This window comes from Cyprinus carpio, unplaced genomic scaffold (assembly GCF_018340385.1).
Source record: "Cyprinus carpio isolate SPL01 unplaced genomic scaffold, ASM1834038v1 S000006795, whole genome shotgun sequence".
Taxonomy (NCBI): domain Eukaryota; kingdom Metazoa; phylum Chordata; class Actinopteri; order Cypriniformes; family Cyprinidae; genus Cyprinus; species Cyprinus carpio.
Genome location: NW_024879381.1, coordinates 174,542 through 239,095, shown reverse-complemented (window position 1 = coordinate 239,095; position 64,554 = coordinate 174,542). Strand labels below are relative to the sequence as shown.

Sequence of the window (64,554 nt, the reverse complement as noted above, 5' to 3'; positions counted from 1 at the left end):
TGTAATTGCAAGATATAACCAGAGATATAAACCCAGAATTGCAAGATATAAATAAAAACTCAGAATTATGGGACAAACTCAAAAAAATTAGACATTCTTAATAACAAAAACAAAAAAAAAATATAAATAAAACACAAAACTATGAAACAAAATAAAAAACATGAAATAAATTGCAGAAATACAAGGTATATAAACTCGTAAAATTTCACTTAAGAAAAATTCTGCATTTTAAGATATAAATTGCGAATTGTCAGGATTATGAGATAAAATATTTGCAATTACCTTTTTTAAACCAACAACAGCACTGAGGGCAATGTTTGGTCTAGTGCTTTTTAAAAACATACATTTTGCTACGGCCACGCCTTCTGTCATTTACACTTTTCTGAACCTCGAACGGAGATTTTTTAAGAAACGCTGCAGACACTGTTTTAGTTTGAGAACTTTGGGGCAGGTTTCACTGTAAACTGATCTAAAACCAGAATTTTAAAACCAATGGCTAAGCTACTCCACATTCACTTTGCATATCCTTTGGACGACCAAGTAAACACAACATCATGCTCATTGTTTTACTGGCATGAATGGTCATGTGACATGTGTTTTCGCTGTGTAGTGTGGATCGATAGTTTCTGAAAAAGAAGTCAAAACGCCAGTGTAGATGAGGATCTTTTTTCTTATTTTTAAAACGCTGTTTTGAAACAAAAAAACACTAGGTGGAAACAGGCCTGAATTATGAAAATGCTCAGAATTTGGAGGGGAAAAAAGAAAGCAAGTTTAAATTCTGAGCTTATTTTCATATTTCATCCATATTTCTTATTTCTTTTTTTTTTTTTTGCTTCTTATTAGACCTTGTTAGCTAATTTTGTAAACCTCATAACTTTAAGTAAGGACTTGTAATAATGTCACTGCTTTTATGCTTTTAGCAAATGGCCTATTTTCACTTACAGCACCTTTCCCTGGAAGTGTTGTTGCCGTTTGAGAATAGATAAGATCCCTAAAGCTGCAAAGACTAAAGGCTCCTCAAACCCAAAGAGATATTCTCCTTATAAAAGTTAAGACTCACCCACACTTCCAAAACGCAAGCTCGCTCTAACACACCTCACATTTATACACCACTGTTTGTGAAGATTTGCATAACACCGCCCAAATGTTCATGCAAAGAAAGAAGGCATAACTTTATTCTGCTGTAGTATTGTTGTAGCTGCCGCCATGTCATGGAGAGATGCTGTGTATTTCTGCTGTGAAAGCGAAACTACTTCGTTTTCTGCCTCCAAAAGAGGACACAATCCAACCGTGGTTAAGTTGTATTTATAACACTGTTCCAGAACAGTCTAAACCAATTATTCAGATATGTGCAGCGCATTTTACTGAGGACAAGGTCTGCTTCTGGGAGAGTAGCCTACAATACCAGTGTTCTGATAAATAATGCTGACTCATTAGCCTCCAGGCACGCTTTTCATATTTCTAAAGGATTTGCATTCGCTAATCACAACGTTATGACTGGATAGCTGGTCCAATCAGAGCACACCTTGCTTTTTCAGAACAATGAGCTTTGTAAAATCGGTTCAGAAAGGCGGGGCATAGAGGAGAAACAATAATGTACAGTATGTGGAAAATAATTTGTTTTCAACCTTAAACCGCATAAACACATTTTTATTACACCAAATACACCAAATAATGTTATTTTTAGCAATGTCATATGAGCCCCTTTTTAAAAGAATGCATAGACCACTGAAGGATTCTCTAGGTAATCTAATTTTTCTGTTGCTCTATGAATGAACAACAATACAAAGCCTTTAATAGGCAATCTCGCTTGAAGTGATGTGTCTCAAAAGCCAGGCAATTGCTGACTTCTTTGGTCACAGAAGTAACCACAGGAGATTCTCGTAGGCTATCTACGCGGGGGGCTTTTGTGTCCGCCTCTCAAGACTCGAGTTTATCATCCCAGGATAGATTGAAAAAAGAACCTGCTGCCCTCGTTTTCTGCATCTGTTTCTGTCTCTCCTTCAAGCTAGTTTCCTCGCTTTTGCCCCCATTTCTCACACACACACACACAAACACAAACACACACACACACACACAAAAACACAAAAACAAACAAAAAAAAAAAGGAAAGAGGTACCTTGAATACCAGTACGCCCTCCTAATCACTGAAAGTTCATATTCAGTTGCTGAATGTTGTTTAAATGTCAGAATCCTTCAGCATGGTCAGATAAACAGAGATGGTCACACAAACCCTGTTATTTTTTTCTCTCTGTGTTCGTGAGCAGGTAGCAAATGCAGTGTTGCTGGTCAGCGTGAATCTGTCGGGTGTGTTTGGTGCGAGTCCTTACTGAGCGTGCCCAGAGGAAGGCCTTCCCTACAAGCCAGAAACTGCATCCAACAGCTACTGCAACTAGAGGATGAAAAAGAGACACAGGTCAGACTTTCACGAACAGCGCTGAATACACGCAAACGAACAGCTGCATGTTGCAAGGTGAAATGATCAGCTGTTTATTTCTCCACAAGTTAAGTGCAGGTTGACAGGTACTTTACCGTGCAAGACTGGCTTTCATTACCCACCCCACACTACTACACGCACACACGATAAGTATGTTAAGACACACAAAACATTTGTGAGATCGGATCTAGGTCAGGTGCTTGACCTAGTTTGGTATTCAGGCTTGATGCAAACTGTAATGCCATTACAGCCCACCAACAGCCCCTCAGAACAAGCTCCAACGCTACGAGTGTGCGTATGGCTTAGCATTTTTTATTTGGGCCTTTTACTAGCTGCAGCAAAAATGTAAACTTCTAAGTTCAAGTAACGTGGAAGATCAAAGTTATAATTCCCTTTTTTTAGTTTCTTAGTCTTGGTTATGCTTTATGTGTATTCAAAATCTTTAACAGGTAACATGTTTTTGCACAAAGAAAAATACCAGCTTGATTTTCCAAAGGTTGAATTAGGGAAATTTTAAGTAAATGGGAAGGGGAACAAGGAAAAAAAACTCACGGAGGGAAATTTCAAAATAGCATGGACATTAATTTAGCAAATTAGATTAGCAAAACATTTTAATGGGGCTTTCTAGAAAAAATTTCATGTAATTTATTAAAAGGGGAGGCATTTGATATGCGGGGTGCGGTCTTTGTTTACAGCGGAAGGCAGCAGAGGAAAGGCTGTTTCAGGAAAATTGTGTGTGGTGTGTGTGTGGTTGGAATAAACACAACAAGCACTTGAACTAGAGTTGAGTGACTCGCCGCACAGTCGGCTTTCAGTTGCTGTATCAGAGCCACACTGCACCACGACGCAGACGTGTGTGTAGTGGGATAAATTGTCTAAGCATTAATTAATGTAGGGACCCATTGAAGCCCACTATGTTAGTGGGAAGAAGGACGGCTCGTATTATGAAAGGCCGTTATTTGAAGAGTTGGAGGTGGAGGTATTAGGAAAAATTTGAAGAATACATGAAATGTCATCCTTATTTGGACATTTTTTAATGCACAGTGAATCACACCATTGGTTGGGGGGACCCCGTAAATGCGTGCCTGAGCTGGAGGGAAACACACGCAAATCTTGAACTGAAAAATGTTTCCAATGCTGACCTGTAGTTTTTATTTTGCACGGAAGTTAATTGGTCCATTTTCCCACATTAGTGCTTGAAAGTGAAAACACCACCCCTCATTGCGAATAGCGTAAAAACACACTTATCTTTTGTCTGATTAGAGGGTTTCGTTTGTTTTGCCCCGGGAAATTGGGGGGGGGGGGGGAACACTTTAAACCCATAGGTGTAATTTTCCCAGTTTGTGACAATTTTCCAGGTTTGCACCAATGTTGAGGGGGGTTTTAATGGAAAATGCTCCAAACTGACTATTACAAAAAAAAAAAAAAAAAAACAAAAAAAAAAATGTTTTTGGGAAACTCTCCTAGCAAAACAATTTTTTTTCCCAACGCTCTAGCAATAAAATGTTTTTCAAAGTGAACAAATGGTGAGGCAGTTGAGCAAGTAATTCGATCATTGACTAGAATGGAAAATTCTGAAGGCTTTCATATGGGTGGAGCCCCCCCCCCCCCCCCACTGCACTGCCATTAACACAAAAGGGAAAAAAAAAACCCATGCATTTGGGGGGAGAATTTTACTGTATATTTAGGAAAATATTTATTTTTAGCAAATTGTTCATAAAATATTTTTCCCAATAGTTCCTGTTTTTTTTACTATGTTTTTTTATTATTAATAATCAGCTGCAAAGCTTTGCTTTGTTTGAGGCATATGAGACCATTCTAAAAGAAAAATCTTGTACCTCGACCCCCAAAACCAATTTTAAGCTAGCGGGGAGTAGTAAAAAAAAAAGAAAAGAAAAACCAACTTTCATAACCCAAGGGCTATGTTCATGAAATCGTTGGCCAGGGGGGAAAAAGGGAACAGAAAGAAAAAAAAGGAAAAGAAACGAAAGGAAGCCCAGGGGATTTTTTTAAACGAAAAAACTGTTCATTTTTTTAAAACCCCAACACACATTTTTGGTATTATCTAACACCTAACAAAGTAGAAAGGGAACAAGGACAAACATGGATCAGCAACGTGGTTATAGGGGGTGGGGCCCAGGGGGGACAAACCGCGACAAGGAGGAAAAAACCACCCCAAGGGGACTGGAAACTAAATTAAACATTGGACTTAAAACCAGGCCAAAAAACTGGGGGGGGGATAACCACCAAAGGGTTGACAGATATGACTTTAATGTTTAACCCCCTTTGAAAAGCGGTTCACGGTCCATTCCATAGTGGGATTTTTTATGTTGTTTTGTCTGTTCGTGCCCCTGGGGGGAGGTATGGCGTCCACCCACCACAACCATATGGGGAATTTTCGAAAACGTCTTTGCGGTAACTTACTAGTGACCTACACTAAAAAAAAAACGCTCGATACTGCCTACAAATTCACACAACTTTGCTTTGCATCCGCACGCTTTAGGTTGGCCCCCCAGACTGTGGAGGGGGCCAGTAGAGGAGGCCCCCACTTCGGCGGATTTGTTCTTATTTGATCACCCCAGAAACTATTTGGGCAGTGTCTTAAAACCCACAAAAATGGTCCATATTTACAATAAATTACACATAAAGATACTATAAAAGAAAAAAAATCATACCATTTTTAGAGTTTTTGAAAAAAAACAAACCCCACCCCCAGCCATGTGTTCATATAAGACGCAAAACACAAAAATAAGAAATCCATTTCAACCATTAAGTTTTGCTGATTTATTTATATTATAATCAGATTTACACATAGTGTAAGTAATTAATAAAGAGTTTTCTTCTATTTCTTTATTCACCTAGTTCACCAGGGGGGCCTCACTTATTACTTGGTATTTCGTTGGAAAGTTTTGACGTTGGATGACTTCATGTGCTGTAAATCCGAACTGGACAGGACGTCTGCTCTTGAACCTGTAACTGCGCGAACAAAACAATGTGGGGGGTATGAATGGCGGCGCCAAAACTCACATTACAGATGATGAAAAACAAAAAATTCATTTTGAGAAAGGTTTTTAAAAAACGACACAACCCCAAAAAAAACACAAAATCATTTTTAAACAAATATTTGTTAATCGGAATATCCAGATTGTTCATGACATGGTTAGGCAAGTTGTGGGAATATTTTAAATATAAAAAGGAAAAAAAAAACTTAGAATAACAAGCTGGATCCATTTGTTCCCTACTGTGTGTAATGTGGGCCCCCACGTTTGTGGTTTCCCACCATGAACAAGAAGGCCGGGGATGTTGTTTCCCCATTGAAACCCCCAGGAAAAAACAGTAACAGGGGACAACGTTCTACAAAAAATAGAACCAGGCGCCTGGAAAAAAAAAAAAAAACTCACGGCGTAAGTGGTGGAGTACTTAGCTAAGGGAATATTTTTAAAACCAGTTCACCGATTTTAACTCCACCCACTGAAAAAGGTTAAGAAAGGGGGACAAAACGAGGGGGGGAACAGGAAACAGGGAACGTCCCAAAACAAATAAAATGGGCATCTTATGATGAAATTAAAACCACATCCAAAAGTGGGGGGGGGTGGGGGGGGGGACCCGGGGTCCAAGGATGTCCGGAACATTTCGCCCCCACCTCCCAAAGAATCGGGCAACGTCTTGTTTGGCGGTTGTAGAACCAAAAACCAAACAGACAGGCAGAGGGGGGGACGGGGTCGGGGAAAAAGACTGGGAGGGAGGCTCACTCAGGGAGGCGGGAGGGAGTACACATGGGTGAGGGGAGGGGGGGGGGGCCCGGCAGTGGGGAAACAAGGGGACGGTTGTAGATTTGGATAAGGAAGGGAAGGGCGGCCAAAGGAGGAAAAACGGGGAAAAAACAAGGGGGAGGGAACAACAGGGCAGACGGGGGCAGATCAAGAGCGAGAAGGGAAGGGGAGAAGACCGGGAGGGAATGGGAGCCAAGGGGAGGATGGGGGGGGACAGGAGGTGGGGAGATGGAGCCATTGGGGACGGCCAGGTGGGACACACACGGCCACCAGTCCCCATTAAATTGGGGATGCATGGTGGTGGAGCAGGACGGGAGGGACTGACGGAGCCGACGGAGAGGAGAGGGAGGGAACAAATGGCTGATGATGAACTTCCAGGGGGCCAAAGCCCGACTTGTGGGCGGAAACAGGTGGACGGGCGGGAGGGTTACCGAGTCGAAGTGGTGACACGGGAGGGGCTGAGAGCCGATGAGGTGCCAGGGGGCATAGATAGCGTGTGGGGGAGCGGATTTCGGGAGTGCACCGAGGCGGAAGTGTATGGCTCCAGCGGGGGGGTGTGAATGAGGGTGGAGCATGCAGGATCCCCAGGGTGAAGTCCAGAGCTGGGGTTTGTGGTGGGGAGCCGGGATGGCCCAAAGTTAATAAAATGCAACAGAGGAAGTCCATCTTCGGGGGGGAGGAGCCAAAGGGATGGTTGGTGGGAGCCTGACAGAGGGCAGTAGGGATGTAGGCGCCATGCCACGAGGGTGGTGGCATGGAGTCCCAGATTTTAGGCACCTCTGTGACGGAGTCTTTCGGCGGTCTGCGACTGGGACCAAAACCAAGGCAGTAAGGCCAGGAGGGGGAATAGACGAGCAGGCCCAGTGGATTTCCAGTGGACTGAATGGGGGCCACGGGCGGAGAGCCCGAGGATGGGGAGCTAGGAGCCACATGGTGGTAGGGAGGGGGTAACATTTTGTGAGAGGCCTCCGGGCTTAACTTGGGGGACCCAAGAGACGTGCATTCTCAGGGCACTGCCCTCTAGGGGTTACGTGGGGGAATCACAACAGGCGCTGCTCTGGGCCAGGATCTGGGCTTGCGGGCTAGCAGCAAGGAACTTACGGGGAAGCGGAGGAACAGATGTTCACCATAAAGGAGGTATGGGAGGAAGGATATTTAAAGGGAATCAGCAGGTTTATCGGGTAAAATGCTAAACAAGGTCGAAAATTTAATTTTTACCTACCGCCTTTGTATTCATGCCCAAATCCTCTTTTTTCACAGGGGCTCTCCCTCAGCCAGGATGCAGGGGGCAGGGGCGGAGTCCTTTCTCCACGCTATTTTTTCCTGTCCAACGGCTCTTTCTCCCATCATCTGGTTGGGCATTGTAGGCCAAAAGGCTTCTCACACCTGGTTGCTGATGATCACCGTGAGGGCTCATTGCTCCCGTAGGTGATTCCTCAGCTCTGTTGCCCATCCTATGTGATTTGTCATCCTTCATACGGATGCGGGGATCTGGGGCCTCCGTTTTCAGGCAGGGGTGGGCTCTGGGGACTTTGAGATCCACGCAGGTGGGGCGGGGAAAGGCTGATTGGTTGGGTTTGGGCTTTGAGTTCTGGGGTCGTGCTTCCGGATCAGGGGTGTAAGGGGGAAAGGAACTTCTCCCCAGACCCCACAGGATTAATGGATTGCTTTCCCTACCGATTCTCAAGGATCCAGTGGTGTCTGGGGAGGGTAGGTTGGACGGGGGGGGGGGACGGGATTTGGTTAATTGGCCCCATCCTAGATAAAAACCGGAGGGAGTTCAGCGGCAGTTGTCATCGAAACAACGTTAAAAGGGCCGAGGCTGGGCTGAAACACTCAAAACCGCAATGCTCCAATAGGGTTTCTTTGGCAGGGCAACCCCCAAGGGTAGGTGACCAAATTTGCGGGGGCCAAGGGAATACATGGGGAAGGGGAAACACCAAATAACTGAAACAACAAAACCACTTAATGGGGAAAAAACCACGTTTAAACACACAAAAACGGAGGGGAAAATCATGGGCAGAATAAACTGTTTTGGTTTCGGGGTCTTTTCTGGGTTCAACCAATATTGCTGCTTGGAAGGTAAAACCGAAGGACAGCCATGCATAAATTAAACCCTTTCAACCTTATTAAAGCCAAACCAACATGGTTAAATCACACCCCAACTTTGGTAGGGAAAGGAAGACGAACCACGTTTACACAAAAACTGGTAGGGGACCACCGGACGGGGGGGGGGGAGAAAGCATTATTGCAGACGGGAAAATGAACTAATCCTGTATGACACTAAAACGAAACAGGTGCAATTGGGAGAACAGGAAAAACCAACGTACTGGTGAGGGGACAGATCAGCACATGGGGGACCAAATTAAGAAGAGGGACAACACGGGGGGGGAGGAACCAGATGTAACGGGACCAAAAAAAAATAATGGGGGCCACATGAGGGAGGGAAAGGAAAACAACAAACCAAAAGGGGGGGGGACAGTTCCCAAATTCCTGACAGTACACTAACATTAAGCGGTGCCCCTTGATATTTTAATTTCTACCTTCATGTCAATTTTAATGTAAAAATTTTTCCTATTAGTGTCGTTTGCATATCTCCAGTTAAAAAATTTAAAATTATATATCAGTTAATTTGACTTTAGGAATTTTAAAGCAATTTTTTATTTATTATTTTCTGAAAATTGATGCCAGCAACAAACATTGTTTTTCACCCAATCTGACAACCCCAAAAAACCCATGTTCTGTTTCGGATTCCCACACCCCTCCCATTTTTTTTTTTGGGATATTTGTTTCTGTGACGTAAGTTAAAGTCTGCGATATTGGAGGGGGGAACAAAATTTATGTTGATTTTTTTAAAGCCAAAAACAGAGCTGTTTTTCTTCCGTTTCCTTTTCCCCTCTGTTGTTTACTTTTCCTTTCCTTTTTTTTCCTTTTTTCACTCTTTCCGTACCCTTTCTCCTTTTTTTCCTTTCCTTAATATAAAAAACAAACTGGGTTAAAAAAATAAAACTGGTATAAAATTTGTTTTTTCTGGCAGCATAAATTTTAGGGGGGTGGGGGCAGTTATAAAACAAAACAAGGTTAAGCAAAAAGATGAGATAAATATTATTCAAGACAACTTCCATCCCTCTGTTCTACCTCTGACTGTTATAAGGCCCAAATCCTAAACTGAAATAGGGACTTTCTAGACTTCTATACTTAGAGGCACAAGACCCTTCTTGCCATTCTGGTGGTGTATTTGCGGGATTGGGACATTTATGGGAAAAAAAAAAAAAAGTAGCCACACCAACAGCAGGATTGTGGTTTTGCACAAACTTATTGCAAAAGCTTCCTTTTTGCAGCACAGCAACCTACCGGAAACAATGGCCCGGGATTCCCACCCCCCCCATCCCACAGTATTTTCTTTCAGTTAAGGACGCTTGTACATTTTTTGCTGTCATTGTGCGATTTTACAATCAATTGATGTTAACAGAATTGGGGGGGGGTGCATTCAAAATAAGCAACAATCACAAGTTAAATTATAACTATTTTATCCTTTTCAGACCGAGCTTCTCCCTGGGAGGATTGGCAGTGGATATAATTACTGGTCGAGATGTTTATGAAATAGTCAAGGTGGAGAGGGGGGGGGGGACATAAGGACTGCGAAACAAAAGATGCCAAAACAATAAAAAAAACAATCAACTCATGACCAAAAAACAAAAACAAGTGGAAGGGGGGGGGGAGCAACTTTCCCCCTTGTTATCCTTTATAGCGGGATGGTCGGGAGGAAATAAAATTGTTTTTATCCGATGTACTTTACGTGGTCCCTGTTTTCCAATGGGACTCATCAACTCTCCCAAACCCAAACACCAAGAGCTCACCTGGGATTGTGGTGTGCTGACGTAATGAGGGTTTTTTATCTTAAGCTGGAATAGACGGTTACACCCAAAACCCCCCACTTCAGTAGAAATTCACAACAAGAAGCTTTGTACCGGGCACCAGCCCTCTCTTCTCTGACCACAAACAAAAACTTCTCACACCCCCACCACACGTGTTGGCTAACTCGCTGCAGAGGTTCATGGGGGGGGGGGGGGGGGGACTCTGGTCTGGTCATCTTTCACCATTTGGAAATTACAGCAGTTGTCTAGGTACTTTATGATGCACCACCTAAAGTGTCGGGCTCACACGCATTCCAGCAAGAAAATTGCTCTGATTCCGTAATCTGATATCAACAAGTTTTGAGAGGTTTCTCCCCCCCTGCAAAAGATGGCAGTACAATATCACAAGGGGGACTCGGCCGAGTCTATTTTGCGGCATAAATAATTTTTTTTTCGATGTAATCTGTTGCGGCTTTTGTGTGCGGAGTATCTAGGTTGCATCCTACTTCTCCTTGTGCTTTTGGGCTCCGCATTACTGTCTACCCTATTTAAAGGTTCTTAGGCTTGTTTGGCACATCTCCACGACCCATGGTCTTGGTATTGGAATGGGTGTGGTTCTGTGCTAAACAGTGATTCCCGTTCAAAGCCTGGTGTTAATCCCTTGGTTGGGACGGAAGTTAAAAAGGGGGACTGTTGTTACTAGGGGAAATCTCCTGCGGTTCCGTCAGTGCCCGATGCCTGTGCATGCCAAACGGGCTCCCTCGCGTGCCCTGTACGGTGCCAAGCTTCGTGGGGATTAAAGAAATAACCCCATAGCGGGTGACAAACACGTTTTTTTTTTAAAATTTGCCCGGGTTTTTTCCCTACGTTCGAGTTTCAGCATATGGATGTAAGTTTAGTTTTTCCCTTGGACTTCACGACCTCCCACGGCTTTTCTGAAAAGACCCCTGGGGAAACGTCTTTGGCCTTAAAGCTCGGTTGAGTGCCGTAGCAGGGCTCCACACAATGAGATCCTAGGGCTACCCCTACCTTGGGGTCCGCCCCAGGTGGGCCTGGCAAACTCACTATGAGCGCAGCCCAGGGGACTTAACCCTTGGTCCTCCAACCTGTGCCGGCTCCTTGGCTTCGGTGGCAATTGGGGACTCCATTATGTGCGATCGGGGGGGGGGACTTCATAATCTGTGTCTTGCCCACGTTATTCAGCACCTCGTCCTATTAAATCGGCTCCTCTTCACGCTTGGCTTCAGGGGGGGGTACTCAATGCCGATGGTCTCGCCCCCCTTTCCCCCCCCCCCCGCACCCCCACGGCTCCTGCCCCGGCTATTCTACCCCCCCCAGACACAAACCCAGGGGGGGGGGGACGCCGCAAAACTAACCTGGTGGTGTCACACTGTGCTGGGCCCCACAACCACCATCGGGGGGCTCCGCTCCTTAGGATTCTTCCAAGGATTTCCTAACCGCCACCCATTTGTCAACCGGTCCTCTGCCCCGTTCCGCCTCGTGCTCCCCTCCAAACCAAACCTTACCTTCTCCTCCCTGGGGCTCCTTCCTCCAGTGGGCTCACTAACCCCCCGCTCGTCCCCCGATTCCCATTTGCTGGCTTGGTGGGCCCCAGGCCTGTTCCAACGGCCCACAGGGCTGTTTCCTCCTCTGCTTATTAATGGAAGTCACCTCCCTCGTCTCCTTCCCTGGATGCCTCTACCCTGCCCCTCGTATACCTCGTTTTTTTTTTTTTTGCTGTTTTACGGTGGGACTCTTGTCGTGGCTGTGGGCCCACTTCCCTGTGTCGGTGCAGTGTCCTCACCTACCTAGAAAAAAACATCCTTCCATTAGTTCTACACCTCTTGCCCCCCCAACCACACCATATTTTCAGTTGCTTGTCGATGAGACATACGTAGATATATTGGGTAGACATGGAAAGACAACTTCCGGAGAAGGGGATAAGGTCGGGAGTAAATGATGGGGGGGGATTTTTCAGTATGTCGGATTCATGGACCTGGTACATTGTGATTGTGTGTTTTGTGGACCTGTGTGTTTGGAGTTTGTTCATTGGTTTTTTTCACGGGGTGTTCGTGTCTTTCATCTATTGGACGTTTCATCCCTCCTTCCCTGTCTGGGACCCTCAATGTATATCTGCCCTGAATTTTTAACCGTTTCTAATCCTCCACTGTGCCATTTTCTCCCGTGCTGTCTACATGTTGTTTCCTGTCACAGCCCTTTGTGTCCCGTTGTTGGAAAGGAGCGTAAACAAGAACGGGGAACTGTGCGCATTTCTCCCCTGTGTCTACATGTTTTCCTGTCAAGGGTCACTTGTGTATCCCCGCGTTTAGTACTGTGAGAAATCTTCCATGCAGTTCTTCCTGGGACATATCTTCCTCAGTTTCGTTCGTTCCAGACGCCCCAACGGTGTAGTACAATCGTTGACCCATAATGATTTGGTCAGCAAAGAAAAAAACAACCATCTAATGTATATGAAAACAGACGCTAATGATTTTAAAGCTTAAAAAAAGCTGTTTTTTAGGGGACAATTATAGTGTTCATGCTGCTACAAAACTCTCTCCATACCCAAAATCTTCTCAAGCTTCCGACTTTTGACGTGCAAGGCAATTGACTAAAGCAACCTGTTGGGTTTCTAAAACACAGGTGGCATGGCTTCGCGATTGGGGGATTTGCTTCAATCGCATGGGTGGAAGGCAGATGTATCACCTGTTGTTTTAGTAGTAAACGAATTGGTTTGGCAATGAACTTATGAACTGCGTTTATCCCTCGGTAAAACTTACCTTTGCGCATGCCACACCACCAACCTCCACCCACGCTCTCAGAAAAAACTGTGATCTCTCACAAGGGAGAATGGCCAACTTTTACAGTTTCTAATCAGGTAAAAAACCTTGATGTGTCGATTAGATAAAATTTGCATTTTGTACAGGAATAACAGAAGTGGCTGGTTGTTTTTTAAAAAAAACGTAACAGTAAACCATAATACGACCAAATGCCTCCACAACTATCACCATTTGAACTGAGGGTTTTATATGGGAGCTGCTGTCAGTCGTTGACGTCCACAATTTTGAAAGACCACCAACCAGGAAGCCCCCGGCTTCCCCTTGGAAATTTCCCCTCTGTGTAACCTTATGCACGCCCCTACCATTGTTCTGAAAAATTCTGTGACCAACAATTACTTAAAGGAGCAACTTTCCCAACCATGTTGTTATGTAAACATAAATTAATAATTTTAAATAATATTTGCAGTTTACATAAAAACAAAAACAAGTTTTCTGATTGGTGCTTATCCTAAAATATAACGAGAGAGTTGATTTTGTGGTAATTTTTTTTGTTCACTGCAGAAATTTTCCTCATAAATCCCATTTGTGTTTTATTTCATAGTTTGGCAAACTTCTTATATAGGGGGGGGGGGCGGGGGGGGGGACCAATTCGCACTATTAACTGCACTTATAATAGCATGCATTTTTTTATTAACCTATTAATCGCCTGTTTAGTAGTTACTTATAAAACAAATAAAATGGGGGCAGCGCATGACCCCAATATTAAACCATCACGTTACGAATCCTACCCAATACCAACTAAAAATTTAACAAACAACTACCTGACTAACTATTAATAAGCAGAAAATTAGGAGTTTATTGAAGGCCCAAAAAAACAATCATAGTTTAAATAGTTTGTATTAATTAGGCTAATAGAAGAGGGGGACCTTATAATAAAATTTGTGAACCATATTTTTTAAACGACTTTATATTGTTTTAAATTATGTGGAAAATTGTCATGTTAAAGGAATGGAGTGGTAAAGATTAAAATTAATTCTTGCCAGAGTTCTAGAAGATATTTATTATTTTAATCAATAGTTTTAATTTAAACTCTTTTCCATCATTGACATAATGTGGGGGAAGCAAGCTATTAGGGGTCGGACATCTTTCTGATAACACTTGTTTTTTTTTGGTTACTGAAATCTCCGGCTCGATCCAATCAACCAACACACAAGATGAAGAGAAGGAAGGCAGAAAAAAAAATGTGGATTAATCATAGTTGGGTAGCAAAAGTTGCATATGTAAAATAACGTATACTAATGCGTCTGCAAAAAACAAGATATAAAAAAATTGCCCCGCAATTGACAAAGTGAAAATGTGGGGGACCCAGTTAAGTGGTGTAAGCTTTTTTGGGGAGTGTTTCTGCGAAAGAGTGATTGTATATACGCCAAGAATCTAAGTGCATTTGAGCATGTTTTGTTTCGATGCCCTCTTCGGAGCTATGAGATACTTGAAAAGATGTATAAAGATGTTGGCTTTTAGGGTAAATGAATGAATCTTAGCCCACAACTTATTCAATATGCTTGTTAACGGAATAATTTAGTCACCCACAAAAATGCCGAAAAGATTCTGGTAACAGATTAACTCACAGTGTTGGTGTCATTACCTGGTCAAAACCCATAAGACCTGCATACATCTGCAGAACCTCAAAATCAAGATTATTTTTTGAATAAGTCATGAGAGTCTGTCTGAGAGCTAAAATAGACAGCAACCACAAATTGCGCAAAGCCAGAAGAAGCTTCCAGGTGACATCGATAGACTTCCCAACAAGAGAGAAATCATAAAATAAAGTGTATTTTTGAGTTCTTTGCACAACCAAAAAACGATATATCTGGAGCCTTCATCAGATGTAAGGTGTTTGGTGTTGAACCAATAAGGTCAAGATGGGACTGTATTTTACGATGTCCCTAACTCCCTGGTTTTGGTAAGCCTGTAAGCATGGTAGTGGTGTGCATGTCTAGTACGTGACAGAGAGACATCTCGGAATTCGAATCCGGTTATCTCGCATTCTAGTTCCGAAGACACGACTGAAGCTTTTACGGGTCGCGGGCAAAGAGCGTTTTGGAACTATCCTTTTGTTTCTGTTTAGACACTGGTTGTTCAGATATGACTACAGAATACTGCTGTGGGATCCATGAAAATAAGGCTGTGAGCACGGAAGTCAAAAATAGTGCAGGTGGCCTGGCAAACATTCTCATAAGACATGCTGACTGGAGGGAAAAAAAGTTTAATATGCCTGGAGATGAAGGAGGAAACATTCCTGTTTAGCCAACAGAGGTAATGGAATCATCATACAGGAACTCCTTATCATAAGCCTTGCTGCACAAGCAAGTTGCCACTAAGATGGAAGGAGCGTTCCTGAAGCCACCAGAAAGAATTTCCATAGATCTCATCCAACGACTTGAGAAACGTTTGGTACAGCATGAACGAGAGTGAAGAGTGTGTTTCAACACTCAAGCCATTTCATACAGTTAGAAAACCAACAAAAGTTATACCCAGCATGCAATGAGAATGGTAGACTTTGCTTCCGGAAGAGCCACTTACACATAGTTTTCTTTTAAGAATAGACAGAAAAGTAAAGGTCAAATCCTTCGTACTTCACTGTGTGATGGCCGTGGATTAGATGCAATCAACGTGAGGCGGACAATAAAGAGAGTCAGAGCACACAACACTTTCGGTCCACATACTCTACACTCTTCAAGCGCTAGTTGCTCGTGAAGTTCCTGAGGTATGGCTCGTCCAACAAAGCTCGCACGAATGTACAGCGCCCACAGCGCTAAGATGCTTACAAAATCAAGAAGCTGCTCAATTAACCCACACTGCCCACACATGTGGAGAGACGGAGAGCGAGAAGATGGAACAAGGCAGTGTGGGGGGGCAAATTAACACAATAGCCCCTTACCACAATAGACACAAATATGCCATCTCAACAGGACCGACAGTTCCAGCCAAGAAGATGTGGGACGGAAAGATGATGCATGCAAGTAACTTTTCCATGACTAAAGGACCGTCTAAAAGATGAGGTTAAGGCCGGCCCAGCTCCAGATCAAAGATGAAGAGTGGGCTCTAGCTATGAGCGCTCTAAAAGCTCTCTGTTTGTACGGTCATCAATATCTTGCTGCCATTGTTTGCGTAGTGTCGAGATATAGGTTTTATTGAGATGTCATAACCTGAGCCAGGAAATGCCATTTAACTAAAAGACTCTGGAGCCATCCGTGTATTACTGTAGTTTGCATTAGATGTAGCTTTTTAGATTAGCTTTAGCTTCAATTTAGCTGATATTAGTGATTGTTGTTTTAGTTTTTTAGGTTCTAGTTTTATATTTAGATGTTACTTAAATCACGGCATTGCAATTTTCATGTAAATTTAAAAAATTTTAAAGCTATTATTAGTTCAGTAATACATAATTAAGACTTAACACACAAAAAAATAATTGTGATCATTTTAAAATTATTTAACTGAAGTCAGCATTTAAAAGAGGAATGCACTATATTTTCAACATTATGTAATACTCTGTCTTTACTTTTTGTTTTTGAACATTGTTAAGTTTAATCACAAGTGCAAAATTTATATATCTGGTGATGAACACAATAGCTTATCATCTGGTGCCATACCCACACCACACACACACACACACACACACCACCACACACACACAACAACACACACCCCACACCCACACACACACACAATAATAAAAAATACAAATTAAACAAATTAAATAAATGAGAGAGTGTAGACCCTATTTTCACCCAGAACTGCAAGTAACTGCATAAATAATAACAAGGGGAAATGGACAAAACTACACACTCAATGTAACAAAATTTTAAAAGACTGAAATAGTAGGTCTTCTAAAGGACTCTTCCAATAATCTTTAATTGTATTTTACAGTTTAGAATTTTTTTTTTTACCAGTATATCCATACTTCTATAATTACTTGTCCGCCTAAACTCCACACTTTAGAGGAGTCGACTGGAAACTGCATTCAGATCTGCCTTCATTATTACCAACTCGTCACCTCTGTACTTTTTTTAGACGCTGTTTCACTCAAAGACTCAAGTTTCCCACAATACAGTTATACAAGATCGTCGCTATTTCTGGCCTTGTCATTGCCATTTTTATTTCGTTTTTCTTAAACTCCCATCCACTACCAACATGATACATGAATAATACAATGCTGAGTGCGAACTACACTAAACCAGTCAACCCTTGACACTCAGTTGGGTCAACTCACACACTCTGAGTGAGGTATGTACCCCCGGGACCCCTGGCCTGGGCTAATCTGATGACGATGGTAATGTTTTCATGTAAAAGAAAGGACACTATTATACTGTATGGCTTCTTCACAAGCATTTAGTTTCTGATTAAAACAGTTTTGTGAGTCTCCACCTGCCCTTAACGAACAGTGTCGGTGTGGACACCCGTAAGGTCTCGCTACCCAGAGACGAAATGCAAGTCAATGCATAAAAACTACACGGAATGACAAATAAAACACTCAAGTAAACAAAATTTTAAAAAGACTGAAAATAGTATTTTTTCTAAAGAGCTTCCAAGATAATCTTATTTATTTTTTTTAACAGTTAGAATTTTTTTTTTTTTTTACGTATATACCATCTTCTTATAATACTTGTCCGCTTAAAATCCAAACTTTTCTGAGAGTCGGATGTGAACACTCGCATTCAGAATGTGCTCTTCATTTAATGCAACCAACTCGTCACCCTCTGTACTTTTTTTAAAGAATCTGTTTCAATGTCAAAGAATCTCAAGTGTTCCCACAATAAGTTACACAAGATCTGTCAATATTTACTGTGTCATTGAATTTGTATTTCAGTTTTGTTAACACAATCATAACACACTACCAACATGATAATTTGAATAAGAACAATGCTGAGTGGTAAAACTTTACACTAACCAGTACAAACCTTGATCCCTCAAGTTGGGTCACAACTCACCAAAAATGAGTGAGCATATGTCCCGTTATGGACCCCTGGCCTGGGCTAATCTGAAAGACTGTAATTGTTTTTCATGTAAATACGAACGACCCGAGTATTAGTCTGGTTTGCTTGTATTCACAAGAATCCTGTTTCGATTAAAACAGTTGTTTGTGAGTGTCGTCACATGCCCTTTAAAGAACAGTGTAGGGGTCACACATGTACAGGTCTCGTGGGAATCATTTCCATAATCTGTGGTCCTCTTGTTCTGTGGCAGCATCCTGTTGTGCAGACATTGTGGGGGCTTTACAAGTCTAGGTTCACAGGGCACAGCCGGATCGGTCAAAACATTCTGAACGAAGCTCTTCGGCAAGTTTGATGAACTTGCTACAGTACAAGTAAATTTATTGAATGAAATATGTGTGGAGAGAATCTTAAAAAATAGTGGGCCTATGTGGTAACTTAATGATTGCTCACAGTCTGACTGCAATATGCCCAAATCAGCATTATAATTCTAATCCCCCATTAGTGGCCACAGCTTCATAGAGAGCACTGCAAGAGAGAGGAAGTGCTTGAGTTGGAAACAGTATTATGCTATAGCATCATAAAAATCACAGTGGACTCAAGACCTCTGGCTGAGAAAAACTCATCATGAATTTACATGCACTACTGTTCATAAGTGACAGTCAAAACTTTTACAGTATAATGTTACAAAAGATTTCTATTTCATAGTTAAATGCTCATCTTTTAAACTTTCTGTTCATCACAGAATCCTAATTTTTTTTTTTTTAAATCCACATGAATATTAAGCACCACAACTGTCTTCTACATGATAATAATACATTTCTTAAGCAGGCAAATCAGCATAAAGTATTAGAAATGATTTATGAAGGATCATGTGATGTGAGAATAAAAAGTCTGAAAGAATTACCGCAAAATTTCTGAACTGTAGTATATAATGTAAAGTGATTTTAGTAGAAATTACTCTACACCAATCCGAGTGTGCAGTTGCTCAGATTAGAAATTCATCAAAAAAAGATACAATTTTTTGACAACTACAAAACAGAACATTATACAACAACACATAATACCATTATAAAATATATACCATACATACAGTCCCTCATTCATTTAATGGTCCGCAGCATAAAAATCATAAGTTTGAATCACTTAGGAAAAATGTTAGCACACCTTATCCTAAACCAACAGCTTTATTTGAAGTGATATCTTGTGTCTTTAATGTTCACAGAACAAAACTGTGCAAGAGAGGTTATTTCAACATTAGTTTAATAAACTAGCTTAAGGGTTTGTTCTGATACCTTAACCAATTAGTAAACAGATACTTGTGCTTAGCAAACACTAGTAAATATTTCAGCAGCCCCTGACAGTCAATGCTAAATTGCTGTCCTGACAGCTATGATTGTGTTTACACTTTTCAAAGGTGCTGTCTGAGATCCTACATGAGTGTCTTTGATGTTGAATAACTGCAAATTACAACTGCAGCTTTTACTAGAGGCTTTTGCATTATTTTGATCTTGTCATGCATTGTAATGATAAATCATCCAATAAGTAATACTGTGGTTTCTTGTGTGTTAGAAAGAGATTTAAAGCAGTTTAGCTTCACATTTTTACGCCTTCGTAATTTTCTCTTTCTTCTATCAATTTCATGGCTCACTTTGTCTTTCTGTATCCCCAAATCAGCAAGTGTAAACTCTCTGGCTAAATACAGTCTTTTCCAGAGAAGAACAAGTAAAGCTTTTTGTGTAATGCAGCTCTCTGTCACAAAAAGCTAAAACTTTTTTCAAGTTTGACATTAGTTTGAAATTCAGATAACAGTTGGAAATGACTGGCACAGATGGTGTGTGTGTGTGTGTGTGCTGTGACAGGGGGTTTCCCACAGTCTCCTCCTGCCCTGTGGTGCCAGATGGTGCGTTTCTAATGAAATAGAGCAATCGATCTGAAGAGTTTCTTCTTTTCTATCTTTCTGTTTGTCTTGCTCTCTTTAGTCTAAAGTGTTTTATTGTTCTGTTTAATCAATCTGGAGGGTCTAATCCTGATGATATATTTGCAAAAGGTTATGTATCAGCATCTAGGTCTGTACTTGTACTTGTACTTAACTATATTTTAGGGGAAGAAATGTGTAAATCTGAAAAAAGTGTCTCTTTGGGTACCTTTGGTCACATGATCCTAAAGAGATCAGTCTAACATGCTGATTCGGTGCTCAAGAAGCATTTCTTATTATTATCAATATTGAATAAATTTGTGCTGCTTGATATTTGTGTGGATTATTATTTTTTTCAGGATTCTTTGATGAATGGAACATTTAAAATAACTGCTTTAGATCTTTTGTAACATTATAAATGTCTTCATCCACTGTCACCTTTTGATTAATTTAATGCATTCTTGATGAATAAAAGTATTTCATTTAAAAAAATAAAATCTTACTGAGCACAAACATTTTTTATTTTACAAGTGTAGAAAATTTAGTTTGGTTTTAATATTAAGTTGTTGTTTTTTTCCCTTAAAAGAGAACACATTGAAAATTCACTATAAACCGATTTATCAATACATAATTTTGCTATAGGCATTTTGTGACTTGGAATGCAAGTTCAAAATAAAGTGACAAGCACAAAAACATAGAAGTGTATAAAATATTTCTTCATTTTGATAGATAAGTAAACTCTCATCTGCTCATTTATTAACTGTCAAAATAGGGAAAATCCTAATAGTTTGTTTTAGCAGTACTATAATCATTCTTTCATTGACTCATAAATTGAGTACATATGTAAGAAATAAGATTCTGTATAACCTGGAGAATAAGTGACATTAATCATCAAACTTACTTTCAACTAGACATCCAATTTATTGACTTGTGTGTCTCTTAAAAAACTCCCATCATGCTTTCTATGCGTCTGATTGGCAGGAAAACCCTATTGCAGGAGGATTAAGATCTTAGGAGACTGTTATTACTGTGTGTCCCGGCCTCACCCAGCCCAAAGCGGACCACGCTCACTGCTGTGTGGAGATGGGTCTGGACATGATCGACACCATCACGTGAGTGTTTGTGGCCAAATCTCATTTTGTTTTAACAGCAGTCATTGTTTTAACAGTAGCAGCAGCACCAGCTATACGATCATCTGACAGACTGTATTTAAAAGCTATAGTGATTTTATTTGTGTGTGTGAGACCTGCTCCACTATATTCATTTCTCTACTCTGAATTTTAAGGCGGCTTTCACTGCTGCAGTCTCTTATCACCTCACACAGGTGTTAGAATATGCACACACACACGCATGCATATGCGGACCAGAACTCACACTCACACAGAAAGACATCTCTCTCTTTCTCTCTCTCTCTCTCTCTCACACACACACACACTTTCCGTCTCACATTAGTGTAGATCTCCTGCTTTGTGCTGGTAGCAAACAGAGAAGAAATTCCTCCTGCCAAAGCTCTCTCTCTCTTCAATCATCAGATCCGGCATTATAGTGAGGGATGAGGAGAGAATAAAGAGCTTTTGAAAAAGAGGCAAAAAACCTGACTATAGTTTTCTAGATGGGAAAATATATACTTCAATCTACACACAGTTATTTAAAATACATTTAAGATCTATTTGCTATAGAACTTATTGTATATCTTTCATACATTCATAATATTCATTAATTAAAAATACAATTAAAATCTTTTATAGAACTCTGGTCATATGATGCATATAGAACCTTAATCTTTTGTAGTGTTATTTTAGTGTCACTATTTTATTTTTGACCTTAATTTTTTTTATCAAAATACCAAAACTCATCCTTATCAAGTGTAATTTCAAAACCAATCTTTTTATTTTAGTCAATGTTATATTTTAAGTAATGAGAATGTTTTTTCATGGTTTTAGTTTTATTTTTAGTTATAATAACCCTCATCCAAATTGATGAATAAAACCAAGTCAAAGCCATTTTTTTTTTCACTCAAATTTATGCCATAGTATAGTGAATGATTTACAATGGTTTGTGAACAGGATTAGCCAATTAATAATAATAATAATAATAATAATAATAATAATAATAATAATAATAATAATAATAATAAAACAATCTTAAAAAACTTAAACTTAAAAAAGGGAACAGTTTGTTCACAGCTTGGACATCACTATAGTTTACAAGCAAATTTTATTTTCAAGTAAAATTTAGATATTGTACAGCAGATTATAACTATAATTATAACCATAGACTGTAAAAAACATGGATGTAGTGTCCGTGACGTCACCCGTAGGATTCCGATGAGCGTTTTTGAAGCCTAAAGTAGGCGGAGCCGACCATCGCCATCTTGGCAGCGCGTCACCGTGCATCACTCTCGGATAATCGAAAATGGGCAAAATGGCGGGAGCTGGTTGCTGAAACCACGCCCACCTATCTCGACTGTGGTGACAGCAGGGGCGATCCACCTGTCACTTAAGTGGCCACGCCCCCAAATAATTATGCAGAACTTTAAGGCTTAATTTAGGGCAAAATTAGTTATGTAGACCAAAATTAATTTTTTGAAACCCAGTCTGTAAACGTTTTTTTTTTTTTTTTTCTGCTGTAAAGTTGGGCATTTTAACATGGGGAGTCTATGGGATTGACTCCCTTTTGCAGCCAGCCTCTAGCCTCTAATTCGATGAATTACAGTTTAAGTCACTTCCGTGTTGGCTTCACGAGAGAGAGAGTGCGAGGTTGCTGCTTGATTATGACTGACATTTTAAGGACCTTTCCAGTTCCCAGGTTTGGAATTACAATTTCCTGATATTTGCACATTTTCTTTTAAGTCAGTTAATTTACTTAAAACGTTTATTTATTTATTTATTTAGCACTCAAATAAATTGTACTTTGGATGAATGTTTGAAATTATGTGCACTCACATGGAATAAAGGTTCCAGACAAAGGTTATCAGTGGCTTATAAAAAGCTCTATTGGTTGCCAGCATTTTGAGATCACCTAAATTTGTGAAAAATATATTACCTAAATTAGTAAATTAGTGTCAAATGTTTGGAGAACCCCTTTCTAAAACCAAATCTGAACTTTTTAAATGCTTCATCCACACCAGTAGGTGTCAGTATAAAGATCACTCATATATATCATCGGAAATGGAAAGTTGACCTTTTTTGTGAATATATGTATATAATCAGGTCTGTTGTGGAAGCGACTGAGGTGGACCTGAACATGCGTGTGGGTTTGCACACGGGCCGTGTGCTCTGCGGGGTTCTGGGGCTCCGCAAGTGGCAGTATGACGTCTGGTCCAATGATGTGACACTGGCCAACATGATGGAGGCAGGAGGATTGCCTGGGTCAGTAACAAACCACATTTAAAAACATCTTCAGATATTTATGCCATTTCTTCCTATATGAGCAGAAAGGTGAGAGTGTGATTGTTTGCCCCTCACCCAACAGGAAGGTTCATATCACCAGGGCAACGCTGGAATGTCTGAATGGAGATTACGAGGTGGAGCCGGGATTTGGCCACGAGAGACATGCTTTCCTTAGCAAACATGGCCATCGAGACGTTCTTCATCGTGCCCTCACACAGACGCAAGGTACAAACACATCATCATCACACCATACACAACATGAAACCACACTATAGTAAAGCCTTTCACTTCTGGAATGTGGTGTTATTAAATTAAACTGTTAAAAATTAAAAGGGAAACTGATTTTTATAAAGTGTGAAAAGTGGGCATATCTTAGGCAGTAATATTACTGGGTAGTATTATGTTTCTCTATCCTACATGACTTTGGCAGTAAAGATTTGGTAATTTTACTGGTTGAGAAAATGACTGCATTTGGTTAACAATTATTGACAACAAAACAGAGCCATTTACCTTATTTGGCTTTTTTAAAGCATGTCTGAAACCAGTTGATGAGCAGCTGTCTTTCCTTTGTTGACATTTTTCCTTTTGAAATAGGAAGTGGGACATTTAAATAGACTATATTTACATTGCAGCCATGAACTATTTGCTACTTGTTATTGCTATTTTTATAGCAATTGTATTCATTCTTAAAGAGGTTCTCAGCGTGCAACAGGGCCGACATTTGTTGTGAACTTTGAAATTTGTATTCATCAAACAATCCTGAAAAAAATATATCATAGTTTTTACAAAAATATTAAGCAGCACAACTATATTCCACACTGATGGTAATAATAATTGTAAACAGACCTTGAATAGCAAATCAGCATATTAGAATGATTTCTGAAGGATCATGTGACACTGAAGACTGAAATAATGATGCTTCAGCATTGATATCACAGAAATAAACTGCATTTTTAAATATATTAAAATAGAGAAACATTTATTTAAAATTGTAATAATATTTTAAAAATTAGGGTTGTGATGCTTTTTTTATCAAATAAATGAAAAGAGACACAAATAACAATCTTACCAACCTCAAATGTTTAAATGCTTGTTTATACACAAGTCTCTCTAAGGTCTGATAACCTTAACACCCATAAGATGTCTATTTCTGTTAAAGGTTTGAGTTTCTGTCTTAACTGTATCTTCCAGATCTGAGAGATGAGTGCAATGCAATAAAATGATCCACACATGCACAATCAAACGCCGTACAAACATCCTGGTACATCCGGTGTTCTTTACAAATGGATTAGAAGTGTCTTCTTTATGTCACTTTTTTAAGTCACTATTTCTTCTTCTTTTTTTTTTTCAGCCAGCAGTTACCACAGCCATTTTCTCACATTCAGTTAATCTCTTCTCTTTCCTCATTCCACATTTCTTCCCACCCCCTCTTTTTCTCTCTCTCTGCAGATTTTTCCTGGGCTGATCCTATCAGACATAAAGCCAGCGAAAAGGATGAAGTTTAAAACAGTCTGTTACCTGCTGGTGCAGCTCATGCACTGCAGAAAGATGTTCAAGGCTGAGATCCCTTTCTCCAACGTCATGACCTGTGAGGATGATGACAAGGTGCGTGATTATTAACAAGGAGGACCAGTGTAGGCAGTGGCCTGCAAATTTTTTCACATCAAGTAAACATAGTTGACGAAATTAAATAGCTTTCAAGTTGGTTAAAATTGTTTTAACATCCGGAATATCAGGAATACACTACACAACCTTTACCCAAATTTTTTTGCCTTGATTTGCAGTCTGGACAAGCCAGCCTGCAGAATTTGGACAGTTGGAATTGACAGATTTCACAGAAATTGCATAGTGTATGATAGTCACAGACTCAGGATATTAAACATGTTTGATATTTTTGAGACAATTTTAGAACACATTGGTTTTCATTTGTCATGTGTCTCTCAGCAACAAGGCGTACGTTTCTGTGTGTGTTTTTCTTATGTTCAGAACAACAGAAGTGTATGATGCCTTGTGTTTTAAATTCTTTTTAAGTCATGTAATGTATTCCAGCCTTACAGTTGTAACATCAGATATTATTTCAAAGAGTTAACTATTAAAAAAAAGAAAATAAGACAGATATCTGAACCAAACATCTACCCACTGACCCACAAAATCCCTGCATCGACACCAGCAAAATGAATGAAAGTAATAGTTTAGTCATACAAATGACTGCGATTGGCTGTACTCATTCTGTATTTACTTATACAGAACAACAAAATGCTAATGAATATTAAGAAATATTTATATTTAAGCGTATATTAAATCTGGCTATGAAAGTCATTGGGTTTTATTTTGTCCAAACATAAACAGATTTAAGCATAAAACCACTCCTGTTACAGTTTAAGATTACTGAGTTTATGATTTAAAATAAATTGTGGTCTGATGTTCAATTAAAGTTGCATATGAGAACAGTCTGCCCTAATGTAGCCAAGTGTATCTGCACAACAACTAAATTGACAAAGGTTTGGCTCATGAGTATTGATAACTCTATTAATATTTATGAGGTAAGACATCACCATGTCATGATGTCACAACCAGTCATTGAAAAGTTCCATTACTGCTGATATATTGTGATTGCTGTTTTTTTTTTAAATTATCCTACAGTTATTAATCCAAGATCCCCAAATCACCCAAAGTCACCTTTCACACCCACACAAATTCACATTCACTGTGTTAATCCAGTGCACTCTCTCTAATGCCACTCCTTCAGATGAGTGGATGATTGCACACAGATCTAATCACTACTGCAGATTTACTGTTCTCATCATGTCTGACTCTCTCTCTCTGTGTGTGGGTGTGTGTGTGTGTGTGTGTGTGTTTTGACTTGTATCAGTGCATAATTAAAGATCTTATCACCATTGCATGTGTGAGAAAATATGCTGAGATGTGTTGAAAACACCCATCTGTCACCATGTACTGTTGATGTGTGTGTAGATGAGTTTAAAAGTACATGTGAGTATGTTTTTCTTTCTTTTAACCTAATTGTAATGGGTTAGTTTACCTTGAAATGATCTTTTGTAATCATGCACTCATCCTCATGTCATTGTAAACCTGTATACACACAAATAAAGTCATTTTGTAATGTTAACGCTGTCAAACTCAAAAAAGCACCATAAAAGAGGTCCATATGACTCCTGGCAATATATTTGAAATCTTTTGAAGTCATAACATAGCTTTGCATTTAGAACAAACCAAAATTTATGACACTGCAGTATTTACTGAAAATCTTCATTTCAGTTGAACTGGAAGTTATTTGTATCTAAACTTGAATTTTCAAATTTGGAATCTGAGATACTGTAATTGTGTTTCCAGAGACGAGCTCTGCGAACAGCTTCTGAGAAGCTGCGCAGTCGGACGTCATTTTCAGCAGGCATGGTGCAGAACTCTCCTGGGACCAGAGTGAACCGTTACAAATCGGCCGTCTGATAGAAGCACGACAGACAGAGTCAGAGACGACAGACCTCAACTTCATTACCCTCACATACAGGAGCAGAGAGAGAGAGCAGAGAGTGAGTACACACAGATGCATGATGGGTAAACATGTAAGTGAGAGCAGGACTAGTTGTCACATGGGGACAGTTGTCACAGAGAGGGTTTGAACCTTTTAAAATAGAATGAATTCTTGCTAAAGCTGCTGGGTAAATGAATAATCACCATAAAACCACAAAGTCATACATTTCACCCCCTTAAATTTTAATGTATTTTTTTAAAAATAAATGTCTGTTTTTAAATGTTATACATATACATTTATTGAAATTATTTTTAACTGAAATGTTTGTTGGCCAAAACAAAGGTTTGATAAAGTTTCCTTTTACATTATTGCTGTGCCATGAATTTTTTTTTCTGTTTTATTTATATATTTTACTGTTTAAATACAGCTAAAAAGTCAACAATACAGTGTTTAATGGCAAGTTGAACTGTGACAACTTAACCCATATAGTGTGACATCATGCCCTGCTATTGGTCAACTGTATCAAAATGAACAGTTTTAAAAGCCAAGACTTTACAGGAAGCTACCACTGAAAATTCTGTCTTTTTTATGTGTTTTAAAGAAGTCTCTCATGCCTGCGTTTATTTGATAAAAATACAATAAAAACTGCAATATTGTGAATTATTGTAATTTTAACAATATTAAATAAAACAACAACAACAACAAAAAACATTTATTATTAACTATCTTGAATACAGTTGTGCTGCTTCATATTTTTTATGTAAACTGTGACACATTTTTTAGGATTCTTTGCTGAACGAACAGCATTTGAGTTAGAAATCTTTTGTAACACTATAAATGTCTTAATGTCACTAAAGATCCACTTAAGACTCCTTTCAATTCATTTTCAAACAGTGTGTTTCAGTGTATGTATCAATCTATTCATTTTCAAATTGGTGGTGTATGGCTATGCAGAAACGTCAACCCGGTGTCCCTAATACAGCAGTTACCAGCCAAAGTGAAAAGTGTGACAATACCTGCCCCGTGTCCCCAATCCAGGGCAGTTACCAATCCAGGGCATTGGCAGGAGTGACTTGGCGAAATGTGAGAGAGATGGATTGAAGAATTTCCTCAGACACACACGCCGCATCCCCCGCATTGTTCTGTTGAGCTTCGTGACTCCCCGTCTCCTCTCACTTTCAAACATCCTCTCTCCCCCTCATCTCTTAGCGCTCTCCTTTCTCACTAGATCTCTCCATTGCTCTGTTCTCTATTTCTTTGCCTATATTAAGTCCTCTCCAATCCCTCCCATCTTCGATTCATGTAAGACGTCCGCCCACCCTAACAGAATGGGGGCAACAGTAATGATTTGGGAAAATCTGTCAGACTCACGACATATATTCTCTCTCTCTCTCTCTCTCTCTCTCTCACACACACACACACACACACACACACACACACACACACTCGTGCATGCGGGAGTGCAGTGGCTTTCCCTGCTCTCTCTGGGAGTATAATGACATCGCATCTGGTTCTTATAAAGAGGGGGATGCATGGTTTTTATTCTCTAATGAAGCTGACGCACAAAGCAGCGTGTTGCATTGATATCCTGCAGGCTGCTACTTGTGCTACATGTTACTTGTCACACTTACAAGAGATACAACAAAGCATATGCTTACATGAACACACATACAGTAGGTCTTTCTTCAACTTTGGGCACTTTTACATATAGATTTTGATCAGAATTGAACTATTCAAATGTTTTAATACATTTTTACAATTTCTTAGAAACTGTACCATGTCTCATTGTTTATCTTTGCTACTTTTTAAAATGCCTGTAGATATAAAGGGGTGGGGGGGGGGGGGGGGGGGGTGTAGTCCAACATGTGTTAATGGTTCGTTTTGTAAAAAAAAAAAATACATTGGGCGTGCACATTGGGCTCAGATTGGTTAGCTGGTGTGTTGTGATTGGCTAAACCACCTCTAGTGCACGTCTAAATGTCCCACCCCTCACCTCAGCGGCATGTGCTTTGGTTGAATCGTAAACAATGACATTGTCAGTATTGCTTATCAATTTGAGCCCGATTGAGACGCAGAGGATATTAGTTAAGAGGATCGGGCAGAACATGTGCAAGCACTCGGCTCTAAATGGCATGTTTTTTGTTTGTTGTTGCCTCATACTTTTAGATACGCTGTTATTTGTAAATGCTACTGCTTCTGTTAGCTTTTAATATACTGTTTTATCCTGATTAAAGCTTTAATACAGTACAGCAACCACATGTATAACCTTTCTCATAGCTATGTGAAAATAAGTGTATAAATGAAACCGTTCATTAGAGAGAGATATGCAGAGCATGTGCAGAGCAGGGCGATGCGAGGAACAGTATTAAAGGGGTTAGTTCACCCCAAATGAAAATTCTATCATTAATCACTCACCCTCATGTCGTTCCAAACCTGTAAGACTTTCGTTCACCTACTAAACACAAATTAAGATCTTTTTGATGACAGAATGCTGTCAGATTTCCTTCCATAGACTGCCTTTGTAACTTTGTAACTTTGTGCCTGTGTACAGTGTTGGGAAGGTTACTTTGGAAAAGTATTAGGTTACAGATTACAATTAAGTAGCGTAACTATTTCAATTACTTTATTAAAGCAATGTAACTGATTACTTTGATTACTTTTGATTACTTTTCTAAATTGTTAATGTTTTCAACTGTTAACCATTTTCAAACACTTAAACCAGGCAACTTTATAGGAGTATTCAACACTGATTACTGTTACTTTTGAAGTCCTTCTTCACTTGAATTAAGTAATTTAATTTTAAACCACAAACACCACAAAATCAGACTTTAGGACCTCTTTTTACTTTGAGATCAGTTTAGTTTAGTGGCTATGATACTGTTTTTGAAATCACATCTTTGCATAACTATGACAGAAAACACTGGCATCTTGAGAAAAAAATAAAGAGAAGAAAAAAAACATAAAAAAAACAAACAGTTAATCTTCAAAAATAAAGCATATACATAAATCCAAATAGGAAACAAAATAATTATCAAATAAGCATGTGTCCTATTATGTCCTTAACTCCTAAAACATTGGTGTTTCATATTTTAAAGCAGTCACTGCAATTTATCAAAGAAATCAATAATATATATTTAACAATACTATTATTATTATTTTTACTCAAACTGTCCATCAGTTGTGGCATCATTTTCATCACAGCCAACAGTTTTTGCACTTCATGAAGTTTGTTAAAGTGTTATTTGTTACCAAGGAGACAACAGGGTGGTGAATAGCACAGATGTAATAAGAGATGTAAAGAACACAAATAAAAAAGCATAAATATCATTTGACCAGAACAGAATGTTTTTATTTTCAATCAAGCTGTAATTTTATCAAGTTTTCTAAAAAATATGTAATTGTCTGGAAATTGTATATAATTGTGTGTATTAAGGATTAAATGCTAGTTGTAAAATTTGCCACAACAAGACAAAAGAATCACACTTAAAAAAAAAAGTGACAAATAAATAAATAAATACATTTTGGAATAAATATGGTGGAAATTACATTTGTGCATGATGGTGCAGGGAAAATCTGTTTAAGGAGACCCAAACGCACCCATACAGTAGTTGAACAAACACATTTACACACATGGACTGTAGAAAAACTGATTACATAATTGCTACAACCTATCAAATTGTCTCTGTCTCTCTTTGTCACACAGTATCAGCAAGTGTATGACGATGCCTTCATCAGTGCGGTGGTTATCTCTCTTGTCCTCACTTCATTTTTTGCAGTGGTCTATTTTCTCATCATTCCTCAGTATGTAAATCACACACACAATACCTGATACATTAACATAACACACCTTTTCTTTATTTGCCAGACACACTAAATTGATCACAAATTTTACATGCTCAGGTCACTGCATCACACAACACATATTCATATAACATCCTCTCTTTTTTCTCTTTCTTTCTCTTGCTGCAGAGGTCTTCTGGTTGTGATTCTGCTGGTTCTGTGTTTGTGTTTCCACATGGCAAGTGTGATGTACCTTCACATCACTCATATGCAGGTAACACTGGTCTCCAGTTTGGGGACTCTCCATAGTCCATAATGATTTTTATACTGTACAAACTGTATTTTTCTATCCCCTATCCCTAAACCTATCCCTCATTCAAAACTTTCTGCATTTTTAGATTTACAAAAAATATAAACTCATTCCCACTTTATATTAGGGTGGCCTTAAAGGGTTAGCTCACCCAAAAATCAAAAATGGCCTGTGATTTACTCACCCTAAAGGCATTTCTAGGTGTATATGACTTTATTCTTCCACCGGAACAGCTTCCGCATACAACAGATACCCGAATTGAGAGAAAAGAGTTTCTTACGTTTGAAATATGGATATTTTTCTTACAAAAAATGCATGGATTCACTACAGGAGGCCTTTATTCACCCCCCCGGAGAGCAGTGTGAGGCACATTTTATTATGGATGTGTACACTTTATTTAACGTTTCTTGGACTGTTGAACAAGGGTCAGTATCATTGTAGGGTGCCTTTTGGTGTCCTGTATGTCCTGTATGTATAATGTCTGATAATGTAACATAAAAATGACTGTGAAAGGGCGTGTTGTATTAGGCTACAATTTTATATTCATAACAAAAGCAAAACTTGGCTCTTTAGATACATTTTCTAGATTTTTTAAGTTTTGTGTAAGAGGATGTGTGTTATTTTGCTATGCCCCATGCACTGCTCATAAATTTGAATGATAGTAGAATGCTGTCAAATCATAAAAATTAAAAAAAAAAAATAATAATATTAACAAAAATCTATTAACTTTTAGGTAAATAAGAGATTACTCAATTTGAGTGTATTGATCATTTGGGTAATAAAAACTTTTTTATATAAAAAATAATAAAAAATTTTATAAAAAAAAAAAACGAGGAGTTTGTCCATGTCCCTTGAATGGTTGCCACCCTGTCGTAGATTGGGGATATAATTACATTCTCATGTGACTGAGAATGTAATTATATTATTTATTATTATTATTTTCTTTTTTTTTTACAACCCCATTTAGGAAAGGTACATCATCTTTTAGAAAATATAATTTGCATCTTAATTTTGCAATGAAAAACTTATTTAACAGTAATATGTCCATGAAAGAGTGGACATGATCTTTGGATTATGTTTCAAATACTGGCCCATAATTTTCTAAAAAATGTGTGGGAGCTCAACTAATATTTTTCTATAGTACTTGAGTGTCTACTATTTATGATATGACAAAGCGAATGGGAAATTAAAACCAAAATTTTTGAGTATTTTGAGCATTGAAAGGCACTTAATCTATCCTGATATTGACCCATAACTCTGATTGGATTCGCCTGAAAGAAAGAAAGTCATATACACTTAGGATGCATCGAGGGCGAGTAAAAAACACAAGCTAATTTTCCTTTTTGGGTGGTACAAGTACAATGTAAAAGCATATGTGGACATGAATGACACCTAATAAAATAACAATAATAAAAAAAAATCTTATAATAATAGCAACTTGGACCAGTAAGCAACCACCTAGCAGCCACCCAGAATACAACAGCAACCACATAGCAACCACATATAACCACTTAGCAACACCCTAGTATTCCCTAGTACTCCCCTTGCCATCACTTAAGTTTGGTGTCCCTTACAAAAAATAAGTTTATTCAAGTGTGCTATTAGTATACTTCTTTTAAACTAAAAAATAGGAAAGTATGCTTTTATTTGACTTTTTATGTACTTCTCATGGTGAGGATTTATGTACTCCTCATAAATATACTTAAAATGACATTTAAGTGTACTTGGCTTATACTTACAAAAAGTCTAAATATATTTGAACTATACTTGTGCTCCTAGAATCCGTTTTTCATTGTTATACGGTAGAGGGCGCTAGTACGCATCTTCTGTACAGAATTTCCAAGAAAACCCAAGTGAAGAAGAAAAAGAACCAACAGATACTAACACATGTAATCTAACACAATCATCTGACATGAAACAGCAGCTCAAAAACGTAACGTTATGGATAAAATGTCAACTGATGAAGAGGTAATAATTACAGTCAAGCTTTGGGGTGTTGATCGAATCCAATCTACCGTTTTTGATTATCATTCTGAATCCAATTTATAGTCTTTTTTTCCAGCTTTTTGGTTCAAAATGTTATTTCTCTTTATTTTTTTTTTTTATGAAACTTAACCCACATTTAAGTGTTTTAAAAAAAAGAATGCATGAAGCTAGAATAAAATGTTTTTAAAAGCAGATACATGTGCTTTCTTTGGATGTTTTTGTATGTTCAGATATCCATACAAACAAAATATATACAAATTAAAACCTAAATAGGGACATAGTAGTATACTTAAAGTATGATGTAAAGTTCACTTAAAGAAAAGTATACTTAAAATATATACTGAAACTTTACTTAAGTATAATTAATAAAATAAACTTGAAGTATACTACTTTTTGGTAAGGGGTGCCATCACTTATAGTAACATATCACCTTAACAAACATCCAGAACACTATAGCGCCACATAGTAGACACATAGCAACACTTTAACAACCACCCAGAGCAACCTAGCACCACCTAACAACCACACAGAACACCGTAACACCACCTAGCATCCACATAGCACCTTAACAACCATACAGAACTGCATACAGTAGCTCCACCTAGCAGCCATCCACAGTGCTCTAGCATCATGGAAATAATTTTCTTCAGGAAATGTCAAACTCTAGTTGTTTGTGTGCATTTGTTCTGCAGGTTTTCTGATTGCTCTTTCCTATCTTGTTGTTCTCAGTGCTCTCCTGACTGTCCTGACCCTGCAGATCAGAACGGTTCTGTGTGGGTTTCTGGTGCTAGCTGATGTACTCAGTGACCCAGGGTGTGTTGTGAGTGTGTGGTGTACAGTAGAAGAGAGTGACGACAAACTGTATGTCTGAGTGTCTTATGCTTATAGAATGTCATCTGATAAATACATGTAATGTAATGTATACATATATATATATAAATGTATATATATATATATTATATATATATATTCTATTCCATATTTTACTTCCAATGAATGTGTTCATCTATTAGTTTTCTTTTCTGATGTTGCAATGTGTTTGTGTTGCTGTACCTTATACAGGTGGAATGTGTACCGTGGTCACTGTGGAGGGGAAATTCCAATGTCTCCATGGGTGACAGTTGTCACAGTCAATGGGACCCAGCGTGGGGCTCTCCGGGGTGTGCAAAATACCCTCCGTACGTATTTTTCTCATGTGTGATGGCGTCGCTATCTGTGGCTGCTGTACCTCCGTGTGTCATCACCCCTCTCCATCGCCTTCTCCTGCTTCTCACCAAAATCTCAACCTCCTCACCTCCACACTGTCGTCATGGAGACTAGCAGCTAACGGAAGGCCATAGGGTAGTTGAGCTAAATGCAAAGGTTATAAGGAGTGTTTGGTAGTTCATGTTTGTGTAATTATCTCAGGGTTACCCAAAACTGGGATATATGAGAAATACATTGTTTACCTGCAAGTAATATCACCATTAACTGACCACGCCGAGCACAGTAAACTGTGTGTGAAATTATTGAACATGTTAATTAAGAACTCAGCAGCACAATTAAAAGTACAAAATGTTTTCCAGTACAAAAGGCTCTGAATCCCGGTTTATCTGATGTGTGTAGAGGGTGGATTCTTTCACCTGCACAGCTATGACGCCTATTCTGGCAAATGCTGCTGTTTTTCTGGCGGAGCTTTGGGTGTTGTCACCAACCTGCACATCCAAAACAGCTGTACAAACCTCACAACTCATCACACCTCAGCACGACTCACCAAAAAACTCAACTGCTATGACTAAACAAACACGCACCAGCATAGAAGAATGCACCTCTGTGTGACTCATGCACCCATGACGAGTAACCATTGTGAGTGATGTGAAGAGATGTCATTGTGTGTGTGTGTGTGTGTTTATTTGTACATGCATCATTAGTAAAAAGTAATATATTAAATATCTTTATTTTATACCAAGTATAGTTCAAATCTTTTAAAATTTTTCCTGACATTTTGTTTGAGATTTACTGCCATAAAAAATTATTATTAACATTTAATTTGGAGTATTTGTCTGGGCACAAATGCCACATTTCTTCATATTAAGCCTAAAATTTGTTATTCAAAGTCACATATTGATGAGGGATCCCTACGCAAAAGAAGTTTATTCACGTGTGGTATTAGTAATACTTTTTTTAAACTAAAAATAGGAAAGTATACTTTTAGTTTACTTTTTAATTACTTCTCAGAAACGGGCTTTACAATTACTTCTCAGAAATATTACTTGAAAATGACATTTAATTATACTTGACTTTACTTACAAAAAGTCTAACATAGTTGATACTATACTAAGTATTACTGAAATACTTAAGTTACTTAATAAAATAACTTGAAGTATACTACTTTTTGGTAAGGGATTGCATGATTTTTTTTGAATAATATCAGTCTTTAAATGCAAGTTACTTAAAGTGTACCTGATGTATTGCAATAGTTCCACTTTAGCACAATCAAATATACTTCAGTATATCTTTAGTTGGACTTCAGCACAATTAAAGTGCATTAAGTACAAAATTAAGTTGTTCCAAATTAGCAGACTTGAAGTATACAGTATCTGTTTAGTATAATAAAAGTACACTATTGCAGTACTGTTTAAGTACATTAAAATCGTAAATGTATTTGTAGTATACCTCGCAAAAGGAAAGTAATTCCAAATACATTTTAGTATATTATATTTTCACTTAGGTCATACAATATGAAACGAGCATGCCACAGAATCTACATGAGCAAAACTTTGACATGGATTTTCATACAGTTCTTTGCAAACTTTTAAGTACATTTGACAGAATTGTTCCCCAAAATTCAGTTATATGAACATGCAAAAGGTCCACAGATTGTGCCTGTATATAAGTATGAAAAATGGCAAGTGGGGGAATAATTTGACTGAAATGATTTTGACCAGAAATAATAGTAAAAGAAATACAACAAACAAAATAACACACACACACACACACACACACACACCCACACACACACACACACACACACACACAGAAAGAGGAGAGAGAGAAAGGGAGAGAGAGAGGAGAGAGGAGAGAGACTACTGTTTTCAAAGTTAGAGGTCGGTAAGAAATTTTAATGTTTTTGATTGAAGCCTCTTCTGCTCACCAAGGCTGAATTTATTTATTCAAAATAGTTGCAACAGTATTAGTTTTTAAATAACTTTAAAAAATGTTTTTAATTCAATTTCTATTTAATAGTTATGTAAAATGTAACCTGGTTCCTTCAAAATCATGCTAATATGCTGATTTGGTGTTTCAAGAGATAATTCTATATATCAATGTTGAAAACATTCTGCTGAGTGTTTTGTGGAAACTGGGACAATTTTTTCCAAGATTCTCTTATGAAGTTCAAAAGAAACGAATTTGTCTTCAGAATCTTTGTGCCATACTGTGAATTTCATGTGCTGAATTTACATGCTGAATAAAGATTAATTTTCTTTTATAAAAAGTCCCCAAACTTCTGAACAGTAGTGTATATTTTCAACAGAAAACACTAAATAGTGGAATATCTTAAGCATCATCAGCACTGTGATAGCAAGCTATTTCAACAGTCACAGTGCCCTCTAGTGGATGATTTATTTTCAGATTATAATTCCATATAAAACAACAAATATTTTATAACCTTTAAAATGTCCAGTGACAGGTGACATCTAGTATGAGTATGCAGTTAATTGTTAATATGTCAGTTTGTGTGTTTTGTATGCAGGCTGAGGAGGAGAGAGATGACATGGAGAGAGTGAAGCTGGACAATAAGAGGATTCTGTTCAACCTTCTGCCTGCACATGAACACTTCAAACGTCCTGCTGGTTTTTTTTTTCCAATCCAGTAAAACAGTGTTCAGATGCCATTACAGATCACAAAGAATAACCTTAAATGACAACATAGATACCAATTAACTTCTAATAATTGTGACACATTTCTAAGGCCAAATAGCCTATTCAGATGAAGTGAAGTGGGGATTGGTGTGTTTGTCAGATTTTTTAGTAATCCCAAAGGTCACACTTCAAGCAATGTTGTTACATCCAGCTGCTAATTAGGTGAGAGGTCAGTGCCGATGCTTTGATGATAGATTGTGTTGTTGATCATGCAAATGAAGATAAGATTTTCGTGATTGTGGTGTATGTAAATGCTCAGCCGTGATCCATCTGGCTTTGTGATTCTCACTGCTGTGGCTTCATTGTGAAAAATTCCTCATGTAAATCACAAATGAAATGTGTGATTACACTCCCGTTATGCGTTTTTTTTTTGTTGTTTTTGTTTTTAATGTTTGCTGCATTCTCAAAACATTTTAATTACATTTTATATGACTAATTTTTCCCCATCTCTGACACTTCTACCATTCAAAAGTTTGGGATCAGTATTTATTTATTTATTTTTTTCAAGAAATTTATTTATACTATTAATCAGCAAAGAAAGAAATGGCTGATAAAAATTAAGTTTTGCCACCACAAAAATATATTTTTTATTAATTATATAAAAACAGAAAACGGTTTTACATTTTACATGTTATTTTAAATTGTAATATTTCATCACATCAATATTGTTTTTACCAAATTTTTTGATTACATTTGATCTTAATTTTAAATGTGACTTTTTCAAAAATCCTACCGACCCGAACCTTTGAATGTGGTAGTGTAAAAATGACTAACCTCTGTAATATGATTCTCAAAAATGCCAGACGACAGCTACTTTATTGTGACACTTAAAAAGACAGATTATTGCTTTTTTATTGACAAATTAATCTGTCAAATCAAACATGGCTGTAAACACTAATATTAATTATGGTTAACATAACTCCACTATTAGTATTATCTTTTGTGCCAGGTTTTCTTGTTTACAGCCATAGGACACCCAAATGGTTGCTAAGTTTTATTCCAAAATCATAATTTTGGGAGTGACTCTGTACTCCATACATAGACTGGTAGAATGTGATCCATTAAAGGGAGTCACTTTTTAATTTTTAAATGCGGTTGTCCTTCCCAAAACTTTGCGTGTAACTTGCCGTTGTCTACCTAGTAACGTCAAATCCTTCTATTTCAGAAGAGGCAAGAAACCCCTTTTTTTACGTGCATAAACCCTGTGATGCGGGTGAATCTTTTGTTTGGAGATGGAAGGGTCAATCTAATGCACTTCTAACCTTTTAATAATATCGAAAGCACGTTTTGCTTTGACCAAAATCAACTTGTCCAATTCATGCATGGCCATGTGTCGTGACGGTAATTAACCGTAACGACTTAACCTTTCAAATAAACAACCAACAAAAAAGCTTGTATATATTCCAGCTCAGGCCTGGATCTGTGGTATCGTCCCCTGAGGTCCGCATGGCTCTTTTGCTTTCCCCCCCCCGCTCCTGTCACTGTTCCAGGACTTGTAATTAATCTCTCTTAACTCTCAGGTGGTCGTCGCTGTTTCGCTTCCATCCCCAAACTTGTAATGACTTTCTACATTGACCTGGATGGAAACAACATTGGTGTGGAATCCTTCCTCTTCTAAATGAGACTCATCGCGTGACTTTGATGCGGTGAGAATTTCGTGTCTCTTCCTCAAGCCTGTGATATAGTAGGTTTTTTGGCTCAAGTGTGCGAGTTACCGTTAATCCCCACTCTAGAGTTCATTTATTTCTCCATCACAATCAATCTTTCTCGTTGTCTTCTGTAGTCTGATGGATAAGAATGCTACATAGACTTGAGAAGATCAAAACTATGGGCCCAGTACTCTACTGGCTGCGGTCGGAACTCGGTTCCCACTGCGTGATCCAAGGTACACAGAGTGTGTATGTGGCAAACACAATAACAATCATTGGTTCTCAATCGATTTTATTGCCTTGTTTTCCAGTAAAATGATCTTAAATTTAAACAATATACATTATTTGAGAAGCAAAAAAGACTGAGAATGCACTGGTTCTTAAAGTTTTGGGGGTTTTAAGATTAAAAAAATAAAATAAAAAATTATGTCTACCAGAGCAGCATTTCTTTGATAAAAAAAAACAAAAAAAAAAAACAATAAAAACTGTAGTATTGTGAAATATTATTAAAATTTAAAATAACTGCTTTCTTTTGGAATATATTGTTAAAATGTATATAAGTCCTGTGATGCAAAGCTAAATTTTCGCAGTCATTTAAGTGTCACATGATCGCTGCAGAAATCAGTCTAATATTTTTTTAATTATTACTCCAATTTTTGCTGCTCAAGAAACATTTATATGTTGTTGAAAATAGTTTTTATTTTATTTTTTGTGGAAACTGTGATCTATTTTTTTAGGACTCTTTGATGAAAAGAAATTTAAAAGAACAGGTTTTTTCTTTTTCTTTTTTTTTGTAAGATTATAAATGACTTTACTGTAACGTTTTATCAATTTATTGCATTGTTGCTGAAAAAAAAAATTATTGCATTGTTGCTGAAAAAAAAAACTTTTGAATGGCGGTGTCTTCAATTAAGTTTGATTTTTTTTTTTTTTGTATGTTTTAAGTATAAATCTCACCAAAATTTAGTGATGTGTTTTACACACACCAACAGTTAATTGATATGTTATGCAACTGTGTTTTTTTCAAATTAATTAGCTGGGGGGGGTAGGAGGGGAGGGGGGGGGAGATTGTGTTTTATAATCTATCTTTAAAAAAGTAAACAGTACAAAAATTATCAAATTAATCTGAGCCCTTGTGTGTGTATGCGCAATTGTGCTTGTGCGGAGTCGAGAACAATGAGATCATTAGAGAGAATCTTTTGTTTATGGTGTGTGTGTGTGGCGGTGTGCGGGCGTGTGGTGCTAATCGCAGTTTGGGTTATGTGCATTTGAGCCTTGAAAAATGAACATCATGTCATGGCAACTACTCAAACCTGCCACTGCTTGTAAAGCAAAACGAATATAAAATGCAAATGCATGTTGCATTTTGCCATGTTGTTTGTTTTGTTTTTTGTTTTGTCCAATAGAGGAAGACTTTCCATAGACTTCAGTTATTTTTATAACCGAGCTTAATGAATTTTTTCTCCGAACCCTAAAGCTACACATAAACCAGGCCGGGCACGGATCCTATATTACAGGAGTTACAGATTAACCATGACAACATTGAAATTACTGTTTTCTGTCACCCTCATGGTTGGTATGACTGATCAATGTGTTTGGCTGCATTCTTTTTCTCTTTCTGTGGAAGAAATAGGTCGTATAGCATTAGAAAAAACTGTTGGAAAAAACACTAAACCATTTCATACGAGAGCAATTGTCTTCCACCGAATGTATGGACAAAAAAAAGAAACTAGAAAAAAAAGAAACAGAGACATTTCTCAAATATCGTATTTTTAAGTTCCCACAAATAGACAGGGCTTGGAACAACAGTGAGGGTAGTATATGATGACATTATTTAGATGACCTATCCCTTAGATTAGGTGGTATGAACATTATGAAATGTGTTTTAGTGAGATGTTGTGTTTTGTGGAATATGAAAAATTATGGAATTCTCTCCCATAATAGTAATTTTTTTTTTCCCCCATCAATGCGGAGTCCTCTAAACCTGTAAATTCCCTCCCATTGAACCACCACAACCCACACAACACACACACACCTCACACACTACACACACCACACACACACACACCACACCACACACAGAATCATCCAGAATGTTTCAAAAGCTTTGCCATTTTCCATTCACCCAAAAGCAAGTGAAACTGGACACATATTTAAACTTCTTCATTTTACCACAGCTAACCATAGTGACATATTTAGGGTCATAGGTCAAGATTTTGAGAGAGTAACTAACAGCTCCAGGTCACTATGATACTTTGTTTGAAGGAAAAGAGCTGCAGAACATTCTTCAACTTATCTTCTTTATTTGTTTCACAAAACACTTCAACGGTTTACATAACTTTTTTGTTGTTGTTTAGGTTTTATATTATATATATTATATATATTATATATATATATATATATATATATATATCTAATATTAGGCAGAAACCTCCCATAGTCGCCATCATACAAATCCTCCAAGAATTACTCTGTTTATATGTCCGTCATCTCAGAACAAGTGTAGAGGTAGTATATATATGAATATGTATTTCTGTTTTCCCTCGCTGAATAGGTAAAGAAGTCGCATTTTCTGAGCACCTGGGGCCAGTGGGCTTGCTTTTTCGGCCAAATCGAGATGTTTGCTGTAGGCTGGATGCTTGATTTCAGAAAAACGACTACATTCTCAGCACTGACTTTGGTGCGTCGCGTTGGTTGTGGGAGTGCTTCTGGTAAAGCAAGGTGTCAACGTGTGTTTTGTGTTTGTGTGTGTTTAGTTGATGTGTCAATGAGTGTGTGTGCCTTTTGCTAAGGTTGAATGAAATACCTGTCAGTAAAAGTGTGGAGCATTGTGGCCGGGACATCCCGCATGCCAGTAGGAGTTCGCTGAGTGTAACATGTTTTTTGTAAGGAACGAGATATCATATAACAAAGCACACAGTTACACACATGCAAATGCAGTCGACACGCTATACTATTCATACACACTTGCTTAAGCAAATGTCATGAATTTTAAACACGCTCACTATTAAAGGCATAGGTGGTATCGCCTGGCTGTGTAACATCATATTCGGCATCCAGCTCATAGGCGGCCTCTAGATTGCTGAGTAGATCTATTTTTTTTCTCAAGCAGACAAGTGCAACTGAGAAGTGAAAGGTTTAGGCATGAGAGGGCTGCTCAAGAAAAACATCCGCCTTCTAGGCAAATCATTTTTTTTAATGAGAAGGGGTCTAGACAGTATTGGAGAAACTGGCGCCATCCTGTAAAACTGGTCCCAATATGAGGGCCAAATCTTGTGAATTACATTTTTAGGCGCACTTGACAGAGGCTGTCACAATTTGGCATAATTTAAAAATTGCAGTTATAGAGAAGGACTTTTTTCGATATATACTAATGAGAAAGAAAATGTAATAGCTTTCTCCCACCTCTTAAACACATTTTTTTCTGCTGTATGTAACGCAAGGCTACATTCTGTCAATTTATAGTTAGTATTTCTTTCTGTTTTTTAACAACTACTAGGGCCTCATTTCAAGGCCACACTTAAGCCTGTTTTTAGTGAAATGAAATAACTGTTACGGCAAACAAATACGTGAGTTACTTGAAAAAAATATATTTACATTTTTTTAACATTTTCAACGATGATACTTAAATATGAATTGAATCTTTAGCAGGCTAAATCATGCATGGGCACCAATGGGAGGGTTTTTCCTACAAGGATCATCGCGACACTAAAAGCTTTACGCATGTACAGTATCATATTACATTTGAAAATATAAATTAAAATTATTGTTTATAAATTGTAGGCAAATATTTCAGCATATTACTGTTTATTCTGTATTTATTAGTATTGTGTGTGTGTGTGTGTGTGTGTGTGTGTGCATGTGTGTGTGTGTTTCTATATACAGCATATGTGTGTGATACTTTTACTATATACAGTCATGGTGCAAAAGTTTTGGCAGTGACATAAATTTTGTGTTTTGCAAAGTTGCTGCTTCAGTATTTGTAGATTTTTGCCCCCACATGTTTCTATGGTATACTGAAAAAACAATGATAAAGCATGATAGCATATTATAGTTGTAAAGGCTTTTATTGGCAAAAAAATATAATGAGTCAATATTTACAGTGTTGACCCTTGTTCTTCATAACCTCTACACTCGCTTTGGCTTGCTGGATATTAGCTTCTGGGCCAGATCCCGACTGATGGCTGCACCCATTCTTTGCCTTATTAGTTCTCGAAGTTGATCACAGTTTGTGGGCTTCTGCTTGTCCACCGTCACCTTTTGAGGACTGACCACAGGTTCTCTATGGGACTGAGATTCAGGGAGTATGCCTGGCCACGGATCAAAAATTTCAATGTAATGATCTTCGAGCCACTTCTTTATCACTCATGCTTTGTGACATGTTGCTCGCATCATGCTGGAAAATGCAAGGATCTATCATCAAATTGCTCATGGATCTTTGAAAAATGTCGCTCTTATAAGGACATTTTGATGTTCATTTCTTTATTAATGGCAGTGTTTTCTCCTACCTGGTCTCATGGCATTAATGTACCTGGCTGCACTTTTCAGTCGAGACGCCAAATAAGTAATAATAAGTACATATCACTGCAGCTTCCAAAATAAATGAACACTAGAGGTAGTAAAAACCAGTGAGACATCTTTTATAACTTTTTACACAAATACACAGATTTTATTAATAAATAAAAGAATAATTTTTGAAAATTATTAATTAAAAAATAAAATTTTTCTACAATATATAAAATTTCCCCCCATCAACAAAACTGAGAGGGATAAAAATTTTTAAAAAAAATCACCCTTAAAATATATTAGTATTAAGCCTTAAACGGTTCTGCATAATTAAGGGAGTGGCCACGTTGAGTAACAGGTGGATTGTCTCTGCTGACACTGCGTCGACTATAAGATGGGTCGTGGCCTAGTCAGCACCAGCTCCGCCTTTTGTCCCTTTTTTGACATTATCTGGGAGAGTCAGCACAGGTGATGCGCGGCCCAAATGAGCGATGTGCGTTCCGCTCTTGCACACTTTTGGACCAATGGCGCAGGTTGTCGCTGCACATTCTTTTGGGTTTTTCCCAGCATCTTCCTTCTGGGCATATTTGAAGCCTTTTCCCAAAGTGTCTGTATGTTTTGAGATCCATGCTTTCATGCACTGAGGAGAATTGAGGACTACCATATGCAAGCGATTACAGAATGGTTGCAAATGGCTCACCGATGCCCCAGAAGGAAAAACCATATGGTCAACATTAAGAGGGCTTGGGGGGGAAGGGTGGAGGCGGGGGCAGAAATAAATGAAAAAAATACGATATTTAGACAAAATTAGAAAAAATATATTGCTATTTGTTTCTGTTCCTCAAACCGACCTTGGGTTTGGAAAGGCGCTATATAAATAAAAATTATTATTATTATTATTTATTATTATTATAAATTCAGTTATTATTATTATTTTAACCATATAAAATATTGTATATTTAAGACATCTGTTATGTGAAATAGCTTATTCAGGACAGTACTAAATATAAAAATAACATGCAATTTTCATGAGCTCTCTTATTTCGTTACAATTATTAACATATTTGCATAATCTGCAAAGGGTATGTAAACTTATGAGCACAACAGGTTGTGTATGTATATATATATATATATATATATATATATATATATATATATCTATATACATATACATATACATATACATATATATATATATAAAAAAAAAAAAAAAAAAAAAAAAAAAAAAAAAAACACAAAAACAAACCCACAATCAAACCAAAAATGATTCAGTCACCAGATATAATTTTTTATATATTTTTAACTAGTGGGTACAAGGACACTATAATTCATTTATGCAAGTGAGGATAGCAAAATAAAGTAAACTGTGACATAATATACCCAAAAAATTATTCATACAGTGAAATACAAACTGCTATAAAAAAAATTTGGGACCAAAAATTATTCAGACACATTGACCTGACCATCTTTTGCAAAAGTGTTTTTTCTTTAACTGCTAATGCGAACTTTTTACATCACAGACTGAAGAAAATTAAGCATTGCTTAGCAATCTAACTGTGTACTTAAAGGGACAGTTCACCCAAAAATTAAAATTCTGTCATTAATTACTCACCCTTGTGTTGTTCCAAACCCGTAAGACCTTCTTTCATCTTTGGAACAAAATTTAAGATATTTTTGATGAAATTTGAGGGCTCTCTGACCCTCCCATAGACAGCAAGGGAACTACTATGGTCAGGGAACAGAAAAGTACCAGGATGGTTGACAAAGTAGTCCATGTGACATCAGGGGTAACTGTAATGTTATGAAGCTATGAGAATACATGATGACTTTGAACACATGTGTACGCCGTGCCCTTGTGCCTTGTGTTCAACGTCATCACGCTGGATCTGGGTCAGCTCCGGCACCGCCACATGCTTTGGTACATGGTACTGTTGTGAACGCGCGTCCACAAGTGACGCAGTAGAGACGAAAATGTGGAATAAAGTCATTATTTTTGTTTTCTTTGTGCAAAAAAGTATTCTCGTAGCTTTGTATTATTACGGTTGAACCATCTGTCGATCATCCTGGTACTTTTTGTTCCTTGACCGTAGTAGTTCTCTTGCGTCTACTTCGGAGGGTCAGAGAGCCCTCAGATTTCATCAAAAAATATCTTAAATTGTGTTCTGAAGTAAATTTCACAGTTTGACTGTGGTTTGACACACACACACACACACACACACACACACACACACACACACACATTATATAGCATAAGAAACAATTAAATAGCATAAGAAATACATATTATATTTGGTGATCATTGATCAAGTATCAACGTGGGTCCAGTAGTTGCTGGTGTAATCGGGGGGCTCGCCAGGCCTCAGTACGACATCTGGGGAAACACAGTCAACGTTGCCAGCAGAATGGATAGCACTGGAGTTCAGGGAAAAATACAGGTAAAACAAACACACCATCATATATACAAACATCAAACTACTCCAAACAAATCTGTCTTCATCGGCCTCTTCATCCCAGGTGACTGAGGACGTCTTCCGCCTACTCTCCGGTTATTATCACTTCCAGTGTCGCGGGCAGGTCAGCGTGAAGGGCAAAGGTCAAATGCTCACCTATTTTCTGGAAGGCCGAACCACGCAAGGCACGCAGCACACGCGATCCAAGAGCCATGAGTGTGGGCCAAGCCCCTGCATCCGGACCAAACTGGGATCAGCGCCCGCTGTCAGCAGCTACGGGTGAAAAAGTCACACCGTAGGGCACGTTAGTACCCCAAACAACAGCATTCTGTACCTGCCCTCTGTATCCCGTCGACATGGAGATGGAGGTGTGATCGCCAAGAAGACGGGGTTCTACAGTGATCAATCGATGCATTAGTAAATCAGAGGCAGGGAGGGAAGCCGAGCACAAGGTAGGAGGCGAGATGAAAAAGGAGGAGAGAGAGCGAGACAGTCTTTGCACATTCAAACGTGCCAAACCGAGAAAGGCCCCTCCCCCTTCACGCATAAGGTACATAATAAGCATGTATGTCTTTCAGCGTCCACGTATCAGAAGTGTTTTAATGAGTCTTCCCGACCAACAGGATATCAGGGTCTCCTAAATGGGAGCATGCGATCTACTGCAAAAAGGCAGCTTCACACCAGCCGAGGAGACACCACATTAAGTACCCACCTTGTGTGTGTGTGTGTGTGTGTGTGTGTGTGCGTCTGTGTTATCTTTTACTGAAAATGTCAAGAGATGCCACGGCAATGAATATTTTGAACATGTGAGTGGTGAGGACCAAACATTTAGTTTAAAACAGCGCTGTATTTTATAATGAGACTGAGTCAGGGCAGTTTCTGAGATGATGGAACACGTGTCGGGTTTTTCCCACCAAGACAAAGGAAAAGCTGGTTGCTCATATTGAGATTTGCCTTCGGATAAATTGTTTACATGAAGAAGACGTCACGGGTTTACTGACCTGATAGCAAAGTTATTCCCAGCTCTTCGGGTTTCAAGCCGTGTCGTCTGCGGTTGCAGAGAGAGAGCAGGCAGAAATACTAAACAACCGCAGTGAATCAGAGACTGCAATGATTTACTAGCGAATGCTAACACTATCCTGTTTTTGTGTAATCATTTACAGAAAGTCGGTCAAGTCTGTGACGTGGGTAAATGTTTAACTTTGCGTGGGTTGAATCATCACAGTTTTCCTGTATGTGATGTGTGTACGCACTTGGTGCTTGGACAAAACATCTGTATGCACTTGCTGCTGCCTGCCCTTTGCCCTCTGGGATATCCTTTCCAGTAATAACATGACAAGTGATCCCATTGCGTTTAATAAGCATCAAGGATGTGAAAAACTGATACAATAGAGAAGCCAGCACAATCGAGGCTGTCACTGATAATACTATTCACAAAATGCAACCAAATTGGCTTCCAGTATGCAATCAAATGGCTTAATATACATTTATTCCACATCTATTTTGTCGACTTTCTGATTCTCCTATCAAAGGTAGCATCTCTCACTGTGCTTGCAGAACGATCTTTACCACAATGGTTGAACATGCATGATATTTTAGTGCTGGATATGTCATGTGCTCTCTAGATCTTAGGTTAAACATCTGGATTTTAGTGCATCTGTTTTTCAGAGCATGCGAAGCCGTCTCAAACCTGCTCTTGGTTTGGAAAGCCTCCACGAGCCTCATTTCGGATTTCAGAACGATCTTTTTGGTTTTCTTTTTTTGCTGTTACTGTATCTTTGATAGATTTCCCATGATGCCTAGCGAAAAGAAGTTTGGCTTCAAGCATGCCGTTCTGCATGTCCCTCTCAGCATGCCGTAATTCTGTCACGTCGCTTCTTTTTGATAACTGATTTGTGTCTCTGATGCATGCCTACTGCAAAACCACACCTGAGGGTGAAAAGTGTCGAAGTGCGAAGTTGCGAAACATGCTTTTAGTAGCACTGCATGAGCCCCAGAGTAATGGCCTTGATGAAACGAACCATCTTTTTTTTTCATTATCCGATGGCGTATCTGCTTACCTGGTCTGTGCGTGGTGCTGTGGGCAAAGCTTTCTGGGAGTTTTGTAGCATTGGCGCCTTGTCAAGCTCTTGAAGTGACTGCCTTTTTATCCAGGGTCTGTTGGAGAAAGTGTATTTCTTTGAATATGTGTGTGCCAACACATACGGTTACCAACATATCAAACTGTGTTCTTTTCTTGCTCAACTTGTGCAACATTGTGTGCATTCGTTTCTGTTTCTAACTTAACCTCTCATATAGACTGATCAAAACCACGTGGGCTCAATACCACTATCGCGAAATGGGCCTATTCCTTTATATTTTTCAACGTTTAATTCATGTTAAGCTACGTATTCAGGAATGCTCTCTCTGATTCTATTTTCTTCCGCTGCATTTAGCTTCATTTGCCATGTAATGGAATTTCGCATATTTATTAATGTAAAGTAAGGAGCTGTTCATTCAAGTTTCATTTATGTAGATTTTTGGTTTTCCTTTAATGAATATGAATGCCAAAATGCCAAAATGCTTATCGTATCACTGAATATTTCTGATTCTATGATCCAACAAATGTAGCCAAACAGCTAAATGGTTCTATTTGATACGGCTTAATATGATCTATTTTTTTGACTACAGTGGCCTAACTTACTGCTGTTATGAACATTAATGATATATTAACTTTATTAATGCATAAAGTGTGCACAGTAAAATCATAGAATAGATTTTCATGTTGATTAGATATTTTCATATTTGATACGGGTCTAAATTATTAAAAAATGTATTAAATATATTGTAGAGTAAACTAAAAGAGTATTTTATTGATGATTTGTAATATTTGTGCTATTTTGGGGTTGCAATGTATTTATTGAGATGGTTCTATTGATTAGAATGTAAATTTCATATTGAGATCTTTTATATACTTGTGTTTGCACTGTTCGGGAATAAAAATAAAAACAATGAGAGATGACGTGGGGCTTCTGTGTGATGTTTGCAATGGTTGTGTTTTTGTGGGCCTTGACCTTGAATAAGGAGACATCAATCTATGGACTGATTATGAGAGTGAATGACCTTGGGAGTTCTGACATTGTATAACTTGAGAAAAAACAAATGAGGCAAACAAAGAAGATTCAGACCCTCTCATGTGATTATTTATTTATTTATTTTTTTAATTTTATTTTAGACTTGAGACGAGACGAGACTGCTTGAAAACCAGTTTCCTCTCCCACAAAAAAAAACCAAACAAAAAAAAGGAAACACAAAACAAAAAAAAAAACAAACCTCTTTATTAATTTAAATTTAATTGAATAATATTTCATTTTATTTTTCATTTACTTTATTTTTACAGAAACTGATGGAAATGTTTCCTCTTCCACATAAGTCAATGTCTTCATATTTAATATTTTTATTTTGTTTTCTTGAGTTGAGTTGAGTTGAGTTAAGTTTATGAAGACTGATGAAAAACCAGTTTCCTCTCCCACAAAAGACTGTGTGTGTTCCTGCCTGGGTATTTGCATTAGATTAATGTGTGAAATAAACAGAAGTGCTCCAGAACATCGAGGTTTTAGGAATTGCCAAGTAGATCCGGCCTATTGTCCCACTCCTCTTTTCTGCATACTTCCAGGTCTTCCCGACCGGGGAGCTGCGTTTTTCATATACAGGATGTGCCCGTTCCAAAGCATTTTGGGGAACGGGGAAAACAAAGAAGTCTTATCAGGCTGGCATGTGTAAGCAGCAAATAGACAGGATGTGACACATCGTACTGTGCGCCGATACAACAACATGCAAATTGTTATTTATGAGAGAAAACATACATATGCACAGTTACATCAGTGTCAGGATGGATGGACCTTTCAGCATGACCCACGCTCATGACCATAGTTACTATTATGGCCTGCTGGGGTCAAATGTCACTCTTAACTTTTTACATAGTATCAAATTGACATTACCCTGCAATGTAGGGGCCTGCATCTTGTGTGTATAAACCATCCTTCCCCTACCCAACAACACAGGAAAAGGAGTTTAAATAGACATCATATGACTGCAAAATGAATTTAGCCCACTAGACTATCACAATGCATGCTTTGTTGTACTGCTGACGCAGGAGCCAGCATTCTGACATGGATTTTTTTTAAATTGTTTTTGACACAAAAGAGTATTCTTGTAGCTTCATAACGTTACAGTTGAACTAGTGATATCACTTACATTATTTTAACGCATGTCCTTACTAACTTTCTGGGCTTTTAACATGGTAATGACATTGCTGGTCTACGCAGGTCCATATTTGACCCATATATTCATCGAAAATATCTTAATATTTGGTGCCCCGAAGACGAACAAAGGTCTTATGTGGTTTTGGAAACAACATTAGGTGAGAAATTAATGACAGTATTTTAATTTTTTGGGTGAACTATTCCTTATAAATGCATAGTTGTTGTAAATATTTACTCAACCTTTTTCATGTTGTTCTAAACAAAAAAGAATATTTAATGCAAAATCGAATGCAGTCTGATCATGCCATATTTTAATGAATCCTGCGGAACATTTGAAAGTTAAATCTCAAAGATTTCATAGCAATAAATTACTTTTTTGGTCTGTTTGTCGGATAAATGCGTTCATATGGATACAGTCACAGAACACTTGTTCGGGTTGTAAATAAATGACAAGTTTAGGTCATTATCAATGTCTAAGAGGCTCTCTTTTTCATACAATAAATTTGCATGATGCTCACGGCTGTCAAGTTTCACATTTTGCATGATTCAAAAGTTTGGGTTTGGTAAAATTGGTTTTTGAAAGGAAGTCTCATGCTCACCATGCAAGTCTGCATTTATTTGATTAAAAATATTGTTACAACAAATATTATAACAATGCAAAATAACCGTTTTGTTTATTAATATATTTATGGTGATTTACTATATTAATATTGAAATGAAATTGAATCCTGTTGATGTAGCTGATTTTAAGCAGCCATTACACCATGAAAACAGTTGTGCTGCTTAAAAAGATTTCAATTTTAATACACTATAAAATGTAATATTATTCCTGTTGTGCAAAGTTAGAATTTTTCTTCATCAAGTACCTCTAGTTTTCAGTGTCATATGATCTTTTAGAAATCATTACAATTTATTCGACTCTCAAGAAACATTTCTGATTATCATCAATGTTGAAAAACAATTTTTGCTGCTTCATATTTTTGTGTGGAAATGAAGATGCACTTTATTTTTTCAGATATTTTGATAATTCTAAAGGTTTAATGAACAGCATTTATTTGCATTACCAAATATATTAATTAAATTTGTTAAAGCATTTATTAAATAGAAATCATTTTAAATGTCCTTCACTCACTTTTGTCACTTTCAATGCATAATGAATAAAAATTAGTTAATTTCTCTCTTTTTTAAATCTTATACAAATGTCGAGTGGTATCATTGTTTCCACAAAAAATATTAAGCATCAAAAAATGAGATGAAATGCCTCTTGAGCAGGCAAATCAGCATATTAGAATAATTTTCTGAAGGATTATGTGACACTGAAACTCTTTCTTTGTAAAAAACAACAGATTTATAAATGTTTTCTAATGACTAATGTACATTAGATTCGTGTACAAACAAAAGTTTTCAGGATTTATAAAAACCATTTGTAATGCTCTGTGAACTCATGCAAAAATCCTTCTGGCAAACCTAGCTGTGAGAAAGATTGGTGTACGTACAATTTCAAACCCCGCCCTCCTCCCCTAAATCACCATATTATGGAGTCCTACAATGCCGAGTTTTTTCTATGCATAACCTCAATCCGCATATCATTTCCATGCATATTCCCATCCATGTGACACCATGTTTAACTCCATCACAAGGTACAAGACATTAAGGATATAATATAGTGCATCCACTGACAAATATGTGACCAATCACGGAAAGTAGCGGTCTGGGGCATTTTGAGTTATTCACATAAGAAGTGTAGGTGTAGTCTCCCAGCTTTTCAAACGATATGTAACACATGGAAATCTGATCATATTTGGAGAAGTTATGGCCATTTGAAGGTAAGGCACGCAAAAAAGCTCAAAAGGGAGAAAATGGGCTCTAAGATTTTGGAGTTCTCACCTGTTCTCACCTTGCTGGGAGTGACAATAGGGGCCTCGGCTTACATCTCATTTAGATAAGCCATACCCCTGTAAAGCTGCATGGTTGCATAACAGCGACAGGCGCAATGGGAAAAAATCGGACCGCATACTATTAATAATAAGGAACAATGTGCATTGTAATGTCAGTAATTTATCTTTTTTGACTTTTATAAAAATGATTTACGAGGCTGAAATATGTGAGTTTTATCTTTTTATAAAACCTTTTTTGTCAAAAACTCCTATTTGAACTTGTGTGCATTGTAGATAATCGTTGCAAGACACTCCTTTAAAATCTGGCCATCATTTTAATTTTTTAACACAAACGACAAACTTTGATGTTATGGAAACTCACCCCATAAGAAACAGAAAAGTATTCTTGCAGATTTCGTTGCCTCCAATGAAATAAGTCGTTCGGGCACACTTTCTTCTTTGTCGGGGTCTTCTTTGTGGATGTTACCATCTCCGAAGTTTGCACTGTGCGTCCTGCTTTGCCTCTAAATGTCCAATAATTCGCATGTCCTGCCACTCCGCAGCTAAAGAATCCAGCCGTATGTTGTACATAATGTCTGGAGAAAGCTTCTGGCTACAGGACTGTCTCCCATGCAGAGAAGTTCTCTTTCTCCTTGTGTAGCATTTACAGTCAAAAGTTACGGATTTTCCCCATTTGTCTCTGGCTTTATCCCCATCAAATATTACTATCGATATAGCCCTCTGATATCTTCACGGTCCAACTCCGTCTGATACCAGTCCGATACATGCTTCGTCTTTATCTTCGCATCAGTTGTAGATTAGGGATATTATTCAGTCTTATTATGCAGCTTTCATCGCCGCTCAGACTCAGATCGTCTTCAGAATCAGTGAGCGCTAGTTCATAAGCATCCGGCTTATCGAAGAAGTACTTCAAAACATTTTCACGCGGCCAGGCTGCATAATAATTAGCCAACGCTTCCCTTGGAGGCGGGGGCAATAACAAAAGAAACAAAAAGCCGGTTTTATCCAGTATGGAAATACACACAGACAATGAATTCGCCCCTACTGCGTGCGCGCAACCTCTCGAAAAAACAAGCCCGCATTTCGAACCTCAAAATGTACCAGCTTTTAAATATGCACCAATACTGCTATCTTAAACACGAGAGGCTTCTTCGTGATCTCAACTAACAGATTCTGCAAAAAAACGAAAATCACCAATTTAAAAAAACAAAGCCTTCTTTCTCATTTTGCTCGAAAGTTGTGCTGCCGACTTGGTGTCACTGGTTTCGTGATCGGGTCAAATATGTCTATTCATATAATCTTTAACTTCTGCATAATCACTTTACAAGTGTGCCCAGTATATCACAGACATTTCACAGACATCCAGCCCTGCCAGCTCACCAGGACCACCTGGAAACCCAGCAGAGCACTGGACAAGTAGGAGGGACATCTTTCAGCCCAAAGCAGCCAACGACCTGCAATGGCAGAGAAAGGAACAGCGAGACTCCCGACACAAGTGGGACACCTGACACCCAGCCTGAACAACCAGGAGCTGACCAGCATCATCATCTCCATGGCCCACACCCTCAAGTAAGAGCCTCAGACAGGAAGTAAATGAGCTGAAACTGCAAGTCACAGAGTTTCTACAGGCAACTGACACCCGCTCAACAAGAGAAGGTACAGAACAGATGCAAAAGAACCTTACAGAATGGTGCAACAGACGGAAATCACAGTCTTCAGGATGCCCTAACAGCTGCACTGGACACCAAGCGCCCAGCTGGAAAAAAAGCCATCAGACAGGACTTGGAAAGAGAACTGTTTCACTCAAAGTCAATCTTAAAACAGCATATGTGTAACTTAATCGATAGAGACACTAGTAGCTGAGGCCCTTAGGAAGGCCATTTCTCTGCATGCAGGCCAGAGCATAAGTCCAAAAACCCTGACTCAGCAATTCTGCGCAACATTAAAGAGGAGCTTGGACATGGCTAAGATGAGAACTGAAACAGTCCGCCAACTCTGCGCGGGACTCACGTAAGAACTCCCTGTTTACTCACACTGCAGCAGAAGTGCTCTCCTTGAACAAAACTCAACCAGTACGTACTGGTAAGGAACAAACTTCTGACTCCTCACTGACTCAACACAAATCAGCCCCCTCCAAGGATGAGTAATCCCTTAAAACTAGTCAACACCCCAGAACGTCTGCCAGACAACACTGATGAGCAATGTCGACATACCAACAGCAAACTCTCTACACACACTCAAGGCAAGCGTCAAGGCGTGCACCCAGAGGCAAGCGACACGCAAACACAGATTGTCTAGTGAGTTGGTCAATTCATAGGGCTCAACCACCACTGCTGCCTCCTGCCATTTTCCACTATGGTCAGTCTTAAATTCTCTGCACACCTACACCATCTCAAATAACCATTCCCTGAATCCCTGGATCCCCTGCACTGCTCACTTCTGAGATTCTAACCTGAACTGTTTCCCACATCGGTGTACCATGGAGAGCCTACTGGCTAACATCATGGACAACAAGCATCAAACAATATATCCACCCCCCCCCCCATCTAACCAAAGGGTCTTGACTCTTCCTCCAAATGCAACTACACACCCAACGGCAGAACATTATCCTGGTTCAATAGCAACAAAGACAACACCTGATAACACTAGTTTTAATGGCTCAAAGGAATGCGGGCAAAGCAACTCTAACACAAGTCTCCTCTAAATAGACACATAAATCCCTAAAAAGGGACTCTTCTCTAATAAGTTCATAAGAAACCTCTCTTGAATGAACACCCATATCCTTCAGGTCATTGTGTATATTATTGCTGTCTTGTATATTGTCTGTTTGAATTTGATGTTTTAAATGCCATGGTTATGATAGAACCACTCGTGTCGTGTAAATCTTACCTATATTTGTAAATCTAACCGTGTTTAGTATCTATGAATTTGTCTCTGATGATCTAATATGAAAGCATTATAAGGTTGTACCTATGCAGCATATATTGGTTCTACAGAATATTTACTAGTTTGTATATCAAAACTCCTTCAGTATTTCTACCTCAAAAGCTTGAAATTTCAGCCTTTCTCATGGACAGCCCATCCTGAATGCGTGAATCAACTCAGACTTTAAAAGGCTCACGCACAGTTCCGCCCAGGTTTCTTCTTCTTCTGCTACGGCTTCTGTGTCCGTTTGTAGAGCCTAAGCTGGTCTTGAGGCTTTCCCTGTAGGCCCAAAGAGACACAGAACTCCAGGCACTCCTGTAGTTCAGGTTAGATTCTGAGAAGTCTTGGGATGTGAGCTTCGACGCATCCTAAGGACAACAACAAGTCTGTGCACAGGGACTTCTGCCTTGACTTTTCATTCAACCAAAGATGCTCCCGGACTCAAAAGGGTTCTTTCTCATCACCTAACTTCAGCCAACATACTGGATCCACAAAGTGCATCAGTGACTCTCTATCAAAACAGGCGAGGCGTGCCAGTTTCAGCTTAGTCTTGGTAATTGATAGACGTTTAAGGTGTGTGTTAAACTAGAAACTGATAGCATCCTCCATAAGTATAGATCTGCTGAATATCAAATTATACCATAGCTTCATGTTTTTTTCTCTTCTCTTTTACTGCTTAAGCTTTGGCACCTCTGCCTATGCCAACTGTATGCATGTGTGTGTGTGTATGGTATGACTAATTCATGAAGTGTTTATGTAGTTAATCAGAGTCTTATTTGTATCACACTTTTCAGGTTAGTTCATTGTTTGTTTCATAACTGGAATCTCTAATTATTACAGATTTTTGCTACATGCTCCGGAACAAATATTGTGTACAGTAAGAAAGGTTATTTTCCTAGACCAGGAAAATAACATTCTTAGAATTGACAGATAGTGCACTAAGATGTGTCAAGTAAATACTTTTCCAGCAGATCTAAATCTTATCATAATATTTAACTAGTTAAGATTATTATTCAATATGGGTCCCGAACCGGTTGAAGCTGAGAGTGACAAACATAATAAACACGTAACTCAACACAGAAATAACAGAGAGCAAACACCAGGCGTGAACGCGAGCATCCACCAATCACAAAACACACAATCGTGTCAAGAGAGAACCGTTCGGACAAAATCTGAGATGATTGGACCAACGGCGCACATAATTGTCACAGGCTGGACTAGGCTGTGGTAAAGTCGTGGACCATATCTGCCGATCGATTCAGCTGAGTAACATCAGATATGAATAGACAGTTACTCCGCCACCACAAGATCTCATAACACCCTGATGGCTCCTAAGAGGCATCACGAATGCTCCCCCTGCCTTTCAGAAGTACATTGAAGAATGTCTAGGATAGTTGCAGAGATATATCTGTGTACCCTACTTGAACGATGATGTTAGCTTCATCCCGGATTTGACCAGCACCTGGAGGACCTTTGAGGAGTGTGCTACAGCGACAGGAGCATGTGGAGTATCAAGCTAAGTCCAAGGAAATTGACTTTTTCAAGACGAAGAAGTCTGCTAGGTGGCCGCAGAATTTCTGAACATGGGTCACAGTATGAACCCCCAAGCAATAGAGGCGGTGCAAGCACTCCAGAGTGAGGCTGCAATCACTGTTCACAAAGTGAGGAAGCTCATGAGTTTCCTGGTGTTACCTACAGATCATACATTTGGTGACTTTACCAGAATGGCCAAGCCCTTATATGAACTTTTGACACAACCCAGGAGCTGCAGAATGAGAGGCTCAGAAAGAACGTAAGTCCTTCGTGGAAGTTTTGGCCAATTGTTTAAGAGTATGACTCCTAACCCTAAGGTTGTGGGTTCCGAGTCTCTGGCCGGCATACCACGACGAGTTTGCCCTGTGAGCACGGCACTGGATCTCCCCAACTGCTCCAGGCCACTGCAGTACATAAATGGCGCCCACTGATCCGTGGTATGTGATTCTCTCTTGTTTTGTTATGTGGCATGTCTGTTTTTCACTGTGTGTGTTGTGCACTTTGTATTCGGTTAAATGCAGATCACGAATTCTGTGGTGTCATGTTTCACGTCACTGTGTCACTTTCACTCCTCATAAGGCATCCTCCTTCACAGCCAGTAGAGTGAACAGGAAACATCAGATCACTGAGAAGCTTAGTGTCAGAGTTGTCAGCCCACCCATATGGTGTTCCTAGACTCGATCGACACAGCCATTTGTTCTTTACGTGGATGCGTCAGAAGAAGTTTAGGAGCCGTAGCGTACCATGACAGGGAGGCAACTCTAAGTAGTGGGTTATGGGTCTCTGAACTCTGACCCCTGCTCAAAGGCACCAGCAGTGCTGCACTCTGGGGACGTTTGAGTTCCTTGGGCTCAAATGGGGCGACTCAGGAGAATTTCCATGACTACCTGTTCTACAAGCAAAATACCACATTTTTCATCTGTTCACAGTGATAACAACCCATTGACATATAGTCATGAAAACTGCACAGCCTAAATTTTGGCAGGGCAACGGTGGCTCTTGTGAGCCTCGCTGGTGACTACCATTTTCCACTTTGGAAGATACTCCAGGAATATCAAATGGTGATGCAGACTTGCCTACAGAGACCAGTGCCCATTGGAAGCCAGAGACGCGTACTCAGGAATGCGGGAGCCAGAAGTTCTGGACTGACCTGGGGTAAGCCCTAAATAAAACAGAACAGAGAAGTGGATTGGATATCTGCAATCACCTGCAAAATAGATAGATGTCTTACCTGAGGAGCTTGAAGGGTGACCAAGCAGGAGCAGTCTATCAGCTAAAATGCCAGGGGATATCAGGAATGCCTTAGTCTGATGTGAACCCAGTCATCAGCTGATTACTTGAACTGAAAAAGAAACAACCTACTAGCCTCAAACACCAAGACAAACCTAAATGAACCGGAAAAGCTTTGAAACAACTCTCTTACTCTATCATTGTGTCAATGCCTTTAGACCGGCAGAAGCGTCAAACCTGATCACCAGAAACCCAATCCAGAGCGATGAGATAACAGCCCACTTTGAGATGATCTCGATTGATTACCTGCACCTGGAGAAAAGTAGAGGGGGACAAAAGTATATCCTCGGTGTCATAGACCATTTAGCCCAAGCTACGCCACCAAAAAATTCTGAAGACAGCATCCAAAGATCTTTTTAAGATTTCCTCATGCTCTTGGTTTTTCAGCATAGATCCACCATGACCAGGGGATGGATTTGAGAACAGCCTGTTCCAAAGAGCTCAGAGTTTACTGTGAGATAAGGGCATTCAATGTACAACTCCCTACCATCCCCAAACTAACCCGGCAGAGAGTTTTTCATAGGGATACTGTTATGGATGTTGAGGAACCCTAGAGGAGACAGAGAATTCGAATTGGTCAGACCACCTTAACAAAGTTGTCCATCCTATAATTCTTACTGGTGCATGAGTCAACTGGATTTCTTCTGTCTTTCTCCTCTTTGGTCAGAGCCCGTCCTCCAGCCATTGATCTGGATTACTCCCCCACAAAAGCAAGCTAATAACACATTTAGCATCATGCTGAATATGCTGAAAGATGGAAAAAGGTCTATGTCCCCGTCAGAGAAGCATATTAGATTACAACAAAAGAACATGAAAGAGGAAGGCTGCTTTAGGGGGGGCAGAGGAATTACAACTGGGGGGAAAAAAGGGGCATGGGTTCTGTCTGTGAGCCAGGTGATCATGTGTTGGTGAGGAATCTGTCAGAGAGACAGCTGGCCAGGAAAGCTGTGAGTTTACTGTGAAAAGCAGAACACATATGGTGAAAGGAAAGGAGAGGAGAGGATGGCCCAGTGTATGTAGTAGTACCACTGGATAAGGACTGGAAAGTAAAGAGTGCTACACACGAAGCACTTCTGTTTACCTTGTCCTTACCTGGTTTGATGAGTCGGGAGGTGACAGCCGATGTTCCTTTGGAAAGAAAAAGATGGGTCAGAGGAACAGGATGCAAAACACTAAAAACAACGAAAAAGCTTACAACCACAATGGAATACTCACCATGACTGCACCGACGGTTCAAGAGATGAGGAGTTTGACTTGTAGGTTCCAGCGCGAAGAGCACAAGGAGTGAATCTGTATCCACGTGCAGCAGAAGTAAAGCCAGAAAGAGAGAGAGAAACAAGAAAACCTGAGAAGGAACCTGACATCAAAGAAATAAGCTGACAAAAATCTGTAAACCTACCTGACCCCCTACCTTGTGGTGGAAATACTGATGTGGTAACCTGCTGTTTCACGATACTCGGCCTGAGCATTGATAAGCCTGAATCTGTATCCTTTATACTAAGTATTTATACTAAGTATACTTAGTTTTTTAGAGTTGAAATAGTTAACTCAAAGTGATATTTTTTTAAGTGGGTTATAACAATTAGTATTATTGTATTGTATTGTATTGTATTGTATTGTAAGTCTACAGTCGTAATAATGGTGTCAGGGACCAACACAGTGAGGCAAGAGGACACAGGAAGTGATTTTTCAAAAAAGTGGGGTTTAATGCAAAGTATTTAGAAGTTGCATAGGACCAAAATTAACTGGAAGGCCTTAAAGGGGGAGGTCAACAAAAAATAACTAAATAACCATGCCCAAATACATCAACTCATAACACAAGGTTAACTGAACAAAAACTGACCTCCCCACAAAGACACAGAAGAGGAAAGCTTATATAACAACTTGGGCAAAACCGGTAACATGAAGGGTACCAAGAACTAACCCCCACTATAGGAACTCAAGCCAGCTAACTAAGACTTGAAATTCCCCCTTTGCACATGCGTTGGCGGCATGGTACGAGACCTAATGAGCTGGCTTCCCGGATATAGGTCTCCTCAGTCCCCTCTAGCCACGCACCTAACTCCTTTCGTCTTTCGCATACCCCACCGCCAGAGGACGTGACTTGACGCGCAACCCCGACGAAATCCCCAAGCGCCCCCAACAGCAACTCAAACATCAAAGAAACTTTGATTAGTGCCCACTCCCTGTCCAAATTACAATTAGCAAAGGGAAATTAGCGAAATAAAAAAACCCAAAAATAAAAAAACAAAACGAAACTGTATACATGTGTTCCTTAATTGTTAGATATCATATTCTTAGATGACTGTAATAATAATCAGCTGCAAAACAAACAATAGGCGGTGAAATAATAAAAAACATATATCAACCGGCCATTTAGAACTGAGGTAGCATGTTACCGCTTGGTGGACCGTATCCAATCACAAACAAACACTCTCCCCCTTAAAGACCAAATCTTCTCCCCCCTTCAGCGACTATTGCTGGTAAAGCGCGAGAAAAGCGTAGGTGACAGGCCGTTCTGTATTCTTTGCTGGGACATATGGGAGCGTTGTTTTGATGCGTCTGAGAACGGAATCGGTTGGCCCCCCACCGATGGGCCAAGGTACCACCGGTTAGTATTCTTCACAATTGTATGGTCTTTCCCTCCATCCTCTTCATTCCACTAGCATGCTTATGGTCGGTCGACAGCTACAAGTGGCACTTTGTCTCGCCCGTGTAATTCTCTACCCAGGAGGTAATAGCGGAGGCGTCCACGGTGGCCCACTTGTTAAGCCATCCCGTCTTTTTTCCTTCCTTTTTTCCACAGTCGATAAAAACAGACCCTCCTGGGCGGGAGCAGCTTTTTGCTGAGTACCAGCAATAGCCCACTGCAACAGGAGGTCGGCTTCTCCGGGGGGCCCCTGAAGCGAAGATACAGGCGCGCCCAGCCCACGCCTTGTCGGAAAGCCTACAGCATCTGCACAACAGAAATGCGAGTTAACGTTTGGGACCGATACAAACTGGTCGCCTTCGTTCATTGATGTGCCGAGGATTATCAGACGTGAAAGCTGCCACGGACTCCTCCTGTCAACGCGAGCTGAATGGACCCCGGGACCCAGTCAATTCCTGAGAGCAGAGCCGGCCGCTGCTGGAAAAACTGCCGGAACGCTAAAGTCGACAATAGAAGCCTGGCCCTGGCCCAATACAAGGATCTGAACAGAGGTTCTTCCTGTTTGGTGGGTAAAGGACCATCCTCTCAATGGCTTGGATATCATACTAACCCTGTGGTCCATGCCAAGATTCTCCAATTACCAACATGATATGGCCCAGGTACTACAGTCTTAGACATGCCCAGCCAAAGGCAACACTTTGGCAAGAGGATTTTACAGGTCAGCCTAGACGACGTGTGAAGACAGACCGAAGACGTGCCCAGGTGTAGCCTAGTTGTTGCTTCTCCGTAACTGTCCATTGGTCACTTATAATAGGCACTTATAAGGTATATCCTCAAGAATAGGGGCTGCCCCGCAAATGCACAGAGGAGGATCAGCCAAAGTACCTGGATCCATCAAGCCTCTGCCGAAAATTTGGCGGGGCAGGCTCCATGTAGGCCCAATTGGACAACGTGCCATAAAGTGGAATAGGCCCCCATGGAGTCCGGAACGAGCAGTTAATCCTTGCGATCGCAAAATCAGGGAAGTGGGGGGAGGGGCTTCAGTCGGTAACATCTTCCAGTTACCCTTGTGCTAAGGCTCTAATGGGGTCAGCGAATTTGGCCTTTCGCCGCCAACCGATTTCACGCAGTTCGTCCGTTCCGTTGTGTGGTGTTGGATAGGGGAAGCGTCAAAGCTGAGCAACATGATGTCAAGTAACACCATGAGAAGCAATAACAGAATCGTTAATGCTACCATCCTTTTTTCAAGTGACATATGACTACCGTTGGTATGAAGGAGCTCGCCATTCACCGGGCCAATCAACACGTTACCTGACTTGAAGCCATGCTAGGAGTGCCCGGGTACAGGCAATGAGATCTCACTATAGCTTCCTCACATTCAGTGCGGAATTAAACCTGCGCATGTTCCGGGATCCTGTAAACTGAGTCGTTGCACTCACATCATCACCCTTTCTAAGGACAATCTCCATGTCAATTGGCCAGGTCAGTCTCCTCCCTGGTGGTTCTGCTGGAACACTTCAGATTACAGATGGCACTCCCTGCACCACCTGCTTGCTTGTCCGTCTTCAGAGATGATGACTGAGATCAGAACTAGGTTCCACTGGAAGTGACCACGCGTGTCATCGGAAGGTAAGTATTTCGCCATGCTCCGTCCTCGTCTCAAGAAGCGTCTCGACGACAATCACCCTCGGTTTTCTTTTCAGGCTCGGTGCAACGAAAACGCCCCACCCCATTTCCTCACTTCCAGGAGGTTCACGGCATGCCGTACTTTATTGGAGCACGGTTGACTTGACCCTGTGGTCATATCCCCGATAGGTCAGCTCCCTCTAGCACCTTGCCACTTTGCCAAAAGCTTGTTGTCATCACTAGGGAGAAGCACTAGCACCTTCTGTCCAAGGCTGAAGGATCTCTGGCGGGCTGACCGATCATACCATGACTTCTGTTGTTTCTGGGCCTCTGCCATGTGTGACTGGGCAAGCTCGCTCATTTTCTCCAATCGGTCTCTCATCTGCACAACATAGGATACCACATTAACAGAATCCCCTCTCCCCTGGTCTCTCCTCCCAACTCTCTCAGCAGAGAAAGAGGGCCTCTGACATCATGCCCATACAGAAGTTCAAAGGGAGAAAAAAACCCAGTGGAGGCCCTTGGCGGTACTTCCCCTGTATGCAAATAAAAGATATGGCAGCCAGAGATCCCAGTTCGTACCACTGTTGTTCACAAACTTTCGCGGTATCTGCTTCCAGTGTCTTGTTGAAACGTTCTGTCAGCCCATCCTGGTTTGGGGAGGTGGTAAGGTGTGGTTCTCAGGCCCTGATGCCAAGTACTTGAGGAACCTGCTCAACAAAGCTGACAAAGTTAGTTCCTTTGATCAGTCAGTATACGAGGGAACCTCAATCTTGAAAAAAACTGTATCTAGACAAAAAGCCACAGCTTTAGCTTTTATGGACTTCAATGTAAACACCTAGGGGTACTTGGTGCTGCCATAGTCTTGCTCCTATAACCAGCATGTAACGGGTTCCCAGCTTTACTCCTTCTCAACAGGACCAACAATGTCCATCCCAAGGCGTTCAAAATGGCCAGTGGGCAATGATGGGGAGTGGCAGGAGTGGAGAGCTCTGGAGGGAAGACTAGCAGATGTCATTTGGACACTGAGGACAACTTTTGCAGAATTCAGCAACATCTCTACACAGTCCAGGCCAGTGAAATGGTGTTTAATGCGGGCTGTGGTTTTGTGCTTACCTAAGGTGGCCAGCCCACGTGAACAGAATGCCCCAACACCAGCATTATAGCCTTCTGGCTGCTTGGGGAGACCACTAGCTGCACTACGGATTCCTTGTTGTCGGTTAGAGTTTTTAGGAGAAAGCCCTTTTGCAAAATGTATCCTCTTTGCTCACGTCAGCTATTCTCCTGGCTCCTTCTTGATTTTTTCTGAAAAAGAGATGCCTAAAGTGGTATGTACAGATTTACCCTCACTGAATATTTATGTAATGGTGGCCATTTGAAAATCCCTAAAGGCAAACTACTGGACTGGGTGTTAGTTTTGCTGCTTCACAACTGTGTTAAAGACTTTCTCCGGTTCTTCTCTGCCTAGAGTTTTATGTGAACCTTATTACTGTTTATTTATAGTTGCACCTTAAAATACCAAAATGACAGAAATATAATAACAACCCTAAAAATATATGAAAAAAATATAGACCACTATTCTCAATTTAATGATTGTGCGGAAGAGCGCAAAAAAAAAACCCAACTGGGGTTTTTTCACTCTTCCTGCATGTCATTTAAAATGTCTTCCACCATTTGTTAGGGATCTTCAGGAGGTTGGGTACCTGTCACTGTAGAATGGCAAGGATGTCTGAGATCTCCAGGTGCCGGTAGACTTCTAGCCTGCCCCCTGGTGCCAGAGCAATAGCATTTTCTGATTTTGTCTGATTCGAGGAGGTCTGGGAGGTCTGGAAGGTCTGTCCTAGACCAACAGGATTATAAGGCATTATCAGCTACACATGTTTCAAGAGATAGTTTGATTGTCAACTTGCTAACATGTCAGCGGTTTGAGAACTTTCACACCATGCCCCACAACATATCAGGGTATGGTGTCTCCCTGGTGCCTGATACATATTGGTTGGTACAAACTTCCTGCCTGCACATAGTGTATGATACACTCCCCGGTTATCAATTTAACGCTTTGGAGCGATTCATTAACTTCCACCATCGTAGGCCATCTTTACAGCCTGGTCGTTCGTGAAAAAATCCTGTGTGCAGCACTGGATGATCCCACCACTGACATATTTGTTTAGGGTGACCAAATGGCGTGAGGCCAAGGGAGGACACAGGAGTTGGGGTTTTCAAACAGTGGGTTTTATTACCCAAATATTGAGAAGTTACATAAGCGACCAAAAATTAAAAACGTATGTCCTTAAAAAGAGCTGTGAACAAAAATAACTAAAATATAGCGCGCAATATATCAACTCATAAACCAAAGCGTAACTTAACAAAAAAAAAAAAAAATCACTGACGGCCACAACGACCAGAACGGGAAGCTTTATACGGCTGACAAAACCAAATAAATAGGAAGGGGTAAACAACCTACATTGCGGAATAAGAGCGAAATAAGGACCAAACAATCCCCCTGGCCTTGTGAAACATGCGGATGGACCTACTGAGCTGGCCTCCGGATATTAGGTCTCTCAGCCCTTAGCCACCCTTTCGCCCAACCAGGGAAGGGACTGCCCACAACCGTCCCGTGAACTCCCCCCCCACGCAAAGACACAGGTGATTAGGCATTCCTGTACAATCAATATCATCGGCCTCGGTTCCCGCAACAACTGTATTGTTTCCTATTTAGCTATCATAGTTTCGCTGACTGTCAATCATAATCAGTGCCAACAAACTAAGGAGGTGAAAATAATAAAACAATAATCACATGTTTTAGAACGGAGGGTGATGTTCCTGTGTGGACGTAGCAATCAAATAGGCCGCATCAAGTATTGTTAGCCATCACACTGGTCCCTCGACAAAAGGCCATAGTATTTGGACAGTAGGCTTTTGCGTATTATAACAAAAAATAAGATCATGCATTTAAACTTAGCTTCTGAAGCCTTACATGTTTTGACCATCAAGATTAATTTCAGCCGCTAATAAATAAGCTCTACATAAAAAGAGCCAGAATGGAAAAGCTAAATAAGTATTAAAGAACTAGCCCTACAGAAAAAAGGGGGTTAGATCAAATGTCAACAACTATGCTTCCAGCAAATCGTTTTAAATCTAGTAGTTTCGAACATATTCAACTG

The 64,554-nt window shown here is 39.5% G+C and overlaps 1 pseudogene; it reads left to right on the top strand.

Moving 5' to 3' along the window:
• The first annotated feature begins 20,775 nt into the window (after positions 1-20,775).
• On the top strand, positions 20,776-45,507 carry LOC122144872 (annotated as a pseudogene).
• The last annotated feature ends 19,047 nt before the right edge of the window (positions 45,508-64,554 follow it).